This window comes from Pecten maximus, chromosome 4 (genome assembly GCF_902652985.1).
Source record: "Pecten maximus chromosome 4, xPecMax1.1, whole genome shotgun sequence".
NCBI classification, from domain to species: Eukaryota; Metazoa; Mollusca; class Bivalvia; order Pectinida; family Pectinidae; genus Pecten; species Pecten maximus.
The window spans coordinates 16402832-16459264 of NC_047018.1; the positions used below are offsets into that span (position 1 = coordinate 16402832).

Below are 56433 nucleotides of genomic sequence, written 5' to 3' on the forward strand. Positions count from 1 at the left end.
TACATCTACGACGGCTAGACCAACAACCACTAATAAGCCCACTACCACTACACCTACTACAACCACCAAATCCACAACCACTCAGGCTACCACTACCACAGGGAAGCCAACGACGACAGCCAAGTCATTGGCAACGACGACAACCAAGTCATTGGCAACGACGACAGCCAAGTCATTGGCAACGACGACAGCTAAGTCGTTGCTAACGACGACAGCCAAGTCATTGGCAACGACGACAGCCAAGTCATTGCCAACACAAAATCTCCTGGTGAACGGGAAAATAGACGACAAGGACATTCCAAAATTAGAGAAGCTAGTGAATGACGTGCTGAAAAGTAAGTTTTTACAAAATTATTAATATTATAAAATGATAAGAGCAAATGAATCTGGTTTTAGACACCTTCATTTCTATATTGTCTCATTCTTAAGGAGGGTATCACTGTCTTCACATTTTCCACGTTCGTTCAAAGACTGAATCAAATTCGTGATCACTGAAGAGGTCAAAAGATTCCCAAATTACTAAGTAGTACCTTGTTTGATACCGTAAAAGATACTTTGAACTATCACTTTGCATAGAATACATGGGCGTTCCTGAGGTTATGAATGAGGATTTGTGCTTTTATCTCAGATTCAATAACGGATTAATACCGATAAACTGTGGCTGGCATACAAATCAATGCCAACAATATTTCGACATATGAACGAGTTTAACATTGATATATGGACTAAAGGTCATACCTTAGTATACATCAAACGTAATCCAAAGGGCCACCATATGAACAGCAGACCATATACATATGCAAAGTGATATCCTGCACTTTGAATATGATTGCTATTGCTTGTTGGTGAATTCTGCTGGCGGAGTTTAGTAACCTTCGTAAGCCTGAATTGCCAAATTCTTATAAGCAGCGACATCAGTTCAGAATATGATTCTAGTAACTTGACCTTTTATAGATTTTACACATTTTGCCAAACCGATTTTCCTTTTCTAACTTTTTTGTGTGTATTTCCATAGCACCGCTTACGTGTCATAAAACGATTTAACAACTGTGGTTTTAGTGCAGTTTTCTTTTCATAGTTCACATTGATTTTGCTGGTCATAATGCTATTTCAGACCTGAATTGTACAAAAGGAGCTAAGATAGTCGACTATCATCATTTAATCAACGACAACAGGTAAGAATTAATAATTTCTGATGTTTTGTCTAATTTTGTATTTATTTTAATTCTTTATATGTTTCAGAAAATCTTATAATATATATCAGGTTATTTGTATAATTGAACTGAAAAACGTATATCGTTTTTGATCATTTGTATTTTCTCCGTCATATATTTCGTAAAATAATTTACGAATAATTTCCACACCTGTGCATTGTCTGGTACTATGCTTCTTTCAGAGAACAAGTCACCAGTGTCGATATTGCCTCGGAATGTATCCATGGTAACAATCTGGACCTCAAAGTTGTGGGGACGTTGAACACTTTATTTGGGAGAACTGAGCCTTTCCGGAGTAGTGGTAACCATATTGTTGGCCAACAGATGAGTCCACTAAAGGACCTCGCCCAGAGTTACGGCCTTAACCTCATTGGCTATGTCTACAACCAGAACGAAGACGCCATTAACAGGAAAATCGTGAACACGTGGACGACCTCTTCTCGTAAGTGTGAGAGTGCTTCCTTATATGTCATTGATTTGATATTTGTAGGGGTCTTCTACAGTATACAGTGCTTGTGATATACATAGATATAATTTATGAGATACAATATTCGGCCATGAGACATTAAAGCAAATCATTCTATTATTAGGTAAATAACAGCATTCTTTTACATATAAAAACAAGGATGAAAATTGAGATCTTAGGCACACCTCAATGTAATGCATGAAGAATTAGAAATTCAGTGAAAGCGACATGGAATATAATTTTTTACAGATTAATGTTGTGGTAATTGCAGGTATTCCAGACATCAAAGTACTTATCGTCTTACGAGAGTATTTTGTGGGGGACTATGGGTAAGTTTCTTTCATTGGTATATATAAGTTTCTCCCTGTTCTGGTGTTTATATCAAGTTAGTTTGCTAGTTCACTGTCAGATTTTGTAGAGACATAATTTTATTTTAACGTTTCGTTGAGTTTGATGTTATTTTCTCTTTTGGTATGTATTATAAAAGTATTTATCTTTTTAAACTTTAATCTATACTTAATCCTCAATAGAGAAAAAAAATCCCGAAGAATACCATCCTTATAACGAAACTATAATTCAAAGGTATATCCGATCGATATTGATCATACATTTTTTGTTATTTAAACATATCAAATAAAAAGTGAATAAAAGTGACACCTATGCTATGTTTGTATAATGACATACCGGTCTTACAGTTGTAATAAATTGTAATTTAAATAAATTCTCTTTCAGTACACACGTGACAAAACTGAGATACTTTGTGACGTCACGGTTCCAACTGTTAGATCCCCAGTCAACACATTCTCCGACAACCGCTGCTTTTGAACTAGAATTCAATAAAGTCCCTGTCGTCAATAGTATTTACTCTGGGCATGCGCTGTACGGGTATACAGAGGGGATCCGACTGCCCGTCATGGATATGACGTCACCTGTTACGTCACTTATCAGTCCACTCGCAAACGCGTGGTCAGATTTCTTGAAATGTGAGTAACTGAGCATGATTTTCTTATAAAAAGTACAAAATTGTGATTATATTGATGCTCTGTCAAAGAACGAGGCGAAGAATTAAGTTGTTAAATACATAGTTAACATGTAGTGTCCTTCTCTGTGTTTAATGTTGTTACTTTTAAATGCTATATTATGTGATTAATGATGATTTCAGACAATGAATCTAAAACTTTGCGAAATCGGAATTCAGCACAATGGCGGATAGTGTTGTCACGAGAATTAAAAGAAGACATATGATAATATCCATTGAAGTGTTATCGTTTGTAATTATTCACGTACAACAATCATCACTTCAATTTTAAGAAAAACGTCATACCGCTACTGGTCTTAATGAAAATTCAAGACTGCTCATCTAATGAAAAATCAAGTTATCGAAATATATTCGATGAAATACGTACAAAATTACATATTTGTAGTGAATAAAGCAACAACTAAAAGAGCCAGAAGGACCTAATGTAGACATTCTTCTCTCTGGTCGGGAACGGTGCTTTTGGGGAAACCGGTAAGTAAATAATTGATCTATCTATCCAATAAACATATCGCCCCGTCATAGATATTTACAAAACATAGTGTCTGTATCAATGCCAGTTGTCTGTTTCGGAGCTGTGCATGGAATCAGTAAGTCGATCATTGCTCTAGTTCTCATTTTGTATTGATATGCGTCTTTTGTACAATAATTTAAGGTGGAGAAATACGCTCCTTTCATAATTCCTTCTCTATGTACAATGTAACTGTTCTGAATCATATACATATATATATATAATATGTACATATTATCTTCAGCACGGATTTGCAATCGTCGGTATATTTCCCTGTGTTTGCGAACAACAGTCTACTGTCCTTTGACCTTGGACACATGCCTGACACGAAGGGGGTTATTACGACAGCTTGTGTGTCGTGTTTCCTACAGAGACAATTTTACATCGACATCTCCGGTAGGATCTTACTCCGAGACAGGGACGCCATCTATCGGACGATCAGAGAGGCATGGAAAAGTACTCAAAATGGTGCGAAGATCAATTAATGTTCGCAATAACAAAAAATGAAAAACTGCGTAGTTATTGTATTAATATTCAACATACTTATGTATTTAAATGAACAAGTTTTCAAATATCAAAACCAGTATTTGATTTTGAGCGTGACGTTTCGGTGACTACAATCACCTTCATCAGGAAAAAAAGGTCATTGAACCTAAACCGGGACGGGGGCATGAACTCTCGCCCAACAACGATAAGGTTTAAAACAAAGCGTAGCCGAATTAACCTGTACACTATTTACCACCTCGAGGTACATGGTACATACCATAAATTACAGTATAATACAATTCACAAACCAGTCTCGTGTACATACAGTACATTGGTTTATTGAATGATGAAGGTGATATAGTGTAATCACAGAAAAGTCACGCTCCCAATATTACTGATCTAAAGAAAACGTTAATGCAACTGATTAATCATTTACTACAAATGTATATATAGAATATTCTGTGTCATTTACTACAAATGTATATATAGAATATTATGTGTCATTTACTACAACTGTATATATAGAATATTCTGTGTCATTTACTACAAATGTATATATAGAATATTCTGTATCATTTACTACAAATGTATATATAGAATATTCTGTGTCATTTACTACAAATGTATAAAAATGATATTCTGTATCATTTACTAACAATGTATATAGAATATTCTGTATCAATTACTACAAATATGTATATGATATTCTATATCGATTTATACAAATATATATATAAAGAATATTCTATATCGATTACTACAAATGTATTAATAGAATATTCTGTGAAAATTACAACAAAAGTATACACAGTATATTCTGTGTAAGTATAACTACAAATGTATGTATAGAATGTAATATTTATATATATATGGCTACAAATTCAAATTCAACAGTATTTTACTGTAAGTCATAATCAAAGTTGTTTCATATGTGTCGTTTGTACAATCCTAATATAACAAGTATTTCCATCAAATTCATTTCAGCAAATCAACTGGTGTTCACGGAAAAACAATACTTCCAAACAAACAATGGGTATGTATATATCAGTAGTATATTTGTAACTAAAAAAATAATATATCAGTATTAAGGTACAATTAACGGCAGTTATTCCTTTCTCGCCGTCTCGATTAAACGATAATAATGCTGATTATGATAATGTTTAGGTATAGTTTCTAATGCCATATATACAACACAGGACATTACACTATAACATAGGTACCTGGTGTCACGAGGTTACTGTATATATAAAATATGAACCTGGTGTCACGATGTTACTGTATATATAAAATATGAACCTGGTGTCACGAGGTTACTGTATATATAAAATATGAACCTGGTGTCAGGATGTTCATATATATATAAAATATGAACCTGGTGTAACGATGTTACTATATATATATAATATGAACCTGGTGTCACGATGTTACTATATATATAAAATATGAACCTGGTGTCACGATGTTACTATATATAAAATATGAACCTGGTGTCACGATGTTACTATATATAAAATATGAACATGGTGTCACGAGGTTACAATATATATACAATATGAACATGGTGTCACGAGGTTACTGTATATATAAGATATGAACCTGGTGTCACGAGGTTACTATATATATACAATATGAACCTGGAGTCACGATGTTACTATATATATATACAATATGAACCTGGTGTCACGATGTTACTATATATAAATACAATATGAACATGGTGTCACGATGTTACTTTATATATATACAATATGAACATGGTGTCACGATGTTACTATATATATACAATATGAACCTGGTGTCACGAGGTTACTATATATATACAATATGAACCTGGTGTCACGATGTTACACTATATATACAATATGGACCTGGTGTCATGATGTTACTATATATATACAATATGAACCTGGTGTCACGAGGTTACTATATATATATAAAATATGGATCTGTTGTCACGATGTTACTTTATATTTAAAATATGGACTTGGTGTCACGATGTTACTGTATATAACACAGGGACCTGGTAACACGGTTATGGTACACACATCCCATAGACGCCTCCGATCGATTCAATACGTGGCCTCACCCTAACATGGATGGACGGTGGGACAACATCTCCCGGGGCATGGTCAGCCAGGCCCTTAACACCGTCCGGGTGGAAAGACTTTACAGAGTTGTATTGGAAGATGATGTACCTCAGGGCCGAAGGTCGGAGGTCACACAAAAGCTTCATCAGGCGTGGTCAGAGGCCAACAAACGTAAGTTTTAAACAACAGTGATTGGATATGTCGTCTGAGGTGTATTACAAACGTAATGTAGAGAAACACGAGTTAGATATCAAGATGGAACAACACCTCAGTGTCAATGTCTGGTCAATATGTGTAAGTTGCTAGTTAAACGTTTAAATATCTATATTATGAATCAATCATAAACGTGTTTTTTGTTTTCGAGTGAGGATTGCTTGATACCTTCTTTCATCTCTTTAACTGTTCTTGTGTTAATTTCACAAACAACATACAATCTATAAGATAGGGTCGGTATCAGTTGTACCATATATAGAAGTAATACACACATACTTTATTATCTGTACATTTGATGAAGTCAATCCATGTGCGTATTGATAGGTAACCAGTTTACGTCTAAAACCATCAAAATAAGTCTGCGTCCTGTAGGTAACATATTTTTTTTATCCTTTCAGATATAAACTATAATGATATACAGATAAATATTGTGGCCTGGAGTTCCAATTACTATTCCATTAAAGGGTATGTACAATAATTGATAATATTTGGTTTTCTTGGAAAGTGTATTTATATGTGTTACTTATTGTTATCTTCTGGTATTGTGTATATTAGCTTGAATCAATACCTTCGTCAGGAAACAGGATACATATAAACTGGAGCTATGACTATCAGTTTAGTCACAAATATTATGATACTTGATCATATAACTACTTATTACTAATTCTTAGAGATATTACTTTGAATATCATCATACTTTTATCTTGTAATATCGGTTTATTGAAATCGGAAAAATAGCGAACTAATCCTGTTCGAAATGAATAGTAATAAAAAAAATACGGAAGTTCCAAAGTATTGCGGATATCACTCCGGCTTCTCTAAACAGAAGAACAGATTCCATCTATTTTCAAGAAAAACTGAGTTGTATGGTAAAATTACGCATTAAGATAAAGCTGTTTTTCCTTCCACAAACTTAAATACTATTTGATATGTATAGAAAATCAAACGTTTATTAATGAACAAATTACTGATGAATTTGTACTTACATTCATTACACGTGACCAGGAATACTGTGACACGGATAGACTACAAAGTGTCGGTTGCCAATAGTGATTCGGCGGAAGTAGCTGTGCTATCTCCAGACACATCTCGTATTGTCACGTTCTTGGGACAAGCGTCTCTGCGAGTCTGTTTATGTTTAGTTTACCAACAGCGGGTCATCGGTGTTGTTGGAAACATCGGTACAGACGACAGTCAGGCGGTAGAGAACGCTATATCGTCTGTTTGGGAGTCAGCAAATCCAGGTCGGTAGCATCAAAGTTATTCGGATGCTTCGGCATTTTACTGGGATAATTATCATATTTTAGAATGTTTTAAAGCTGCATAAAGTCTCTTGGTAAAAGCAGAATTTTACTGCCAATTGTCAAGACAAAACCAAACAAAATGGATTTCCAAATTATTATGTTCTTTTTTATTCTTTACATGTCATTTTCAATAAACACTTTTGTATGAAATGTTTCAGGGTTATCACTAGATATATCTGGTCACGTGGATAATATGTTAGCGGGATACCAATCTAAGGCTGGGTAAGTAGTTCCTTTTATTATGTGTCTCGTTAAAAGCTAGCCTAATATATGTTATAAAGATGTATCAAAACAACCACTTAGTAATCCATGTTTAACAGATCTACAGTCCAAGGTTTACCAGAACACCCAATTAATAAGTAAATGTCTTCTAGATCCATAGTCCAAGGTTTACCACAACACCCAATTAATTAGTAAATGTCTTCTAGATCCATAGTCCAAGGTTTACCAGAACACCCAATTAATTAGTAAATGTCTTCTAGATCCATAGTTCTGGTTTACCAGAACACCCAATTAATTAGTAAATGTCTTCTAGATCCATAGTCCAAGGTTTACCACAACACCCAATTAATTAGTAAATGTCTTCTAGATCCATAGTCCAAGGTTTACCAGAACACCCAATTAATTAGTAAATGTCTTCTAGATCCATAGTTCTGGTTTACCACAACATTCACTTATAGGTAACTAGGCACAATGTTTGACATATCCATAGTCCAAGGTTTACAAAACTATCCACTTATAGGTTACCAGACACAATGTTTGACCGAACAAAAGTCCAAGGTTTACCAAACCATCGACTTATAGGTAGAGCAGTAGTCCAAGGTTTACCAAACCATCCACTATTATACGTAACCAGACACAATGTTTGATCGAACAAAAGTCCAAGGTTTACCAAACCATCGACTTATAGGTAACCAGACACAATGTTTGACCGAACAAAAGTCCATGGTTTACCAAACCATCGACTAATAGGTAACCAGGCGCAATGTTTGATAGAGCCACAGTCCAGCGTTCATGGGTTTTCACACTTTTGAATCGTTACACTATCAAAGAGTCCTAGAAACAAGAAACAACTGGATAGTTTTGTCCGGTATTTACCATATACTATAACTCCTATTCAAAGATAATATTGACCTCTGTCTTTTGCTGCAATCCTTACATATATATCACGGGTGAAATAGGTCAGTTTTAGCGTAATTAAAGGACACAATGTTTCACTGATAAAAATGTAACGAATGGATTTTATTGGCTGGTATTATTTATAACGATAATGATACCTTCCCAAAAAGTTTGTTTATAACGATAATGATTCCTTCTAAATAAGTGCTGTCTGTCTTTTAGGCTTATAATGATTCCTTCTTAATAAGTGCTGTCTGTCTTTTAGGCTTGTAAAAGGTGTCCTAAATGAAATAGATGACGCTCACCCCTCCAGAATACACGTTCTTATTGTCCATTACTGTTACAGTGATAAAGCGACAAAGGTTGTATACTTTGTTTCACCATTCATTCACGGAACTCCCATCGACGAGGACGACCTTGACCCGCCACCTCTCGCAGACATCAAGTTGCGCGTGGAGGAAGCCCTTCCGGGTACCACAGTGGAGGAGCATCCGTTAGTGAAGGCAACCGCTGCAAAGGATAAAGACGAGGTAGTAACTGACAACATGTTGTGTCTGATGGGTAGAACATGTATGGTATATATCAGTTATCCATTACAGCTTAACTTATTGGTCTGGGTGTCGAAAAAGTAATTAATCTCAAATTATATTCTCGTGAGAGCGTAAAGTCGCTGTAATAGGAGTGACAGTTTACTGGAGTTTGTCAATTCGATCGTGCTCTGAGTGTTCAGCAATAGAGTTAATTTGTTGTTTTCTATCGTTATAGAAACCGTCCTGGCTGATTCCTGTCGCGGTGGCGTCTGGCGTGGTCGGGTTTTTGTTGGTGACGGCCATAATCACTGCCTGTATTAAACGTCATAGGTAATAGTTTTATACTAGTGATTTATATGTTTCGTTAGTTTAATTCGTTTCTGTCTCTAATGTAGATAACTACCAATCTATATTGAAAGGAACTAATTTATTTTATAAATTCTTATAGCGATAATTAATATACAATAGGTATTCTGTGATAAATTAACAGAACACTTTCTTGTTTCTGTTATAGTCATAAGATGTCGAAGACATTGAACCAGAACCCAGAGCGTGTTGAGGGCTATGATAAAGAACACTTTTCAGCGGCTCCCGACCTTGATAATTCTCTAAACGTGGACGATCCTCAGTGGATGGAAAACGACAAACATAATACTTACATCGTAAACATGTGAACAACAACAACAACAACAACAACAACAACAACAAACTCTGTGTATAAGTAACTTGTTCGTTAATGATATATAGAAGATTCTTTGACAGGTGTAACTGATACTGTGACAGACATGACAGATACTGTGACAGGTGTGACTTATTGTGACAGATGTGACTGTTATTGTGACAGATGTGACTGATACTGTGACATAAGTGACTGACACTGTGACATAAGTGACTATTACTGTGACATAAGTGACTGATACTATGACAGATGTGACTGATACTGTGACAGATGTGACTAATACTGTGACAGATGTGACTGATACTGTGACAGATGTGACTGATGTGACTTTAACAGATGCATTAAACAATAACATCACAGACTGACATGGTGGATATAAATGCGTTCAATTTTTATTTTGTTTGAAACCAAATACTGCATACAACTGATTTGTTCCTACAAACATCTTAACAAGGAAGACGTAAAACAATATCTGTTGGAAGCTATGGGACCCCACAGAATTGTCCTCCACATTAACCCGTCCGTCCAGAAAACTATTGCATCTAAATAATCTAAATAATGGACCAATAACGCGTTTAATACGAATTGATTACAATATTGTTGATTTGCAAGAAATAGGATTAAACAATTGACCATCGATTTTTAATATAGGGAATGTGTGGTTATTGATATTCCACAAGTTTTTGTCCTGTTAAAGATTTCAGCAGTATCTATATGTCATTTTTTCTGGACATATAACTTCATCCTTATATGTTACCAGATGATGTATCTCATTAAGTCTCATTGGCTTCATTGCATTATGAATATGGTTTTGAAACTTGCAATGCTGTCTTTGACATTGCTAAGTATATATTTTTACATACTTTTATTCTCCGGTAGTAGTACGTTATCTTTGGTACAAAGCTAATGTAAAACTTTGTCCTTTTCTTTGTGAATGATATTGTAACTTGCAAGAATGTGTCATTACATTAAACAAACGGTCCTCTAATCACTGATTTTGAAGGTTTACAACTCATTCGAATATAGAACTTAATATTAACGTTATTTTAGATTTTGTGATATAATTCAATTTAATAGTGTTTCTGTAGTGATTGGACAATATCACTTTTTGCAGTTACTATAGATATAGCTGTAGACAGTTTAGTATATATAATAATGATCCGGTAAACAGATGGAGATGTTCGTCCAATCTGTAAAATATCGGCAGAAGTACCAGAAACAACACTGCATACAGATTTCCCTGGTATCTAGTATATATTACATATTTTTTCCTTATTTGTTTTCTCTACATATCGAATATGAATTGTTTGTAGACAAAATAAGTACAATAATGTATTTATGTAAATGTGTAACAAGAATGGATAAGTAAAGTATGCGAGTGAAAGTTCGATAGTTGTTATTGTACATTATAGAGAAGGGTTACTTCTGAACGCTTTAACATATTATATAAAACTTGTAATTATTCATGTACAAAGTGATATATTGTAAATGAGCTTTATTTTGAGATAAAATATTTTGTCTTTGTATCTGCATGTTTGTTCTTTTTAATCGTCACAGCATGACGTAAACAAGTTGCATTGCGACTTAAATAAGTCATATCATGACATGAATAGTTTGTATGACGACGTAAATAAATCGTATCATAAAAGCGTAACTAGATTGTGTGATATCAATACGATATGATGACGTAACTATGTTAGAATAAGAAGTAAGGCTTGAACACTGTTGGGTACAAAGCAGCTGTCACGATTGCCAGAATGAACGATATCGTTTCGGTTTCGCAACGTTTCTACTTTTATTCAACTGAAATGTCACGATGTGCCTGACCATAGGGATTCCTCGTTACCAAATTCACTGTGTGTCTGACTAGAAAGATTTATCTTTACCAAATTCACTGTGTGTCTGACAAGAAAGATTCCTCGTTACCAAATTCACTGTGTGTCTGACAAGAAAGATTCCTCGTTACCAAATTCACTGTGTGTCTGACAAGAAAGATTCCTCGTTACCAAATTCACTGTGTGTCTGACAAGAAAGATTCCTCGTTACCAAATTCACTGTGTGTCTGACCAGAGGGATTCTCCTGTAGTTACCTACTTGAATGCCCCCGGCTTACTTAGTTGGTTCCATTGTAAGCCACCTAGTTCTAAAGTTGAGAATGTGACTTTATCCCGGATTATGACCCGGATTTTTATTGCGGTTGTCGATGAAGATGAAAACGCTTACCCTTCAGGAACACTCGGTCTTATTTTCCTTGTACTTTTTAGGTTCCATGCAAATCTATATTTTTGTTCATATTTTGAACTCCATTTATCGATCTTCAGTTAAGAGGTATGGCTACTTTCAATAAGAAGCGGTTGTTTATTGTTTCTTTCAAGAATAGGCAATTGTTCCTATAATCTAACAAATATCAGGACAGCTACATTTAACAGTTTGTCCATGGCGACCGCAGTACTCGATTTTCAAATTAGCAAACACGCTTCCATAATGTGAGGCAATGCACACCCGATGTCAAATTGCTATAATAACAGTTTCTTAATATTGTGTTATTTTTTAAAAAAAAATTTTAAATTTTTTTTATGACGAATACAATAACAACGATTTTAAAAAGTTTATACTGACTGTATAAAACAGACATGTTCTAGTCCAACTCCTATAAATTGATGATGCACTACAGAAAAACTAGATTTACATCGAAACAATTAAAAAGTACAAGAAGAATGCGACCAGACAATCCGGAAAGATAATCGTCTTCTGATTCATCGCTGGCACCCGTTATGTAAATCGAAGTTAAATCCGTGCTAAGTCATATCCCCAAAATGAGAATTAGAGTGGTGACAACGGAGCCATCAAACATCAATGAGGGATCATACCAAAGACATATCAATTGAGAGGTACATCCTGTAGAGGCAACAATTCATTAAACTGTCTCATACAACTGTTTCGTCCTTCTAGGATTTGGCAGTGATGCCTAAAGTGTTGGTACCTAGGAAGTGACTAAATATGTCGAAAGAAATATCAATATATATATATATACGAGGTCTGATGAGCCTCATATTGAAGGATTTGTATTTTGCCGGACATATTGTATTATTTTTTAACATAATCGCCTTCAGTATCTATACACTTTTGCCAGCGTTGTTTAGGGGCCTCAATGCCACTTTGATGGAACTCCTTTTCTTGGCTGCTCAGAAAGTCATCCATTGTATGTTTGACGTCATCATCGGATTGACAGTGGGTGCCTGAAATAGCTGTTTCCAGTTTTGGAAATAGATGAAAGTCTGGAGCGAGATCAGGTGAATAAGACGTATGCTGGATCAATTTAAAGCCACAATCGTGAATGGCAGCCATGGCAATGACAGACTTGTAAACAGGAGCATTGTCCTGGTGGAATAAGACACCTTTAGTAAGCTTTCCGCGGTGTTTAAGTTTAATATCCTCCGTAACTGCCTCAGAAGTGAAGCTTCTTTTGGAGATAATCTATCAGCAGAATACCATCTGCATCCCAGAAAACCGAGGCCATAATCTTCCCAGCTGATGGAACAGTCTTTGCCTTCTTTGGCGGGGAAGAGCCAGGACTTCCATTGTTGTTTGGCCTTTCTGGTAAAAATGATAGACTCATGTTTCATCCATAGTGACAAATCTCTGAGGAAAGTTGGTAGGATCTTCCTAAAAAAGGTATTAGCACGCGATAATGTGCGCCTGATGTGCGCCTGATCAACTCTCAGAAGCCTTGGTACCCAGCAGGCCGAAAGCTTTCTCATTGCAAGATGCTCGGTCAGAATGGAATGTACCCTTTCCTGTGAAATGCCAAATCTGCTGGCTATATATCTTTCTGTGACTCGTCTGTCATGTCATAATAATATCATGAAAATTGACCATTTCTGGGGTTGCAACATTGGCAGGCCTTCCAGGACGGGGGTCATCCCCAAGGCTCTGTCTAAAATTCGCGCTGCAATTCTACCATCCACCTTTTCACTGTAGCAAATGAAGGGGCATCTTTCCCTAGTGTTGCTACCGTATCCTTAGGTGTTAAACCTTTTTTATACAAATATTGGATCATTGCTCTTTCACCGATTTTGTCTTTTGTCAATTTTGCAAAAGCCGCTTGTCTTGCTTACTTCAGAGTGCTACCACCAAATGAGACCAGTCCTTAGGTACACGGCTCTATATAGTCAGATAATAGTAGGACTTCAAAAGAACATTCTTGAGTACCTCCTTCAATATGAGGCTCACAACATATCAATCATCCCTCGTAGATAAAAGAAGTACAATGGCACAATAATCAAAGTTCATAATTCTAGACAATTTATTTCAAAAGGACGTCAAGCAGATGCTTATATTTCTGGACCGAGCCACTATTCACATGAAAAAGTTGCATACAGGTTACGGTAAACCTTGGGGACTTAGTCCACCAGCAGTGTCTACCACCTGTAATCTCACAAAATTGTACCAAGGGCACATACGATATTAGCACATTTCATTACACATTTAGACTACATAGAATGTAATGGAATATTTCCGAATGGGGTTATGATGTCAACCATAAGACTTTCACAGCGTCTTTGTCAGTCTGCATTTCTCAAAATCCTGTGTTGTTGATTTCTCCGTCTGCAGCGATATCTGTCACGGAAATCGTCACTGAAAACAAGCCTTTGAATATCGAGTCAACTGTGGCATGTAAACATCGTCCGTTGGGATGCGTGGATGTTGCTATCTAGAAATGGAAAAATCAACAACTGCTAAATTGAAATCCTCCCACTTAACATACATCTTAGTAGTAAGCTGTCCTTGTTGCGTAACTTGTAAGTAAAGATCCAGGTAAGCGGCTTATGTTAAAGTGTCTGTAATGTTGTTGAATTAGGGACACATTCTATGGGCCGTTCATGGCGAGTTATTTGAAATTAAATTTTTATTTTCGTTTATAATTAACTAGCTATGAGAATGTAAATGTATTAAAATACTTTCGTGAGAGGTTTACAAACAATATGAATGCCAATTGACGTAAATGAAAATAGTGGTTCATGCGTTGTTTCTATTATGTTTTGCGTATCCGATGGGCTAAATATTAAAGCAAAAGGTCAATAATACCCAGATATGTAAAATACGCACCATATATGTATAGGTTTATGTATAGTTTATTTATATGTGCTTATCCATATGTTTATGTTTAGTACTGTATATTGTGTATTTATCCATTTTTATGTATAGTATGATTATATGTATATATCCATGTTTATGTATAGTATGATTATATGTATATACATTGTATCTACAGTGTATATGTTTATGTATATTATAATTATATGTATATATCCATATGTTTATGTATATTATAATTATATGTATATATCCATATGTTTATGTATAGTATAATTATATGTATATATCCATATGTTTATGTATAGTATAATTATATGTATATATCCATATGTTTATGTATAGTATAATTATATGTATTTATCCATGTTTATGTTTAGTATACTTATATGTATATATCCATATGTTTATGTATATTATAATTATATGTATATATCCATATGTTTATGTGTAGTATAATTATATTTATATATCCATATGTTTATGTATAGTACAATGCTATTGTTGTGTGTTTATCCATGTTTATGTTTAGTATACTTATATGTATATATCCATATGTTTATGCATAATAAATTCATATGTATATATCCATATGTTTATTCATGTATCATATTTGTTACATATGTAGATATACGTGCATGTAGATATCAGTAAGTTAGTAACATTCATGTAGTCGAAAACCTCACTAACTCAGTGACATTTAATACACATATATCGACATACCTACGTATAGTATTATGTTAATATTCATTTGTTTATAGGTGTGTATGGCTGGTTATATGCTTTAATCACACTTATAGTATAATATGTGTACATGCATATCATTGTACATTCGTATAACATACTTTGTGTATACATATGCCTAAGTTTTTATGAGTAAAAATTAATTATGTGTATGTGTGTGTATCAGTAGGAGATACGGGTACATAACAATAGATATCGGTGTGATGATAATGTAGATAGTATATACAGTAGTGATAGACACAACCGTCCCGATAACTTTATCAGCCGTAACAGGGGTACAAGTCCGGCTCGATCAGTGAATGGTCTCCAGAGGACAATACCAGCTTAATCATGAGGGTTTGTATTTCTTCATTTCATTTTAATTCCTTTCCAGGTCAAATGACAGAAACTTATATCGTACATAATATATGATGAACATGTAATGAAAAGTAATTATCACTACAGCAAAAATAAGTTTTGATATGAGACACTAAGATGACATCAGTGATTAAATAGCCAGTCACGTGATTGGACACACAGGAAGTTCTTTTTATTACGATGTATTTTTCCAAAAAATGTAACTAACCAGGTAGAAATACGGGTTACATTGTCATATAATACGATATTATTATATATAAAAATGTATCATATCGCCTACTTTTACAAACGTTAGAACTACGCTTTGAAAGCCCTAGATCATGGCATGTCGACGATACATAACACTACTAGCAATAATTCAGTATGTAAGTGTTTATTTAAAATGTATATAGCGTGTCATATTATAATGAGTAGGCAACCTGAAAAACAAAGACGATTCTTCTAATTTATCTGTATGTTAGTATGTAAACACATTATCATTGTATATACATCGGGTACTTTATCTACACAAAACCCCAGATAAATAGTTTCCGCAGCGTAACCGTGCGTGTGGTACGGTGTCCTTAATGTACGAGAGTGTGTAGTACGGTGTCCTTAATGTACGGGAGTGTGTGATATGGTGTCCTTAGTGTACGGGAGTGTGTGGTACGGTGTCCTTAGTGTACGAGAGTGTGTGGTACGGTGTCCTTAGTGTACGGGAGTGTGTGGTACGGTGTCCTTAGCGTACGGGAGTGTGGTACGGTGTCCTTTGTGTACGGGAGTGTGTGGTACGGTGTCCTTAGTGTACGAGAGTGTGTGGTACGGTGTCCTTAGTGTACGGGAGTGTGGTACGGTGTACTTAGTGTACAGGAGTGTGTGGTACGGTGTCCTTAGTGTACGGGAGTGTGTGGTACGGTGTCCTTAGTGTACGGGAGAGTGTAGTACGGTGTCCTTAGTGTACGGGAGTGTGTGGTACGGTGTTCTTAGTGTACAGGAGTGTATGGTATGGTGTCCTTAGTGTACGGTAGTGTGTGGTACGATGTCCTTAGTGTACGGGAGTGTGTGGTATGGTGTCCTTAGTGTAAGGGAGTGTGGTACGGTGTCCTTAGTGTACGGGAGTGTGTGGTACGGTGTCCTTAGTGTACGGGAGTGTGTTGTATGGTGTCCTTAGTGTACGGGAGTGTGTGGTACGGTGTCCTTAGTGGGAGTGTGTGGTACGGTGTCCATAGTGTACAGGAGTGTATGGTATGGTGTCATTAGTGTACGGGAGTGTGTGGTACGGTGTCCTTAGTGTACGGGAGTGTGTGGTACGGTGTCCTTAGTGTACGGGAGTGTATGGTATGGTGTCCTTAGTGTACGGGAGTGTGTGATACGGTGTCCTTAGTGTACGGGAGTGTGTGGTACGGTGTCCTTAGTGTACGGGAGTGTGTGGTACGGTGTTTTAGTGCACGGGAGTGTGAGGTACGGTGTCCTTAGTGTACGGGAGTGTGTGGTACGGTGTCTTAGTGCACGGGAGTGTGTGGTACGGTGTCCTTAGTGTACGGGAGTGTGATGTACGGTGTCCTTAGTGTACGGGAGTGTGTGGTACGGTGTCCTTAGTGTACAGGAGTGTGTGGTACGGTGTCCTTAGTGTACGGGAGTGTGTGGTACGATGTCCTTAGTGTACAGGAGTGTGTGGTACGGTGTCCTTAGTGTACGGGAGTGTGTGGTACGGTGTCCTTAGTGTACGGGAGTGTGTGGTACGGTGTCCTTAGTGTACGGGAGTGTGTGGTACGGTGTCCTTAGTGTACGGGAGTGTGTGGTACGGTGTCCTTAGTGTACGGGAGTGTGTGGTACGGTGTCCTTAGTGTACGGGAGTGTGTGGTACGGTGTCCTTAGTGTACGGGAGTGTGTGGTACGGTGTCCTTAGTGTATGGGAGTGTGTGGTACGGTGTCCTTAGTGTACGGGAGTGTGTGGTACGGTGTCCTTAGTGTACGGGAGTGTGTGGTACGGTGTCCTTAGTGTACGGGAGTGTGTGGTACGGTGTCCTTAGTGTACGGTAGTGTGTGGTACGGTGTCCTTAGTGTACGGGAGTGTGGTACGGTGTCCTTAGTGAACGGGAGTGTGTGGTACGGTGTCCTTAGTGTACGGGAGTGTGTGGTACGGGGTCCTTAGTGTACGGGAGTGTGTGGTTATTTGTCCTTAGTGTACGGGAGTGTGTGGTACGGTGTCCTTAGTGTACGGGAGTGTGTGGTTCGGTGTCCTTAGTGTACGAGAGTGTGTGGTACGGTGTCCTTAGTGTACGGGAGTGTGTGGAACGGTGTCCGTAGTGTACGGGAGTGTGTGGTACGGTGTCCTTAGTGTACGAGAGTGTGTGGTATGGTGTCCTTAGTGTACGGGAGTGTGTGGTACGGTGTCCTTAGTGTACGGGAGTGAGTGGTACGGTGTCCTTAGTGTACGAGAGTGTGTGGTATGGTGTCCTTAGTGTACGGGAGTGTGTGGTACGGTGTCCTTAGTGTACGAGAGTGTGTGGTATGGTGTCCTTAGTGTACGGGAGTGTGTGGCACGATGTCCGTAGTGTACGGGAGTGTGTGGTACGGTGTCTTAGTGTACGGGAGTGTATGTTACGGTGTCCTTAGTGTACGGGAGTGTGGTACGGTGTCCTTAGTGTACGGGAGTGTGTGGTACGGTGTTCTTAGTGTACGGGAGTGTGTGGTACGGTGTCCTTAGTGTACGGGAGTGTGTGGTACGGTGTCCTTAATGTACGGGAGTGTGTGGTACGGTGTCCTTAGTGTACGGGAGTGTGTGGTACGGTGTCCTTAGTGTACGGGAGTGTGTGGTACGGTGTCCTTAGTGTATGGGAGTGTGTGGTACGGTGTCCTTAGTGTACGGGAGTGTGTGGTACGGTGTCCTTAGTGTACGGGAGTGTGTGGTACGGTGTCCTTAGTGTACGAGAGTGTGGTACGGTGTATTAGTGTACGGGAGTGTGTGGTACGGTGTCCTTAGTGGGAGTATGTGGTACGGTGTCCTTAGTGTACGGGAGTGTGTGGTACGGTGTCCTTAGTGTACGGGAGTGTGTGGTACGGTGTCCTTAGTGTACGAGAGTGTGGTACGGTGTATTAGTGTACGGGAGTGTGTGGTACGGTGTCCTTAGTGTACGGGAGTGTGTGGTACGATGTCCTTAGTGTACGAGTGTGTGTGTTACGGTGTCCTTAGTGTACGAGAGTGTGTGTTACGGTGTCCTTAGTGTACGGGAGTGTGTAGTTCGGTGTCCTTAGTGTACGAGAGTGTGTGTTACGGTGTCCTTAGTGTACGGGAGTATGTGGTACGGTGCCATTAATGTACGGGAGTGGATCAAAGAAATATAGAAATTAAAGTTTGAAAGATATCTAACTACCATGGCTTTGTCATATAGATGTTTGGGACTAAATACTTTGTAAATGATCATTCTTTTATTTAAATCTTATTTTGAATATTGATAGGTGGCTGATACATGTTATATTATTTTTATTAGAAACGGGTCACACAACTAGTGGTTTCTGGATGGTGTGTTTATTTCACTCTCGTAATTGATTTTTAAAAGTTACAAAAGCCACGGTCTAACTCGCTAAAGTTCGTGTCTTTTGTAACTTATACAAAACTAACGAGAGCAGATTGTTGTTGTCTAATCAAACATTGTTGACCATCTTACCGTTCATGTCCTGATTTATTTATGTATTTATTTATTTATTTATTTATTGACATATTCTATTTATATTCAATTTCTGATGTTTTTATTAACAGTTTGTGTTTCGTTTAAGGTACTGGTGCTGGTCTGTTTCTGCGGTATCGTTCGCCATGCTATCACACAATGTATCCAAACCCCAAATGTCACTCCAAGCCCAACTGGTGAGTTTTCTATTCATTTATTCATGTATTACTAGGCATTAAATCATATTGTTTCGCTATTTCGGGTATGAAATATTATTACATTGAGGTAAAGTAACCTTTGAATAAAAGTATTTGTTGATGTCGTCTATATCATATCAAGTTTCGACTGTAGCAGCAAAAATCAACACGTTATTTTACAAAGAGATAAATGTAAAATCTATTTATGTTTTATTACAGAAAAATAAATAATTTTTATTTCGGTTCAATGTAGATCCCCCACTTCCGATCCTGCCCAGTGAATTCCAAACCCGGGTGGAGGCGAACATCGTAGACAAGGGTTTTACAGTGACCGCGGTCGAGTATTTTAGTACACTAGATAAAAAAGCCAGTGTCCAAATTATACGTGACGGGGACATCACTACACTTCTGTTTGATTACGCCAACAATCAATTGTTCTATGTTAAAGGTATGTATTGTAAGTCATCAAGGTCGTTATTTCCTGGTATAAAGCACCCAACCAAGGATCCGCAAGTGAATTATAATAAACACAGCTATATCGTCATTCCAGGACTGTATCATACAACTTTGTCTTTCTTCAAGGACTTATCATGCAGCTGTTTCGTCCTTCTTGGACTGTATCATAGAGCTGTTTCGTCCTTCTTGGACTGTATCATAGAGCTGTTTCGTCCTTCTCGGACCCATTTGTGAAGCTAGGACTTTCAAACTAAAATAAAAAAGACAAAACTTCCAAAAAAACGATTATATGAAGTACTATTTTTACACGTCCATTTTCTCTCTTTTTCAGATAACCTATGTCAGATAGGCAATCTATCGTCCGACCCCAACACCATGCTGTTTGGCGATGATATGATAAACGGAATACCACACATAGTCACAACTAATGCAGCTCTTCACTTCCTCAAATCCAACGGCCAGGTGGGTCGGATATTTAAAACAGTTTCCGTCCAGCTGTTCATAGCTTTCTGACGGAAATAGGAAATTCCAGATAGTATGAAACTAACTGTCAAAATCGATATACGAAGGAGATCCCAAATGAGTTCTCATACCAGTCTGTCTGAAAAAGGATATTTCGACGGGTATCTAACAGTTCTTACAGTTGTCAACCTGACATAGAATATCACAAGGGATATCTAACAGTTCTTACAGTTGTCAACCTGACATAGAATATCACAAGGGATAGCTAACAGTTCTTACAGTTGTCAACCTGACTTATTTGTTTCTCTGGAAAAAACTATACGAAGGGTATCCAGTAGAATTGAAAACATATTATAAGGGAAATCTAATAGTTGTTACAATTGTTTACTTGAAATAGGATATCACAAGATATATCTAATAGTTACTACAACTGTTTACTTGAAATATGATATCACAAGGGATATCTAACAATTGTCACAGCTGTTAACCTGACATAGAATATCGTAAGAGTTATATTGAAATTTTTGTGTTTACAGGTATTTAAGGGTAATACCACGGTTCGGGGTATCAGTACCAACCACTGGCAGACTTGTCTACAGTGGCCGAAACTGAAGTCAACGTTCACCCTGGATTACTATTTCACAGGTATCGTAACTCTTCATCTGTTATCTGTAGCTTGTTTATGTGTTATATCATGTCCACTCTCTTACTAAACACGTTGTCCACATATTTTACTGAGCTGACTTTCACGTCGATATTTCTATGTTTTACTGAGCTGACTTTCACGTCGGTATTTCCATTTTTACTAAGCTGACTTACACGTCGGTATTTCTATGTTTTACTGAGCTGAATTACACGTCGACATTTCTATGTTTTACTGAGCTGAATTACATAGCTTCTTTTGTCATGCCGGATTTACTTCCATCATGAACTTAACACTAAACATATTCCATCTCTTATCTGGCGCCTCTCCATTCCTTGTCTGCTTCATTGCTCCCCTAACATCGTGTTTATAAAAGCTTCCTTATTTATTGTGTCGTATCAATAATATAAATCGTAATGGTAGTGCAACATACAAATACTTATATGCTCAAATATTTTTCAGTGGATTCATGGGTGGACCCCGTAGCATTTCCCAATATTCCCGTCAGAGCTGTTGTCACGGGCTCACAGATACAACCTTCTGGAAAGGCTGTTCACTTCACCCACACATACGACTACGTTGACTTCCGGCCGGAGATCATGGATGACACGTCTGTATTTGAGGTACGTTTCTAGGAGTTCCGGTCTGTTAGAGCTGACAAGTCTGTAATGGAGGTTTCGTATAAAAGACTTCCGGTCTGTTGTTGCAGCTAACACCTCTGTATTTGAGGTTTCGTATCCAGGACTTGCAGTCTGTTTAAGAGTTAACAAGTCTGTATTTGAGGTACGTATCTAGGATATCCAGTCTACTGCTATATCTGACACGTCTGTATTTGAGGTACGTATCCAGGACTTCCGGTCTACTGTTATAGCTGACACGTCTGTATTTGAGGTACATATCCAGGACTTCCGGTCTACTGTTATAGCTGACACGTCTGTATTTGAGGTACATATCCAGGACTTCCGGTCTACTGTTATAGATGACACGTCTTTATTTGAGATATGCATCCAGGACTTCCGGTCTGTTATTAGAGTTAACAGGTCTGTATTTGAGGTACATATCCAGGAATTCTGTCTACTGTTATAGCTGACACATCTTTATTTAAGGTATGCATTTATGATTTCCGGTGTGTTATAAGATTTAACAAGTCTGCATTCGAGGTATGTATCTAGAACTTCCAGTCTGTTGTTGGAGTTGACAAGTTTGTATTTGAGGTTTCGTATCCAGGACAAGTGTTTGAGATTTAGTTTAAAACAATACGGTCCTGCTTTGTCATTTTAGTTGTATTGAACTATCCTTGTCAATCATGTGCCTTATTCCGTCATGTTTTTTCTTCTTCCATATCACGTGCTTTCTCTCCCAATCAAGTGTCCTTATTCTTTCAGACCATGCATTCTTTTCCTGCCATACCACACGACGTGTCCTTATTCTGCCGCGTCACACCACGTGTCCTTTTTAACCACATCACTTGATATCATACCTAATACATAAACTTGAACAACATTAGAGTGCGCCTTATAACTTTGTTGCAGTAAAATGTCATTTGAACCCGTTATTATACATTCATCACAGACCCCGAGCGGAGTGATTTGCTTTGGACGAGTGAGCACCAAGCCTATCCCAACGTTGTCAACCAAATTCCACTACCGAACTGAGATCATTACGTCAGAGGAGGACAGCATCGTCACATCTGACGTAAGCAACCCTTGTGTATTCATTATAAGTCATTAGACGGCACGAACTCTTAAATAAAAGCTGATGATGCATAAAAAATTGCTGTATTTGTCCGACAAAAACATCTGTGAATGGTAATATATACAATCATATATCTGATTTCTAAAGGATGGTGACTGCCGGAGGCCAGTAATGTGATACGATCACCCCGTAAAAGTTCACTGATAAGGTTATAGAACACTCTCTTGGCGTGTTAGCGAAAGAAGGTAGATATCTGGTTTGGTATATATTCTGAGAGAATGTATGATCGGTTTAGTGTGGTTCTTTCGGCATATACTGTATCTTTCACTCAAAGGGGTATTATGTTGTTTTTCACCTGTGAATCTTTTATGCCATAACAAACTTTTTGTTCTCCTTAATGGCGTTTTCTGCGTGAGTTTAAGATGTTTCCCCAGGTGTGTTATAGTAGGAATCACCCTTTAACCATAATCCTCGCTATAACATGTTCTCTAACCTTGAATCAGCGGGTGAGGTGTAACGACTATAACATGTTCTATGACTTTGAATCACCAGGTGTGGTATGACGATGATTACAAGTTAGTACGGTATGACTATAAGAACGCCAGTCCGATACCGCCTACCTATACTGTGAACCCTCTGTCAGAAATACACGACTTCAATACAGGTACGTAGTGTCAAAAATGTGAACTTAATCCTTCTAGTCCTGAGACATGATTTTGCCTGTGTACAAGCGTGTAGTAGATATTGTGCCAAATTACTGTTAACGTGATAACATACAATGTATTCTGTGTCTGACTATTGGTCATGTGGTAGGCCTACTAGGACTGGTCACGTGCTAGTAGATATTGTACCATACGACTTGTCTCGTGGTAGTAGATATTTAGGGGTTGTATGTTACATTTTAATGGTGGCAGCGGTGAGATACTAGTTGGACAAATATTTGTGCTATCTACATTAATTTATTATGGAGAATATTGACAAAACGATAGAGGATAGAGTCAAGCGTGACACCCATGAGTACTGAGACGGGAATGTATGGCCATGAAATGACTATGGCCGACTCCAGAATAGTGACAACTCGTGTATCTGATGTCGGCCTTGGTGTTGATCCGAAATACAGCGGATCAAACTTGAAAGATGCTTTTCAACAACCAAACTTCGTCCAGTTTGATCCACAGCCAAGCTCAAGTCCAGTCTGCTCACTATAGATCTGGCGATGGAATTGGCGCTAGTGAACTCTTCACACAGCCTACGTATTAGAGCGATAAGCCAGCAACATATGATGGCAAGGGGGCATGGTCATTGTTAGACTACAAGGCTCATTTTGAATCGTGCGCTGTCCAAGTTAATTGGACTGAAGGAGATAAGGGCTTACACTTGGCCGTTTCTCTGCGCGGATGGGCTCAAAGAGTACTTGGTAATTTCCCGGGTGGACCACTCAAACAATATAAAGCCTTAGTGTATGTTCTTTGAGAACGATTTGCACCTCCAAATCAAACTGAACTATATCGTGCCCAGCTGAGAGAGAAACGACAAAAGGCAACAGAGTCCTTGGGCAGAGTATCAGAAGGCTAGCAAAGCAGGTATATTCAACTGCCCCCTCCGCCGTCATAGAGATCCTGGCAAAGGAGCAATGGATTGATGCCTTGGTGAACTCTGACATGAGGCTTAGGATAACAAAAGACAGACCAGCGAGCCTCAACGAGGCCATACGCCATGCAGTTGAGTTAGAGGCATTTGTAACATCTTATTAAAAGCACAGAGAGTTCCAAGGATTTCTGCGGCCGATAGTCCAGACAGAGGCTATTGATCAACAGAGTGGACAAGGAATAAAAGCCCTAACCGACATTATGACGGAAATACAGAAGTCCTTGGCCGGCCTAAAGTCCCAGGTAGAGTTTCAGAGACAAGTCAGAGTAAATGGCGACAGACATTTTCCGGAAACAGCCTTGGGAATTGTTACAACTGTGGCGAGAAAGGACACTACAGAAGGGATTGCAAAAAGGAAAGAAAAGACAACCGGTATGGAAGCGGAAAAGAACTAGTTGGTCTGCACGGGTATGTTGTGAAAAACACAATCTACATTGGTGGGCACCCTCCTTTCAATAATGCAGCCTATTTGTAGGCTGTCAGTTCATACAAAACAGACAGTGAAAAAGCATATTGACGATATACTGGACAAGGGAATCTTCCACTAGTCCTCGGTCGTCTGGAGTGGTTCTAAAAAAGTGAAAGTGGTGAAAAAAGAAGGACGGCAGCATTCGGTTTTGTGTAGACTATTGACGCCTCAATGATGCAACTATTAAAGACGCCTACTCACTGCCACGAATTGATGAATCACTAGACCAGTTGTCTGGAGCGTGCTGATTTTCCAAACTTGATTTATGTTCAGGCTACTGGCAAGTAGAGATGGAAGATGAGAATTACCTAAAAACCGCTTTCCCGACCAGGCGCGGGCTATATCAATTCAAGATAATGCCTTTTGGGCTATGTAACACCACGGCGACTTTCAAAAGGCTTGTGGAAACCGTGTTGCGTGGATAGCATTACAGTGGGACATCTGTCTCATATACCTGAATGACGTTGAAATGTTAAGCAATTTGAAGAAAGTACTGGAACGCTTGGCAGATGCAGGCTTGAAACTGAAGGCGAGGAAATGTACATTGTGGGCAAGAAAAGTAGAGATCCTTGGACATGTAATTTCTCCAGAAGGGTATCCACTGAAAAAAAGATACAAGATGTCAGAGGTGCGATCGTTTCTCGGCCTGTGCAACTACTAAAGGCAATTTGTCAAGAATTTAACGGTCGCTGCATAATGTCACTGAAAAACACCACCGCTTCGCTTGGACGAAAGAAAGCCAGGAAGCTTTCAATTGCCTCATATCAAAGTTATGTCAGTCTGCGATACTGGTTTACCATGATTTAACCAAACATTTTGTGCGTGACACCAATGCAAGTGACCTGGCTATTGGCGGTGTATTGTCACATGTACAGGATGGATATGAAAGAGTGATCGCGTACGCAGGTCGAACACTTTCGAAGTCCGATCAAGGTAAACAGTTCGAGGGACAGCTTTTCTTGCAAATGTTTGATTTGTTGCACAACAAAAAGACTTACACCGCCCCATACCATCGAGAAGAAGGTGGTATGGTTGAGAGATTTAATCGCACATTAATTTCAATGTTGGGATCATATGTCAATGACCATCACTCGGAATGGGATGATCATCTGCGTTTTGTTAACATGACATATCGGTCAGTTGTTTATGTACCTATCAGCAGAAGCACCAATGCCCTTATGCTTGGCCGGGAAGTATCGACGCCTATCGATATCATGTACGAGATGCCGACTAGCGTGAAGAAAATCCCATCAAATCGGTGGGCTTGAGAATTAAATGAGAAAATGGAGACAGCGCATACTCATGTCGGGCAATATTCTACTGGATCAATGCTACGACAAAAGATATGGCATGATCAAAAACTCAGCTGGCAGTCTTTTTCGACTGGCGACCAAGTCTATGTTTACTTCCTAAGGTATCTTCAACAAGCCCATTCTCCAAAGTTTACAAGCTATTGTAGAAGACATTTTAAAGTAGTCAACCAATGCTCGGACGTTACCTATAAGGTACTTTGTGGGGCCCGTAGAACACCCCAAATAGTTCTCGTGGACCGAATGCGACTTAGAAGACAGCAGCAGTTGGCAGGCGTGTCGTCCGCTAACAATGAACCGACAAAAGGAACCCCGAAACCCGAACTTGGAGAGACTAGGGGAACTCTAGGGATAGATTCCAAAAGCAGTGGAGAAAAGCAGATCCAGTGATGTGGGTGATGACAACGAGACACTTGAAACAAGTGAGAATGAGAGTGAAAATCTGCCTACACAACGTACAAGACGGCCACCACGCTGGCTGTCTGAATACGTGACTGATTTGGATCAGAGTTGGTATTTGTAAAGTTGAATTTTGTACATATAACAGCATACCATATCCAACTGTCTTTGAACCTTTATGTTTCTTTTATTTTAGAAAAGAGTGTGAAGACAAAAACTACACCCTGGAAAGAGTAAAGGTGCCTTAGGTGTGCATTCACGTGTAATGACAAGGCAGAGATGAAGGAACATTTTGTCACGCTTGGTTTGCGGGAAATGGAGAAAAAATGTTACACTATGGAATACCATTACTGCTAGTAATCTTGTCCCGCATGCAAAGAGAAAGTATAGGCCGGAACAGTTAGCAAAACCGGCTGATAAGGATGAAGAGATTCATGGAAGGAAAATAACCCTGGTGATCTTGCAAGCATCATATCACTGACAATGCGTCCGACTCCGACGACGATGACGACATTGGTGATGACCTCTCCGTTGATGCAGAGCCTAAGCTGACGGTCATTTCCGATCCTACAGTGAGAAAACCAACACAGCCAGACCAAGTGTTCACACCCAAACAAGTGTCAGAGAAGCTAAGTGCAAAGGATCCTAGGAACTGCATCCCACAGAAAGTCCCTCGAATTGACAGACTGCCAGCATATATCCAACAAGCTGCTTATTGCTTTTATTACGTATTCTAATAGAAAGTAGATTCGTCATGCGGGACGCATGGACTTAAGGGGGGGGGGGGGGGGGGGGGGGGGGGGGGGGGGGGGGGGGGGGGGGGGGGGGGTGATTTTTGGTTTAGAGTTATTCCTTTTAAAGAACGTTGACTAAACGTTTCTTGGAATGTTCATTTATATTGATTTCTATTTAATTACTGATGATTAGAGCAGTTTAATTAAAACCAATATTACTAGAATATATTATCAATTACTTTGAATAGATATGATATGTTGCAAGCTATTTGTCGTTAACTGAATAAATGTTATGATTATGCAAATGATCTAAACCTTGAGTTCTGAAAGAGGTATTCAAAATACAGCATTCTGTTTTTTATGCAGGCATCAGATACATCAGGGACCAAGTAACCGGAAACTGTACAATTCTACCCATCACCAACACGTCCTTCGATTCGTTTGAAGCCCAGGGAACATTTTCATCAAGCAAGAGTTATATAGTACACATGAAAAATCCTCTGCAGCTCTTCTATTTGGATAACTCATATACCTATGTTGGAATGGTAAGTGGCAGGTCTTTGTTATATTGTCTTTTAAAAACATATCTGGGATAATTTGTAGATTATTTGATATTCCTGGTTAATTTGATTTGCATGGTTTATTTGATATTCCTAGTAAATTCGATGTTCTTTATTTTGTTATTCCTGGTTAATTTGATACTTCCATATATATTTGTATTTACGATGACCGATATGAGAAATAAACATCATCCATACTATAGCTTGTGAGCTATACATTCACGTTTACTATTTGTGATTTAAACAGAGGAAAGCCCGCGGAGTTATGTGCAATGTATTCTCAACCTTTCGTACAGACTTCATGCTTGCTGGTATGAGAACCAACGTCACATTTGAATACTACTTTCTACCGGTAAGTAAGGTTAAAAAAACAACAAAAGTTTCATAAAACAATATTGTAATTGATACTTTTGAAGCAAATCGATGAAAAAGTTTTGATCAATCTCTGTCTACGGCTACGGCTACCAAAGAGTATCAGATAAAATGTAACATATGATCAATCAGAAAACAGCTACCAAAGAGGATCAGACAAAAGATAACATATGACCAATCAGAAAACAGCTACCAAAGAGTATCAGACAAAATGTAACATATGACCATTCAGAAAACAGCTACCAAAGGGTATCAGACAAAAGATAACATATGACCAATCAGAAAACAGCTACCAAAGAGTATCAGACAAAAGATAACATATGACCAATCAGAAAACAGCTACCAAAGAGTAACAGACAAAAGGTAACATAGGGAACCTTCCATATAAGTAGCACAGTATGAGTTTCCAAAACGACAACTTAACTTATACTTAACCATCTACATTTGCTCAATACGAAACGGGATTTCAAGAGCGTTAACGTATTTGTGGTCACATTCGTATTTGCGTTTGAAACAAGTATTGTAAAAAGCTGCATATATTACCAGATAGACTTGTACAGATTGTCCAATGCTCATAATCTGATAAAATATCAGCTGTCCATATTGATAGCAATTCACAAGAATACGCGAGAATATGTTGTTAACATTCCTTTTACAGGAATAAGTGATCATTACAGAAAATGTAATATGTTATGTTCAAAACGATGAAATGAATAAGCAGGTTAAAAGAAAGGGATGATTACCTTGAAAAAGTTTTATCAGAACGGGCGACAGGGACATTGCGATGTCCTTCAAGTAAACCTATTATTGCCGCTGTAATACCAACAGATTCATTGAACATATCGATCAGAAATAGCCTGTAGATCAGATTGTAAAACTTTAAATAAAGGACATTACAAACTCTTCAACAACACCCGTTAACCCCTGTCTTAACTTATAACGTAAACAATAGGGATAACTTACACCTAAAGTGTATAACAAGCGTAAACATTACGTCATGCGTGTTTCGTGCTTGTTGATATATCTAGTGGTTCCGTTGTCACAGCCCTAGTTATCGTTTTGATTATGTGACGTTACCCGGGTTTGACCTAGATTTGTATGGCGGGTGTCGTCGTGACCTAGAATTGTATGGCGGGTGTCGTCGGTTTGACCTAGATTTGTATGGCGGGCGTCGTCATGACCTAGATTCGTATGGCGGGTGTCGTCGTGACCTAGATTTGTATAGCGAGTGTCGTCGTGACCTAGATTTGTATGGTGGCTGTTGTCGCGACCGAGATTTGTAAGGCGGGAGTCGTCGGTTTGACCTAGGTTTGTATGGTGGGTGTCGTCGTGACCTAGATTTGTATGGCGGGTGTTGTCGTGACCTAGATTTGTATGGCGGGTGTCGTCGGTAAAGCAAAATACGCCTCCTCTTCTGGAACACCTGGTCTTGTTATTCTTTTTAGGGGTGCCCTCATTTTATCGATCTGAGTAAAGAAATTATTGTTTTTGTTATTATGTCGGTGTGTTCACACGGGTATGCCAATAGTCATTCGGAATATCCAACCCAAAAAGATGTCGTCGACCGGAAAGTAAATTGGTCAAGTCGTATGTTGAATGAAATACGCTTCGATATAGTTAGCAACCATGTACAAGTTCTCTTTTCTTTGTAAAGACATATCACACTTCAACAAAACGAATGAAACTTGCTTGAAGTATCCCTTTGAGATCAAGATGGGCTGATGTTCAAGATCGATTAAAACTTCTTCCGAGTTCTTCAAAATTGACGTTCCATTAATTCCAATTCTGGAATGTACAATATTGTATTACGTCTGCCAACACCCCCACCCCCATCCCCTACCCTACCTCAGTAGTACAGGGAATGATTTGGACAAATGATAAATTGAACAACTTTTCATGCAGGCAATAAACGTAATTTATAAGTTTTCATATGAAGTTCAGGATTGTCCGATTCCAATATAGATGAGGTAGTTCCGCATACTTATCATCTATTAGCATTATTATAGGCTAGTTAATCATCATAAGAACGATTGCCGTCTTCGTGACTATAAATACGACGTCATAACGGACACGTGCTTGATGACTACTACCATTTTTTTTTATTAACAGGATACGTATACGGAACACCCTGACGATGGCAGTACTAACCCTGTCGACATTCCCTTTATGTTAATAATCAACGTTTTGTCCGTAAGTAACAATCTTATTATCGGTTAAGGTCGTTCAGTATATCAAATACATACTGTTTGCCTTATACAGACTGTCATATATACATACAATACACATTTTCCCCTGTTGAAGTTTGTAGTATGTTACAATAAATAGAATATAGTTTATATAATACACTTACTCTTTATATACAGGATCACAAATATATACTTTTTTAATAATTATATTTTTTTTACCTTTGGGAGTCTTGGCGAGAAAATATCGAAACTTCGAGTCGAGCTCCTTACAATCTCGTACGAAATAAAAAATTAATTGAAGATATATTTTTTCACGTAGCTCAATAATGTACATTTTTACAGGCATTGATTTAGGAAAAATGAATGAAAAGAACAAATAGATGCAGCCATTACATAACGTCATTCTCCATAGTTACAGCGTCATACAGAAATATATTCGAATTTTGACTTGCGCAGCAAATTAAAAACGCCCCAGGGTTCGTTCACTTGTAACACAGGAACCACTTTTACATGGACGTGTCCAAGGGAGAACAGCCGGATTAGGACATACATTGTTATAATGAACAATTCACGATTTTGTAGTTTGGAGAGGCACTTCCAGACTTCACTATAAGGTACAACTTTCTCGACTTTGATGAAGGCCATCCAGATATGTCCGTATTTGACGTAACGGAGTGTTACTCCAACCAAGCTAGTCTCCAGTTCAAGGTCAGATTTCCAGGTACGGACATCAGGTTATCGGTTTTAGTATAACAGTGTACTTTGTAACGGTCAGAAGCTCGTCCACTGTAAGGTCGAATTGCTGTAATAGCGAACGTTAAATCCGTTAATAATAATACTTAGAAAATGATTACATTATTGTTCCATATTGAGTCGAAATAATGTCACCCATGTGTGTACAGCTGTTTAACAGACAATATTGTCACTCCAATGTATACTGTTGTTTAACAGACAATAATGTTACTCCAATGTGTACTGTTGCTTAGCCGAAAATAATATCACTCCAATATGTACTGTTGTTTAAATCACTCCAATGTGTACTGCTGTTTAACCGAAAATAAAATCACTCCAACGTATACTGCTGTTTATTCGAAAATAATATCATTCCAATGTGTACTGTTGTTTAATAGAAAATAATACCATTCCAATGTGTACTGTTGTTTAAATCACTCCAATGTGTACTGCTGTTTAACCGAAAATAAAATCACTCCAACGTATACTGCTGTTTATTCGAAAATAATATCATTCCAATGTGTACTGATGTTTAATAGAAAATAATACCATTCCAATGTGTACTGTTGTTTAATAGAAAATCATATCATTCCAATGTGTACTGTTGTTTAATAGAAAATAATATCATTCCAATGTGTACTGTTGCTTAACCGAAAATAATATCACTCCAATGTGTACTGTTGTTTAATAGAAAATAATACCATTCCAATGTGTACTGTTGTTTAATAGAAAATAATGTCTCTCCAAGGTATACTGCTGTTTAACCGAAATTCGGTTTGGTGTAAGTTTGGGATGTTTCGTTCGGTAACCATATCTGGTCACCAAACACATTGACGTGGTGTTGAAACATGTTCGATCAAATATCTGGCTTAAAGCTCCTAGCTTATTCTCTCTGTGTTTAGAAACAATCCTATTCTTTGTTATAAGGTTCTTGGGTAGATAATTGAAGGACATATCACCAATGAGGAACTAGTATCTAATGTATAGTTCTAATGTATTGTCTTCGACAAGGTACTGATTGAAGGACATTCAGTCATATTGGATGGTAGTGTACAATAGTTAGTATCGATCAATAGAACGTAACCTCTTGTATGATATTTTTGTGGGTTTCACTCTTTGAATAATTAAACAAACCGTTATTTCATATATGTTAATTTGTCTGCAGGCTCCTACAATCCGTATACAGACTTACAGATTCGACAGGGAGCTCAAACCTTATTTGCCATCAGCGCAAACGTGTCAAACATTCGGATCCAGAATGTCCAACTGCAGAATGACAACTCTAATGTTTATGTTACCGCTACTCTGCTAGATAGATCGCCGCCATCTTGTACGTGATGTTATATTAAAACAATGTCACCCCCCGAATTAATAAATAAGAAAAGCATATTTTCTGCCCATCCTTTGCTCTAAGTACCAATTCCTGATGCATCTAAACTTGATTATAAGTATTTCTACCAAAGAAATAGAAATGAACAGTGCCTCTAATATGCATGAATTTAATAGAAATGGGATTATCATATTTTATGAATGATAAAACAAGTCCATCATAGGACGTCTTCACCCTTCGAGAATTCACCAGTGATGCTAGAGGCCTAAAGAGTGTACGAGAGTAGTTAGAGAAATTCAAACCGGCCTCCACAAATCTAACAATAGAGAAGGGCAGGTCAGCATAAAATTCTGGTATTTTTTGGATATTAGTAAATGAATAATGACCAGAAAAATGAGCAAGTTCAAATATTCCTACCCTTTTATTATCTCCCTTGATGTTTGGGTGAAGAGATGGGCTCACCTGTCTCAGTTTAATGACTAAGGATTTTTTAAAATTTAAATCGCCATCACAGTAACATTAACACTTTGATATGTCACTTCTGGAAATATCTGATATACCACCATTTCCGGATTTTAATGGAACGATACGTTCATTACATTATATGGTTGTATAGTATATTGTATGGTCATTATATGATTTAGTTTCACCAATAATTATTTATTATTCTGTCCTTATATCATTTCATATCTTTCATTGTGTGATATGACTTTACCCCTGTATTATAATGATATCATCAATGTATGATTGAATTTTATCATCATATAGTTTGGCGATTAATATATATGTCGTTACAATTATCTTGTCTTCTTTCATCATAATATTATTTGATTTTATCGTTATATGATTCGGTTTAATCGTGATGTTATGTATTGAGGTTGTATATTTTGACGTAGATGCTATGGTTTGTACATTTTAAGCTCAGTTTACTTTGGTGGCGAGGAAGTCTATAGAACAGAAGGGCGACCAGACATATGGGTACGTAGCCAGTGTGAAGGACTGTGCTCGGTACTGTATCAACAACGTCAACTTTGTGTGTAACAGTTACGAATGGTGCAGTGGTGACAACGACAATAACTGTCGTCTCAGCAAGCGTCACATCGGGGACGGATCAGTCCTACAGGAGAGCACGTGCGACCATTATTCTAGTATGTGTATTATATCAAATATAAACCGTAATCACAAAAACAATTTATAGTAACTTTGTCGCTTCTTCAGCATTTCTGTTTTGAGATTGTGGTATTGGATTGCTGATATATGTTATATCCTCAATAAAATCGTAAAATGAACTACGAAAGTACCTGTTTGAAGGACAAGGAATACTATGGATTTTTAAAATTCTACTAAACCTTATCGGAAGCCAATAAATACAGCTACCTGTCCACCATTTTGTCCGTTTTCAGTGATCGTTATTTTAAATTACCATGTATAATTCCGTATCAATCTCCATTTTTTCTTTATATAAAACATTGGTCAATTATTATAACACAGATGATCTCCTGCAGCAAATTACATTACAATGGTCATAACACATCGCACATCAATGACACATGAGACTCTTCAGCATAAGCTTACTTCGATCTTTATTTGAAAGCTTACCATTAGGACAGTTAACTACCTAGCTATACTAAGCAGGAAAATGTTTCTTCCCTTATTATCAATTTTCCATTTCTAGATAGTAACAGCTCTGTTCTACAACACATGGTCAAGGAGCTTGTTCACAATAGCACGAACATCTCACAACTGTTTTGAGAGATGTAGGTTTATGAAGAACCCTAGAATGTGGAAGAATACTATTTCTTTATCTCTTATGGAGTCAACAAGCAAGAAATCGTGTAGACATCTAGCACACATGGTATAATTGTCTTAGAACTTGTTTCTTTGTTCTGTCCATGTTTTGTCCTTGATTATAATTGTGTTTGAATTATTGTTATGTTTACATGCAAGACTTATCTTGTTCTTGTTGATAGGAACGGTGACAGGGCCAGTTGTGGAGGAGATCGACGTTTATCGTGCTTATAATAATTTACGCCAAGCTGTGTACAGCAATATGTTGCAGCTACCAGCATACGAGGTAGACATGACGGTGAGTATAGGTTTTGGCATACGAGGAACGAGACACATATGGCGGTGAGTACAGAAGCTGTCTTTCGATCACCTGCCCAAAGGGCTCTGACAAGATAGCATATCCTGCGGTACGTCCTTCGTCCTTAGTTTTCTGTTGGGTCTAAAACATTTTCATTTAAATAATCTAGAATCGAGATACTTCATCCATATTCAACTTCACTAGGGCCAGATTTATTGAAACACTCTACCAGTCTTGTCTCAATGACCAGAAAGCCTTGAATCATGATATTTGGGTGGTAGAGTGAATACAGGCTCACTGGGTTTCTCGTTGAAATTAACTTCCGTCCACAAACACATAGTGCTTGAGGTGTTATCACAGGTAAGTATTACATAACGAAGTGTATTGTATATCGTGACTAATATGTTCTACTACCGTCAATTACAATACATTACTACATACAGTATGTTGTGATTGATAATACGCGTACCGACAATTACAACAAGCTACTGTACGTGTTTAACTTAAGGGATCCATAAAAAATGTCAAGCTATGATTAAAGCAGAGCTGGTATGTCGGAAGTACATATAGTTGAATCAAATGTTTACAAAAGGAGCCATTGGAACCTTTCCTTTTTATAGTTTGTATTACTATGGTTCCCTTTTCGTATGAAATGTATGGCCAAAAATTGTTTTTTATGCTTAGCTAAATTTTCTCCGTTTTCTTCAGTTACACAATAAAACATTCGATTTGTTGTTAATAAACAGTTTTCCCTTTTAGGTCACCTTGATATAACAATGAAATACTTTTTTGTTTACAGACCACATATTACAATGCAATAGATGTTGAGATTATATTTGGTAAGTAACTGACCCCACCATTATTGATATCTAACCTGCTGGCATGCTACCCGTTTGATGATAGCATAATTACAGTGTATTCAGAATGGTCTATTTGGCGGTTATATATACAAGGCATGTATAACAATTATTATCTGTCAACGAGAACTTAACTCTTTATTTAAAGCTGTGTGAAGTACAACATTCAGAATTTGAACGTTGAATTCGTTGTTGGGTCTAGCTGCACAACATTCAACTTGTGAATGCTGTACGCCAAATGTATGAGGTTGAGCTTTTATTTTGCATTTAAGTTTCTGTTATAAATCCAATGTGCAATATTCATCTTCATCTATATATTTGAGTTCATAATTTGCAGCCAACCATACTCTTGAAATGTAAGATCCTTTTACATACGGCATCGTTTTGGTAATTTTTTGAATACAAAATTTACCCTTCTTGTGGGCAACAATAAGTAAGGCCATGACACAGGCCCCTGGGACCTTTTGAATGTCTTAAAATGGGTTGTCTCCAAGGTTACTACAAATAACACCTGGTTTTGGTGGAAGTGGTTTGTGGGCAAATTCTATTGTTCCTGTAAGAGGTCAATTTCCTTCTTGGAGAGGAAAATCTTATGTTGGAGGTCAGTCCCGATCAATGAAAGCTGCTGATCATTGAATCCGTAAAGACAATCTAATAGATACAACCTAGCATTTGTGCATTGTTTCAACAGATTGTAGTGGTATTCTACAATTATATGTGATACATATCGCATAATGGAAGAACTCTCTTAAAAGGCAAACTATCGATATGCTTGAGGACAACTTTCAGTCCGTTATAACACTGGTACAAAACGAAATAATGACAAATTGATTAATGAACATCATCTAGACTGGCGTATTATTAGACTTCATTGAACATACCCCTCGCTGTTTATATATTTGAATTACATTGTACATCACCAAGCTACATGAAGTTATATAACTGATTTGTAATTAAATTCCCTTAACTGGTATGTACATTGTACAAGGCCGGGCTTTATATTAACAATGTGTTTCTCTAGGATGGTTATCGCCTGATCCTTTCCCCGCTGTGGATAGCCAATTTTCATATTTACTGGAAATTGTTGTCCCGAATGTGAAGATGGCATATGAAGCACACGTACGTAACGAATTCCAATTGTTTACAATAGTTGTCAAACGTTTTATTTGTTAACCATAGCTGTCAAACTCTTTTATTTCTTATACATAGTTGTCAACAGTTTTATTGTTAACCAAAGCTGTCAAAAGTTTTATTTCTTAACCATAGCTGTCAATAGTTTTATTTGTTAACCATAGCTGTCAAAAGTTTTATTTCTTTACCATAGCTGTTAACAGTTTTATTTGTTAACCATAAACCACGATGTCATAATTGAGGTGTTAGGTACTTAAACTAATGTTTAAGATGTCCAATGTCTGTCTCGGTTGTACCTAACTAACTGTTCGTTTGGTATCACAGATTTGGTACGACTATACTTATAAACTGGTGCGATATGACATGGCTACTTCTCCGCCTGGTGGTAAATTCAACACTGGAAACCCGATGACGTACATAAACGACTTCAACACAGGTAAGACAGCTCATCATTTCTACGCACTATTGTTTTCTACTATGTAAGCTACGGACCGCTCTAAAGGTACAGGATCCACGATATTTCGTCACTGTGTTCTACTATGTAAGCTACGGACCGCTCTAAAGGTACAGGATCAACGATATTTCGTCACAAAGACATCGTTTGTTTTCATTTGATAAAACGATATGTTGTGTAAAACAATATGTGAAACTTTTTTACCTAGAGAACATCGGTTTCGTATGTTGAAAATAAGTGGCAATTAAATCTAAAACAAAATCGTCTTGATGACCTTTGACTAATTTGACCAATAAGTCTCCAGTATCAAAGCATTGTCCACAAGGTGTGATGGCTAATTTGCATTGTCTGTAAACCGACCGAAGGGTCTAATCTTATGGCAAATAAGACATTGTATTATATATCTCTTTGTTCAATAAACTATTCATTGTTAAAGTTATGATTTACTTCATCTTACATAGCAACAGGTCTGGCCTGCACTATAGACAAGACTGTGGCAGTACACCTGTATATCATACTTGGTAATATTAATTACAGGCCTGGCCTACACTATAGACAAGACATTTGGGAAATGTAGCATTATGCCCGTATATCATACTTGGTAATATTAATTACAGGCCTGGCCTACACTATAGACAAGACATTCGGGAACTGTAGCATAACGCCAGTCGGAAACAGTACCTTCGATTCCAACCCTAACAGGAATGATGCTCTCAAAAATGGCGCCTATGTCGTTCAGATGAAGAATCCGTTGGAATTCTTTGATGTTGACAACGAGTATAAATATGCTGGACAGGTAAACTAAAATGAATGGATAGGTATGATACTACCAGCATCCAGGGTATTAGTTTATTTTCGTCGCGTAAAAGCGTCTCTTTTTTTTTTTTTTTAATATATTAATGTATTTAATTGTTTAATCTGAAGAAGGCGATGTTTTCGAAAGAGTACATATTTATTGTAAGGTTTAAGAAATGTTTTAGCTTTACCAAGACGTACACCGGTACTTACCACTATTCCCGTCTTTAAGTTCATTCACTGAGTGAAAATCACCGCTTGCTAAAAAAACCACAAATATTATATAACAGGATTTATGTAAATGAATTGATGTTTATATGATCTATTTTCTTTTGTTTAAAGAAAACCATACGGGGGATTCTGTGTATAGTTTTTGAGACCATCACTCAGGAATTCAAACTACAGGGTGTGGCTACAAAATTTACAAGTCGTCTGCAGTTCTACTTTGCTTATGTACGTAAGTTTGGTATAATCGCAGAGATATGAGGTATGTTGGCAGTGTGGTATTTAGTATGGAGTACATGTATGTTTTGTGTTATCCCAGAGATATGAGGTATGTTGGCAGTGTGGTATTTAGTATGGAGTACATGTATGTTTTGTGTTATCACAGAGATATGAGGGATGTTGGCAGTGTGGTATTTAGTATGGAGTACATGTATGTTTTGTGTTATCACAGAGATATGAGGGATGTTGGCAGTGTGGTATTTAGTATGGAGTACATGTATGTTTGATGTTATCACAGAGACATGAGGGATGTTGGCAGTGTGGTATTTAGGGAGTACATGTATGTTTTGTGTTATCACAGAGACATGAGGATGTTGGCAGTGTGGTATTTAGTATGGAGTACATGTATGTTTTGTGTTATCACAGAGATATGAGGGATGTTGGCAGTGTGGTATTTAGTATGGAGTACATGTATGTTTTGTGTTATCACAGAGACATGAGGGATGTTGGCAGTGTGGTATTTAGTATGGAGTACATGTATGTTTTGTGTTATCCCAGAGACATGAGGGATGTTGGCAGTGTGGTATTTAGTATGGAGTACATGTATGTTTGGTATTATCCGAGAGACATGAGGGATGTTGGCAGTGTGGTATTTAGTATGGAGTACATGTATGTTTTGTGTTATCCCAGAGACATGAGGGATGTTGGCAGTGTGGTATTTAGTATGGAGTACATGTATGTTTTGTGTTATCACAGAGACATGGGGATGTTGGCAGTGTGGTATTTAGTATGGAGTACATGTATGTTTTGTGTTATCCCAGAGACATGAGGGATGTTGGCAGTGTGGTATTTAGTATGGAGTACATGTATGTTTTGTGTTATCACAGAGACATGAGGGATGTTGGCAGTGTGGTATTAGTATGGAGTACATGTATGTTTTGTGTTATCACAGAGACATGGGGATGTTGGCAGTGTGGTATTTAGTATGGAGTACATGTATGTTTTGTGTTATCACAGAGACATGAGGGATGTTGGCAGTGTGGTATTTAGTATGGAGTACATGTATGTTTTGTGTTATCACAGAGACATGAGGGATGTTGGCAGTGTGGTATTTAGTATGGAGTACATGTATGTTTGTGTTATCCCAGAGACATGAGGGATGTTGGCAGTGTGGTATTTAGTATGGAGTACATGTATGTTTTGTGTTATCACAGAGACATGAGGGATGTTGGCAGTGTGGTATTTAGTATGGAGTACATGTATGTTTTGTGTTATCACAGAGACATGAGGGATGTTGGCAGTGTGGTATTTAGTATGGAGTACATGTATGTTTTGTGCTATCACAGAGACATGAGGGATGTTGGCAGTGTGGTATTTAGTATGGAGTATAAGTATGTTTTGTGTTATCACAGAGACATGAGGGATGTTGGCAGTGTGGTATTTAGTATGGAGTACATGTATGTTTTGTGTTATCACAGAGACATGAGGGATGTTGGCAGTGTGGTATTAAGTATGGAGTACATGTATGTTTTGTGTTATCCCAGAGACATGAGGGATGTTGGCAGTGTGGTATTTAGGGAGTACATGTATGTTTTGTGTTATCACAGAGACATGAGGGATGTTGGCAGTGTGGTATTTAGTATGGAGTACATGTATGTTTGGTATTATCCGAGAGACATGAGGGATGTTGGCAGTGTGGTATTTAGTATGGAGTACAGGTATGTTTTGTGTTATCACAGAGACATGAGGGATGTTGGCAGTGTAGTATTTAGTATGGAGTACATGTATGTTTGGTATTATCCGAGAGACATGAGGGATGTTGGCAGTGTGGTATTTAGTATGGAGTACATGTATGTTTGGTATTATCCGAGAGACATGAGGGATGTTGGCAGTGTGGTATTTAGTATGGAGTACATGTATGTTTTGTGTTATCACAGAGACATGAGGGATGTTGGCAGTGTGGTATTTAGTATGGAGTACATGTATGTTTGGTATTATCCGAGAGACATGAGGGATGTTGGCAGTGTGGTATTTAGTATGGAGTACATGTATGTTTTGTGTTATCACAGAGACATGAGGGATGTTGGCAGTGTGGTATTTAGGGAGTACATGTATGTTTGGTATTATCCGAGAGACATGAGGGATGTTGGCAGTGTGGTATTTAGTATGGAGTACAGGTATGTTTTGTGTTATCACAGAGACATGAGGGATGTTGGCAGTGTGGTATTAAGCATGGAGTACATGTATGTTTTGTGTTATCACAGAGATATGAGGTATGTTGGCAGTGTGGTATTTAGTATGGAGTACATGTATGTTTTGTGTTATCCCAGAGACATGAGGGATGTTGGCAGTGTAGTATTTAGGGAGTACAGGTATGTTTTGTGTTATCACAGAGACATGGGGGATGTTGGCAGTGTGGTATTAAGTATGGAGTACATGTATGTTTTGTGTTATCACAGAGACATGAGGGATGTTGGCAGTGTAGTATTTAGGGAGTACATGTATGTTTTGTGTTATCACAGAGACATGAGGGATGTTGGCAGTGTGGTAGAGCTACACCATACATCGTCCTACCAAATGTACATATGTTGAACTACAAGAACCTTGCTATTTAATAGATCATATTTGATACTGTATGATTTAAAATTATTGTAAAATATTAAGTATCTATAGTGCCACATTTTAGCATAATGTTGAACCCGTACATAAATATTTATAATATTTTACATTTTACCGTGTTTTTCGGGTTCTTTAACACTACCCCAATTCCTTCATTTGATAACGCAAAAAAAAGTTAAATTGACATAGATTGTTCATGGCTTGTGACGATTATTACAAGATGATCCATGTAGTCAGTAATTAGTATAGTGATCTAGTTTACTATGTTTACGATAGGACGATTGGAAGGTGACACCATCTGGCAGTAATATTCCCGCCCAATCACAGCCAGTACGTATGGACGTCTCCTCTGAGGAGGTAAGTATTGTACATAAATGCTGTCTCGAAAAATTGTTTATTTATCTAAACTTCTTACTGCTATTTCAAGTACTATTAAGTCGGGGCTACAGTCGTACTTTGATGCCGTATATATCAGAAGTAAAATAAATGTACTATGAATTTTAAGAACTCCAAACAGCTTCTGATCACTCTGAAACGTCTGCTCCTTAAAACATCTATTCGGTCAAAACATTTGATTGGTCCAAAATTTACAATACCATAATCATTTAAAACTTCAGAAACAAATTCGTTGTATTGTTGTAAGAGCTTTAGGTTTCACGAAAGGCGTTATAATATATTATTGTAAATTATGACTGGATCGTCTTTCAGTAAGGTCTAAATTAGATAAATCAAGGATAAAATCATGAGAATGGTGGAATTTCTGATCGTAAACGTCTTTGTTGGGTTTTGTTACAAGATATTCCAACACACAATTGGCTAACCCAAAGAAACAGCAAATCTGTCATTTTTGCAATAACTAAAATAATTATTGTTATAGATCAACCTGTTCATTACCTACATTTTTTGCCGTTTCTTGTTACAGGTCAACTTGTTCCTTTGCCTACAACTTGTTCTCGTTACAGATCGACCTATTCCTTACTCACGACTTTTCCCAGTTTTTCGTTACAAATCAACTTATTCCTTACTTTAAACCTTTCCCCGTTTCTCATTTCAAATCGATTTGCTCCTTATCTGCAGCCTTCTCGTTTTCTCGTTTCTCGTTACAGATCGACTTCTTCGTCACCTACAATTTTCCCCGTTTCTCGTTACAGATCGGCTTGTTCCTTACCTACAACTTGTTCGACTTTAACATACAGGACCCTGACCTGACAAACTTTGACATCACTCCCTGTTTTGGAGGGACAGAGAAACGAGATTTCTTAATCCGATTTCCTGGTAAGGTTGAAAAAGGCACGACGTTTTTTGGATTGATGAATGCGTTTTGTATAAGGTAATCGTATTAGCTGTGGTATATTTTGTCCCAGTGACTTGACGCTGTGGTATGTTTTGTCCCAGTGGCTTGACGCTGTGGTATGTTTTGTCCCAGTGGGTTGACACTGTGGTATATTTTGTCCCAGTGGGTTGACACTGTGGTGGTATATTTTGTCCCAGTGTGTCGACGCTGTGATATGTTTTGTTTCAGTGGGTTGACGCTGTGGTATATTTTGTCCCAGTGTGTTGACGCTATGGTATCTTTTTCTCAATGGGTTGACGCTGTGGTATATTTTGTTTCAATGAGTTGACGCTATGGTATCTTTGTCCCAGTGTGTTGACGCTGTGGTATATTTTATCCCAGTGTGTTGCGCGCTGTGGTATATTTTGTCCCAGTGTGTTGACGCTGTGGTATATTTTGTCCCAGTGTGTTGACGCTGTGGTATATTTCGTCCTAGTGTGTTGCTTGTCACTAGTCATCTTCAACGCGTTTTGATTTCAGTGTTACTGCAGTAGTAGTCTTTTTGTCCTATTCTCTCTCAAATTTTAAAATGAGTATTTCCATTACAGGTCAATATCATCCCGTTCTAGATGCTAATGAGAAGCTTTTTCTAAAGACGGCACAGACCCAGCTAGCTAAGGCGTCCATGTCATCACCCATAAGGTTCCAACGGACAGAGTTGGTGTACGACAATAACTATGTACGCCTCATAGGGACTGTTGTCAACGTGGCTCCTTTCATTGGTAAAATTCAAACAACAAATGTTTGATATGTAATAGAGACAGTTGTTAACGTGGATTATCTCATTGGGAAAATTCAACAACTATTGTATGATTTAATATCTCACAGGGATAGTTGTCAGCATGACTTCTCTCATAGGGTAATTCAACAACGAATTTATAATATCATAGTGACGGTTGTGAACGTGGCTTCTCTAGTGGATAAAATCAGCGACGACTGTAAATTATATCATTGAGACGAATGTCAATTTGGCCATAGCCAATACCTTATGAAATGTCGTTTTTTTTGTTTCATACACAGATGGCGGTTGCTTTCACTAAGACTTTGTTTCGAGGTCGTACGCAAATTTCGGTTAATGTCACATTCTAATAAAGTCATGCCTTGGTTTCAGTTGATTTCACTAAGACCTCATCAAAGTCAAACCCTCATAAGAGTGATGCAAAATATAATCAGGTCAAGTCTGCAAGTGATTGTGCCACTATGTGCCGAGCAGAGAGTAATTTCCCTTGTGAGAGTTTTGACTACTGCAGCGCCACCTCAACCTGTCTTCTCAGCAGGGAGCACGTGGACGATGGTGCTATACTCACATCCAGTACAATGTGTGATCACTACTCACGTGAGTATTAATGGGGACAAGATATTATTCTGATTCGAAAACTTCATTTTTTTATAATCAGTCGGACTGTGTTTTTCAATGCCGACCGAACATTTCATTTGAGATATATTTTTTATTAAGGCACCGTGAATAGTACAGATAGTGCTCAGCCAGGTATAGACGCCATTATGATCAAGTTGAACGACGCCGTATACAAGGGACTTTTCCAGATACCTATACCGTACGGCGGAAATGTACGTAAAATTGTATATGTTATTTTTTGTTTTGTTTTCGTTTTTATTCCTTTACATTAAATCTAATATCGCTGTGGGTTTACCATCCTGATACAGATTGATACCCATGTCGGGTTCACTCCCCTGATGCTGATTGATATCCATGTCGGGTTCACTACCCTGATACTGATTGATATCCATGTCGGGTTCACTACCCTGATAGTGATTGATATCCATGTCGGGTTCATACCCTGATACTGATTGGTATCCATGTCGGGTTCACTACCCTGATACTGGTTGATATCCATGTCGGGTTCACTCCCCTGATACTGATTGATATCCATGTCGGGTTCAGTACCCTGATACTGATTGGTATCCATGTCGGGGTCACTCCCCAGATACTGATTGATATCCATGTCGGGTTCACTACCCTGATAATGATTGATATCCATGTCGGGTTCACTACCCTGATACTGATTGATATCCATGTCGGGGTCACTCCCCAGATACTGATTGATATCCATGTCCGGTTTACTACCCTGATACTGATTGGTATCCATGTCGGGGTCACTCCCCAGATACTGATTGATATCCCTGTCGGGTTCACTACCCTGATACTGATTTGTATCCATGTCGGGTTTACCACCCTGATACTGATTGATATCCATGTCGGGGTCACTCCCCTGATACTGATTGATATCCATGTCGGGTTTACCACCCTGATACTGATTGATATCCATGTCGGGTTCACCACCCTGATACTGATTGATATCCATGTCGGGTTTACTATCCTGATACTGATTGATATCCATGTCGGGTTTACCACCCTGATACTGATTGATATCCATGTCGGGTTCACCACCCTGATACTGATTGATATCCATGTCAGGTTCACTCCCCAGATACTGATTGATATCCATGTCGGGTTCACTACCCTGATACTGATTGATATCCATGTCGGGTTCACCACCCTGATACTGATTGATATCCATGTCGGGTTCACTACCCTGATACTGATTGATATCCATGTCAGGTTCACTCCCCAGATACTGATTGATATCCATGTCCGGTTTACTACCCTGATACTGATTGATATCCATGTCAGGTTCACTCCCCAGATACTGATTGATATCCATGTCGGGTTCACTACCCTGATACTGATTGATATCCATGTCGGGTTAAATCCCCAGATACTGATTGATATCCATGTCGGGTTCACTACCCTGATAGTGATTGATATCCATGTCGGGTTCACTCCCCAGATACTGATTGATATCCATGTCGGGTTCACTACCCTGATAGTGATTGATATCCATGTCCGGTTTACTACCCTGATAGTGATTGATATCCATGTCGGGTTCACTACCCTGATAGTGATTGATATCCATGTCCGGTTTACTACCCTGATAGTGATTGATATCCATGTCGGGGTCACTCCCCAGATACTGATTGATATCCATGTCGGGTTCACTTCCCTGATACTGATTGATATCCATGTCGGGTTCATACCCTGACACTGATTGATATCCATGTCGGGTTCACTACCCTGATAGTGATTGATATCCATGTCGGGTTCACTACCCTGATAGTGATTGATATCCATGTCCGGTTTACTACCCTGATAGTGATTGATATCCATGTCGGGGTCACTCCCCAGATACTGATTGATATCCATGTCGGGTTCACTACCCTGATAGTGATTGATATCCATGTCGGGTTCACCACCCTGATACTGATTGATATCCATGTCGGGGTCACTACCCTGATACTGATTGATATCCATGTCGGGGTCACTCCCCTGATACTGATTGATATCCATGTCGGGTTCACTACCCTGATACTGATTGATATCCACGTCGGGTTCACTACCTGATACTGATTGATATCCATGTCGGGTTCACTACCTGATACTGATTGATATCCATGTCGGGTTCACTACCCTGATATTGATTGATATCCATGTCGGGTTCACTACCCTGATACTGATTGATATCCATGTCGGGTTCACTACCCTGATACTGATTGATATCCATGTCCGGTTCACTACCCTGATACTGATTGATATCCATGTCGGGTTCACTACCCTGATACTGATTGATATCCATGTCGGGTTCATACCCTGACACTGATTGATATCCATGTCGGGTTCACTACCCTGATACTGATTGATATCCATGTCGGGTTCACTACCCTGATACTGATTGATATCCATGTCGGGTTCACTACCCAGATACTGATTGATATCCATGTCCGGTTCACTCCCCTGATACTGATTGATATCCATGTCGGGTTCATACCCTCATACTGATTGATATCCATGTCGGGTTCACTACCCTGATACTGATTGATATCCATGTCGGGTTCACTACCCTGATACTGATTGATATCCATGTCGGGTTCACTACCCTGATACTGATTGATATCCATGTCGGGTTCACCACCCTGATACTGATTGATATCCATGTCGGGTTTACCACCCTGATACTGATTGATATCCATGTCGGGTTCACTACCCTGATACTGATTGATATCCATGTCCGGTTCACTACCCTGATACTGATTGATATCCATGTCCGGTTCACTACCCTGATACTGATTGATATCCATGTCCGGTTCACTACCCTGATAGTGACTGATATACCGGTCGGGTTTACTACCCTGATACTGATTGATATCCATGTCGGGTTTACCACCCTGATACTGATTGATATCCATGTCGGGTTCACTACCCTGATACTGATCGATAGCCATATCGGGTTTACCACCCTGATACTGATTGATAGCCATGTCGGGTTTACCACCCTGATATTAATTGGTATTCTTGGCCTGGTCCTCATTGAGAGAACATAAAACTTAATTCAGATTGCACATGAATTCACCTTAGTGACGTCGTTGTCGATTCGGACGCTTTTCTTTCTGGAACATCTGGTTTCTGTCTCCATCTTGTTTTAACAATTTTTATTGTTGACGATTTCTTCCAATATCACAAATGTTGTTTTTTGACGTTAGGAAATATATCTTGTTTATTCAGATTGACCGTGTGTTATTTGTGTATGTCTAGGTTCACTCTGTAAAAGTGTTATACTGTTTATTGACGCCTTGGCAGATACTGTGTACTATTTAAACTGTAATATATTTTGCCATTGGATTTTGATACTGTGAATGATAGATACACTTTCCTTTTTAAACTCACGATTTGTTTGCAGACAACGCTTTTCATCGCTGACAAAATCAGGGACAATTTGGCGAGGGCGAATCGAGATCCAACGTCAGGTTAGTGAATATTTTGTCTACATGTATGTGTGCATAACAAAGTAATATAGTATATTACCGCTATAAAGATTAGCTTAAGTAACATGTGACCAAACACCGGGCGTCTTGTATCAGCCAGTGGTTATTTAGAATTTTGAATAAAAGATAAATTAGAAACTGCATATTCCACCTGTACGAACTCATTCTCTCAACGGCATTAACAGAGATAGCGATGATAGTTAACATCAGTAACAGAGACAGCGATGATAGTTAACACTAGTAACAGAGACAGCGATGATAATTAACATCAGTAACAGAGACAACGATGATAGTTAACATTATTAGCAGAGACAACGATGATAGTTAACACTAGTAACAGAGACAGCGATGATAGTTAACACTAGTAACAGAGACAACGATGATAGTTAACACTAGTAACAGAGACAGCGATGATAGTTAACATCAGTAACAGAGACAACGATGATAGTTAACATCAGTAACAGAGACAGCGATGATAGTTAACACTAGTAACAGAGACAACGATGATAGTTAACACTAGTAACAGAGACAGCGATGATAATTAACATCAGTAACAGAGACAACGATGATAGTTAACATCATTAGCAGAGACAACGATGATAATTAACACTAGTAACAGAGACAGCGATGATAGTTAACATCAGTAACAGAGACAGCGATGATAGTTAACATCAGTAACAGAGACAGCGATGAGTTAACATCAGTAACAGAGACAACGATGATAGTTAACATCATTAGCAGAGACAACGATGATAGTTAACACTAGTAACAGAGACAGCGATGATAGTTAACATCAGTAACAGAGACAGCGATGATAGTTAACATCAGTAACAGAGACAGCGATGATAGTTAACATCAGTAACAGAGACAGCGATGATAGTTAACATCAGTAACAGAGACAACGATGATAGTTAACATCAGTAACAGAGACAGCGATGATAGTTAACATCAGTAACAGAGACAGCGATGAGTTAACATCAGTAACAGAGACAACGATGATAGTTAACATCATTAGCAGAGACAACGATGATAGTTAACACTAGTAACAGAGACATTGATGACTGATATAAGCGTATATTAAACTAGTGCAGCTCTAATAGGACTTTATGTCCGATGATTACTTCAGGCCAGGTTCTCAGTCACTTTAATGTAACGAAGAACAACATCCTGGCCCTGTCACACAGTGGCTACGTGGCTGGGATATCTGTGGATGAGTGTGCCGACGCCTGCCTGACGGAGATGTCCTACGACTGTCTTTCGTTTGATTTTTGCTACAAGAGTGGTGACTGTCTGCTGTATAAGGTACATCCTGACGCCCAGCCAGCTAACCTGACACATCACGACTTCTGTGACCTGTACTCACGTATGTACTCAACGCTGGCTGTATTCCTTATGATAGGAGGGATTCTTATTCTTCTTGCGTCACCTAGAGTCAATTTATCCTGTATGGTCTTATTAATGTTAGTAATAAGGAGAGGACTAATATAGGCAATGCCTGATGTCTAATCCTATTGACAAAATTACATCTTATGTCAATAAAAAAAAATATGTTGAAATTGAAATTAATGTTAGTCAAGAAAGCACTTAGCTGACATTTAATGATGATGTCAATTAGAGAGCGAATATTTAACAGAATACTCAACCAAAATGATCATTGACAGCCTTCTCGCTTTGTTTATTACTTCTACATGTTCTTTCCCCTAACTTCTCAGATACACGGTTTAGTCCTCAGTAGATGAAATGGGTGATGCAGAAAATGGTATACTTTGGCTTTCTACACCCTAGTTATTATAACGTTTTTGAAGGTACCTACCTGGACAAGTATACGCCCAATCCCGGTATGGTGGTCTCCGTAACGGCCGATAAAGAGATCGACATGGTCAATTCCGACAACCTGTGTGCCAAACAGTGCTCCCAGTACGACGGATTTCCCTGCAAGTCATTCGAGTATTGCTTCAATACCAAGACGTGTCGCCTCATGAAGAAGCATCGACTTGACCTTCCCGCCAATTCCCTTGTTGCCAGCCCGACATGTTCGTTTTACACAAGTAAGTCGTTCTAGAATCCATATCCGAATGAGCTATCGATTCCGTTTCGTGTGTTCTGAGTTGGTCTCCTATTTTTTCTTTCATTTTCTTTCCTATTTTTTGCATAAACATTATGTGTGTTTGCACATCGGCTGGATTGGTCAAACGCCAATTTCACTTACCAAAAATAGAATTTTGCTATCAAGTTCGTCTTCATCTCCTAGCGGTTATATTTAATAACAAGTTATGATGAAATTCCAATGCATTTATTGCAATGAGCATACTTTGCACCAATTGAAACATTATTGCCGGTGGAAATAGAAGCATCTATATTAGTATAGAGTCTGGTATTGTGCGTGTGGCCTGAAAGTAGGGTGTTAACATTTCTGTATATTTTTAGGAAACTACATAGACGACTTTCAAAAGAAGTCTCGATCCAGCATGACGTTTGGTCCGACACTGGACTACACAGATGTAACAGTGGACGACTGTGCCAAGCTTTGTGTGACGACAGAATCATCCAACTGTCAGACATTCGCCTTCTGTAACAAAACGTCACTGTGTCGACTGACTAGTAACCGGCCACTTCAGAAAGGAATTCAGGTCACACATGACGTGTGCGACCTTTACATAAGTACGCAAAGAACGTAATCACATTTTGCCTCAGATTGATCTTATACGTACCGTTCAATTAATATTTTTATACACGGAAAAGACTTGATTTAAAAATTGATTATTTTGTAGTCTCTTATTTTTGAATCTTGTATTGTAATTCTGGATTTCTTCCGTTAAATTGTAAAGACATGGTGTCTGATACAGTTTGCTTCATTATTCGGGATACACTCTTATTTTTATATCTAGTGGTACTATGGTCTTTTGTGTTATACAATCCTTGTTTTATCATGATATCCAGTATCCTTTATTTACAGGGAAGTACGTCCCTATCAGTGGGTCCCAGGCTAACACCGGGGCGTCTCCGGCATCAGGCAGTAATAATTCAAACACCGGCTATAGTGCAGGTAAGGCCAGTTGTCAGCTTGATTTACGACCATAATAAAATATACAAACATAGTCCATAATTTGGAAGATTTAATACCGATTTCTAAACAGGAGTTACACAACAATATTAAAGGTTTATCAAGGATGTGAGTAATTACAAAGTATTGTGATTTTGATGCAGGCGCAATGGCCGGTGTAGGTATTGGGCTATTCCTTCCTGGACTTGTGATAGGAGCTGTCATAGCATTCTACTTCCGGCGGAAACAAGACCTGTCTATGGAAGAGATGGATATGCAGCAGATCGTCAAAGACTGATGTGTTGTTTAGACTGAAGCTGTTTATAATGTGTTGTTTAAGCGGAAGTTGTTTACGGTGTGTTGTTTAGACAAGTGTTGTTTATGATGTGATGTTTAGGCGGAAGTTCCCAATAGGGTACGTACCACATTGATACAGACATAATTGTAACATGATTAATATATTTGCATATATATAAATCAAATTGATATAATTAGAATTTTCAAATCTGTATGAAACTTTGACAAAAAAGACTGTCAGGTCTTTAAGTTAAGATATGTATGTCTGTGTATGATCGCAAGAAAGAAAGAACGTTGAACGAGATACAAAACGTATGCCAGAATGAAATATTCGTGTAAAAGTTGTGTTTAAAGTATATAAATGCAAGTTATCTACATGTACATTATTGTAAAATGTGTATTAGTATTGCGTCGAATTAGTGGTATCATATATATGTATCGAACATTTTAAGTTAGCAACAAAGATAGGTTTTTAGAACATTTGATTTTCACGTTATATGTTTTTTTTGTATTATTTTGGAGGTTTGGAGGTTTGAATTTAACATAACATGTATCTGAACAAAGTTATGTTGGTATTCTAGTCGTTTATACTTCCATTGCAATGTTCGCCATTATAAAATTTGCAATTTGAAATTCTTTTTGACAACACAACCATATAACTAATCTAAGTTTCTGCCTATAACAACTTAACCCAATTGGGTTTGTATTGTCAGTGTCCATTGTAAAGTGGAGCTGCCGACAAGAAATTGTTGCAAGTAAAACTACATTTACGAAGAGTTTTAGTTCTCTGTACATACCAATATTTTACCACGATCATGTTGTAATAACTAACCTCACAGACCATGGAAGTGTGCAATGTTCTTTTTCTTCTAATCTCATTGTTAAAGTGCAATCATTTCCATGTATCAGTTGTATTTGTTTAACGAATAAAAGTGTAAGAACGTCGATATACAGTTTTGTTATATAAAAGATAAAAAATATTATCCTTGATCTATTTTGACTGGTCGAATGTACAGCTAATGTCAGATAGTGTTGTTTATTTTGATGCGTGTGTATTCAACATTCTAAAACGTATACAAACACGCCATTACACTGTTCTTGACGACAAATACACCATGACACTGTTCTTGACGACAAATACACCATGACACTCTTCTTGACGACAAATACACCATGACACTGTTTTTGACGACAAATACACCATGACACTCCTCTTGACGACAAATACACCATGACACTCCTCTAGACGACAAATACACCATGACACTCCTCTTGAAGACAAAAACACCATTACACTCTTCTTGACGACAAATACATCATTACACTCCTCTAGACGACAAATACACCACGACACTCCTCTTGACGACAAATACACCATGGCACTCTTCTTGAATACAAATAGACCACGACACTCTTCTTGACGACAAACACACCACGACACTCCTCTTGACGACAAATACACCATGACACTCTTCTTGAATACACATACACCATGACACTCTTCTTTAATACAAATACACCATGACACTCCTCTTGACGACAAATACACCATGACACTCCTCTTGACCACAAATACACCACGACACTCCTCTTGACGACAAATACACCATGGCACTCTTCTTGAATACAAATAGACCACGACACTCCTCTTGACGACAAATATACCATGACACTTCTCTTGAGGACAAATACACCATGACACTCTTGTTGACGACAAATACACCATGACACTCTTGTTGACGACAAATACACCATGACACTCCTCTTGACGACAAATACACCATTACACTCCTCTTGACGACAAATACACCATGACACTGTTCTTGACGACAAATACACCATGACACTCCTCTTGACGACAAATACACCATGATACTCTTCTTGACGACAAATACACCACGACACTCCTCTTGACGACAAATACACCATGACACTCTTCTTGACGACAAATACACCATGACACTCCTCTTGACGACAAATACACCACGACACTCTTCTTGATGACAAATACACCATGACACTCTTCTTGACGACAAATACACCATGACACTCTTCTTGACAACAAATACACCATGACACTCTTCTTGACGACAAATACACCACGACACTCTTCTTGATGACAAATACACCACGACACTCTTCTTGACGACAAATACACCATGACACTTCTCTTGACGACAAATACACCATGACACTCTTCTTGACGACAAATACACCATGACACTCTTCTTGACGATAAATACACCATGACTCTTCTCTTGACGACAAATACACCATGACACTCTTCTTGACGACAAATACACCATGACACTTCTCTTGACGACAAATACACCATGACACTCTTCTTGACGACAAATACACCATGACACTCTTCTTGACGACAAATACACCATGACACTCCTCTTGACGACAAATACACCATTACACTCTTCTTGACGACAAATACACCATGACACTCTTCTTGACGACAAATACACCGTGACACTCTTGACGACAAATACACCATGACACTCTTCTTGACGACAAATACACCATGACACTCTTCTTGACGACAAATACACCATTACACTCTTCTTGACGACAGATACATCATGGCACTCTTCTTGACGACAAATACACCATGACACTCCTGTTGACGACAAATACAACATGCTACTCTTCTTGACGACAGATTCACCATGACACTCCTCTTGACGACAAATACACCACGACACTCCTCTTGACGACAAATACACCATGATACTCTTCTTGACGACAAATACACCATGATACTCTTCTTGACGATTAATACACCATGACACTCTTCTTGACGACAAATACACAATGACTCTTCTCTTGACGACAAATACACCATGACACTCTTCTTGACGACAAATACACCCTGACACTGCTCCTGACGACAAATACACCATTACACTCATCTTGAAGACAAATACACCATGACACTCCTGTTGACGACAAATACACCATGACACTTCTGTTGACGACAAAAACACCATTACACTCTTCTTGAAAAGAAATACACCATGACACTCTTCTTGACGACAAATACACAATCACTCTTCTCTTGACGACAAATACACCATGATACTCTTCTTGACGACAAATACACCATGACACTCCTCCTGACGATAAAAACACACCATTACACTCATCTTGACGACAAATACACCATGACACTCTTCTTGACGACAAATACACCATGACACTCTTCTTGACGACAAATTCACCATGACACTCTTCTTGACGACAAATACACCATGACACTCTTCTTGACGACAAATTCACCATGACACTCTTCTTGACGACAAATACACCATGACACTGTTCTTGACGACAAATACACCATGACACTCCTCTTGACGACAAATACACCATGATACTCTTCTTGACGACAAATACACCACGACACTCCTCTTGACGACAAATACACCATGACACTCTTCTTGACGACAAATACACCATGACACTCCTCTTGACGACAAATACACCACGACACTCCTCTTGACGACAAATACACCATGATACTCTTCTTGACGACAGATACACCATGACACTCTTCTTGACGACAAATACACCATGACACTCTTCTTGACGAAAAATACACCACGACAATTCTCTTGACAACAAATTCACCATGACACTCTTCTTGACGACAAATACACCATTACACTCTTCTTGACGACAAATACACCACGACAATTCTCTTGACGACAAATGCACCATAACACTCTTCTTGACAACAAATACACCATGACACTCTTATTGACGACACATACATCATGGCACTCCTCTTGACGCTGGTGATGTAATTGGTCTCCCTCAACTTACTGTAGAAACTCTCACTTTATACCACATATAATTCACTAACAAAGTTAAGTTTTGCGTTCATTTTACTTTCTGATTATCAACTCACATCTGATCTCATTTCTGATTATCCTCTAACATGAGCGATGGAAATTACCCACGAACCAGTTTGATCAAAACCTGGTGTTATTAATGGCACTTTAAGAGATAACCCATGAGGTAAGATTAAAAATGTTCAAAATGCCCCAGGGACCTGTGCTATATATAGCCTACTTAGTGTTGCCCATCACAGGTGTATGACAGGCTTATTTTTTTTTTATTAAAATAAACTACCAAAACAATGTCTTATGCTGTCAAATGATCTTGTATAAATCAAATATGTAGGTCACAATCTTTTGAGGCACATTTTAGCTATGTCAATATTCTACAAAAAGTGATACGCACACATTGGTTTTGTAAACCAAATATATTAAAATAAAACAAACAAACAAAAATCGTGAACATGTCACTTTGCGGAAATGTTCATTTTTAGAAAAATGCAATAATTACAGGCCTATATTCGTGTTTAAAAGGTAAACATTAAAACTAAAGTAATTTATTTCCAAGACTGTTCACATTGTCATCAGACATTGGTTTTGTAAACCAAATATATTAAAAAAAAAAAAAAAAAAAAAAATCGTGAACATGTCACTTTGCGGAAATGTTCATTTTTAGAAAAATGCAATAATTACAGGCCTATATTCGTGTTTCAAAGGTAAACATTAAAACTAAAGTAATTTATTTCCAAGACTGTTCACATTGTCATCAGAAAAGTCAAATGTAAATTTGAGCTTAACCATATAGCCAGGATATAGCAAGAAACAAACAGTCATCAAGGAAAATACTGCTCTACAAAAAGGCCATCTGGGACACCATCGCAACCGAAACTCTACTCACCACCATCTGAGATATGATAACGTCAGGAACAACAGTGGAAAACGGGTGGAACTATTTCAAAGAACAACTGGAAAATATCACTGATACCTACATCGCACAAAAGCTGGTCAAATCCAAAGACAGCCCACCATGAATATCCATGGATCTCCGGAAGAAGATTCACAGGAAGAATCGACTGTACAAGAAAAAATACAAGTCATCTGCCAAATCATCAACGAGAAACACAAATGTTACGATTGATGGATATGGGCATTTCAGCTACATAGTCCAACAGTTAGTATTTGCGGCTTTGCGGTTGAGTGTCATATGTATCGATTTTAAGCAACGTCGAGTGTGGTCAGCTCTTGGATTGGTGACCACTCCGTGGTTCCTCCTGTCGCGTTACACAAACAGATAAGGACACTTGTCCAGGAAGGTCTAAGGAGGACATGCTGGAAATACGTCAAGGACATTATCCAAGGAAACAAGTAACCAGTATTGTCAAAAGCAACGACATCCTACATTCAGGCGCAAGATGAAAAGACGACATCCTCAATCAACATTATAGTCCCCATTTCCCCAAAAACATAAACAAACATGAATTGACTAACCATTGACATGCCCGACAAGAGCCCGGACACCAAAGAGGACCTGAATATGTGACAAATCTTCTGATGATTCTGAAGCCTCACAAAGCCGCCAGATCATAACTAATGAAAGAAACGGCCAATCACGTCTCGTCCATACTTACCATCGACCCATATCTCTGTTATATATATCTATTCCAAGCTTCTCGAGCACCTCATCGCCAGCCATATCATCTACCATGCGGGTCTAGGTACATCATCCTCTACCCCGTACAGCATGGATTCAGACAGAAAAGATGGAGCGATACCCAGATTTTAGAATTTGTTGGATACATCACAAGGAGCATAACGTATAAAAAGGAAATGAGCATTCTTGTCATGGATTTCATGAAAGCCTTCGATAAAATCTGTTACAACCTTCTTATCCGCAAACTACACCACCACGGCGTTCTATGAAAAGTCAAGGCCTTTATTGACGCCCTTCTAACAGACAAACGTCAGGCTATGTAGACGTAGCCTCTAGAATGCCAGAGGGATC

At 38.2% G+C, this 56433-nt stretch overlaps 2 protein-coding genes across 3 annotated transcripts; both read left to right on the top strand.

The window, feature by feature from the left end:
• The first annotated feature begins 3110 nt into the window (after positions 1-3110).
• On the top strand, positions 3111-11171 carry LOC117325373. Its single transcript, XM_033881539.1, has 10 exons — positions 3111-3190; positions 3472-3695; positions 4698-4746; positions 5730-5971; positions 6412-6478; positions 7019-7257; positions 7476-7539; positions 8783-8966; positions 9202-9296; positions 9481-11171. Exons 2-10 carry the CDS (start codon positions 3545-3547, stop codon positions 9638-9640), a joined length of 1251 nt encoding a protein of 416 aa, XP_033737430.1. The 5' UTR covers positions 3111-3190; positions 3472-3544; the 3' UTR covers positions 9641-11171.
• Positions 11172-15746: 4575 nt separating this feature from the next.
• LOC117325374 lies at positions 15747-51533 on the top strand. 2 transcript variants are annotated; one of them, XM_033881541.1, is made up of 31 exons: positions 15747-15822; positions 19603-19690; positions 19944-20138; positions 20478-20608; positions 21145-21253; positions 21714-21874; positions 22824-22946; positions 23499-23610; positions 27875-28053; positions 28316-28420; positions 30550-30630; positions 31209-31347; positions 32524-32688; positions 33609-33836; positions 34659-34774; positions 35574-35613; positions 36653-36750; positions 37087-37198; positions 37834-38012; positions 38354-38464; positions 41351-41431; positions 42226-42349; positions 42956-43129; positions 43519-43743; positions 43864-43976; positions 47162-47228; positions 48373-48609; positions 49052-49294; positions 49674-49907; positions 50203-50292; positions 50454-51533. In XM_033881541.1, the coding sequence occupies exons 1-31, from the start codon at positions 15817-15819 to the stop codon at positions 50585-50587; spliced, it is 4200 nt and encodes a 1399-aa protein (XP_033737432.1). In that variant the 5' UTR covers positions 15747-15816; the 3' UTR covers positions 50588-51533. The 2 variants fall into 2 exon arrangements, with proteins under 2 accessions (XP_033737432.1, XP_033737433.1); XM_033881542.1 differs by lacking the exons at positions 15747-15822; positions 19603-19690; positions 19944-20138; ... (1 more) ...; positions 21145-21253; positions 21714-21874 and adding an exon at positions 22075-22196.
• The last annotated feature ends 4900 nt before the right edge of the window (positions 51534-56433 follow it).

Bases quoted from the DNA above. Each gene is read 5' to 3' on its own strand.
- LOC117325373 (XM_033881539.1), top strand. From the start codon at position 3,545: ATGCCTGACACGAAGGGGGTTATTACGACAGCTTGTGTGTCGTGTTTC. The intron at 4,747-5,729 runs GTATGTATATAT...TATATAACACAG, and splicing joins TACTTCCAAACAAACAATGG to GGACCTGGTAACACGGTTAT. The intron at 6,479-7,018 runs GTATGTACAATA...ACACGTGACCAG, and splicing joins AATTACTATTCCATTAAAGG to GAATACTGTGACACGGATAG.
- LOC117325374 (XM_033881541.1), top strand. The intron at 23,611-27,874 runs GTACGTAGTGTC...TTTTTTATGCAG, and splicing joins AATACACGACTTCAATACAG to GCATCAGATACATCAGGGAC. The intron at 31,348-32,523 runs GTACGGACATCA...ATTTGTCTGCAG, and splicing joins GTTCAAGGTCAGATTTCCAG to GCTCCTACAATCCGTATACA.